The 72,089-nt window shown below is 47.5% G+C and overlaps 1 protein-coding gene across 1 annotated transcript; it reads right to left on the bottom strand.

Annotated features, from left to right (window-relative positions):
* Nucleotides 1-53,599: 53,599 nt before the first annotated feature.
* LOC123042548 (uncharacterized) lies at nt 53,600-54,033 on the bottom strand. Its single transcript, XM_044464979.1, has one exon. The coding sequence runs from the start codon at nt 53,957-53,959 to the stop codon at nt 53,693-53,695; it is 267 nt and encodes an 88-aa protein (XP_044320914.1). The 5' UTR covers nt 53,960-54,033; the 3' UTR covers nt 53,600-53,692.
* Between the last annotated feature and the right edge of the window lie 18,056 nt (nt 54,034-72,089).

Here is a 72,089-nt window from a genome sequence, read left to right as displayed (position 1 = left end):
CGTCGGTAGAACCAGTCTCGCGTAAACGTACGTGTAATGTCGGTCCAGGTCGCTTCATCCAACAATACCGCCATATCAAAGTATGACATGCTGGTAAGCAGTATGACTATTATCGCCCACAACTCTTTGTGTTCTACGCATGCATATAACATCTACGCATAGACCTAGCTCGTATGACACTGTTGGGGAACGTTGTATTTCAACAAAATTACCTACGATCACGCGAGATCTATCTATGTGATGCATAGCAACGAGCGAGAGTGTGTCCACGTACCCTCGTAGACCGAAAGCGGAAGCGTTAAGTAACACGGTTGATGTAGTCGAACGTCTTCGCGATCCAACCATCAAGTACCGAACGCATGGCACCTCTGCAATCTGCACACGTTCAGCTCGGTCACGTCCCTCGTACTCTTGATCTAGCTGCGACCGAGGGACAGTTTCGTTAGCACGATAGCATGATGACGGTGTTGATGAAGTTACCGACGCAGGGCTTCACCTAAGCACTACAACGATATGACCGAGGTGGAAATCTGTGGAGGGGGGCAACGCACACGGCTAAGACAACTGTCAACTTCTGTGTTGATAGGGTGCCCCCTTCCCCGTATATAAAGGAGTGGAGGAGGGGAGGGCCGGCCCTCTCTATGGCGCGCCCAAGGGAGGGAGTCCTACTCCTAGTAGGAGTAGGTTCCCCCCCCTTCCCTAGTTGGAGTAGGAAAACAACGAAGAGGGAGGGAGGGAGAAGGAAAGGGGGACCGCCCCCCACCCCAATTCAGATTGGGCTTGGGGGGGGGGGCGCCCTCCACCTGGCCGCCTCCTCCTCTCTTCCACTAAGGCCCAATAGGGCCCATTGACTCCCCGAGGGGTTCCGGTAACCTCCTGGTACTCCGAAAAATGCCCGAACTCATCCGGAACCATTCCGGTGTCCAAACATAGCCTTCCACTATATCGATCTTTATGTCTCGACCATTTCGAGACTCCTCATCATGTCCGTGATCACATCCGGGACTCTGAACTTCCTTCAGTACATCAAAGCTCATAAACTCATAATACCGATCGTCATCGAACGTTAAGTGTGCGGACTCTACGGGTTCAAGAACTATGTAGACATGACCGGGACTCATCTCTGGTCAATAACCAATAGTGGAACCTGGATGCTCATATTGGCTCCCACATATTCTATGAAAATCTTTATCGGTCAAACCGCATAACAACATACGTTGTTCTCTTTGTCATCGGTATGTTACTTGCCCGAGATTTGATCGTCGGTATCTCAATACCTAGTTCAATCTCGTTACCGGCAAGTCTCTTTACTCGTTCCGTAATGCATCATCCCGCAACTAACTCATTAGTTACATTGCTTGCAAGTCTTATAGTGATGTGCATTACCGAGAGGGCCCAGAGATACCTCTCCAACAATGTGACAAATCCTCATCTCGATCTATGCCAACTCAACAAACACCATCGGAGACTGTCGGTGTCAAAACCGGCGGATCTCGGGTAGGGGGTCCCGAACTGTGCGTCTAAGGTCGATGGTAACAGGAGACAGGGGACACAATGTTTACCCAGGTTTGGGCCCTCTCTATGGAGGTAATACCCTACTTCCTGCTTGATTGATCTTGATGAATATAAGTGTTACAAGAGTTGATCTACCACGAGATCGTAATGGCTAAACCCTAGAAGTCTAGCCTGTATGACTATGATCGTCCCTTTGGACTAAGCCCTCCAGTTTATATAGACACTGGAGGGGATTAGAGTTGTACAAAGTCGGTTAAAGAGAAAGGAATCTTCATATTTGGACGCCAAGCTTGCCTTCCACACCAAGGAGAGCCCCATCCGGATACGGGAGAGAGTCTTCGGTCTTTGTATCTTCACAGCCCATCAGTCCAGCCCATGACTAACAGGCCGGACGCCCGAGGACCCCTTAGTCCAGGACTCCCTCAATAGCCGCTGAACCAGGCTTCAATGACGAGGTGTCCGGCGCACAGATTGTGTTCGGCATTGCATGGCGGGTTCCTCCTCTGAATACTCCAAAATAGTCTTCGAACGCAACGAACGTGTCCAGCTCTACAACACAAGCACCACACACAATCGCAGAGAGTATAATATTTCACGAGTCCAATCTGCTGACAACTTTTGTAGCGTGACATCATGTCTGCCCGGTCATTATTTCGAACCATTTTTGTCTGCCGTTCCACGTTTCGAGACGCGGTTTTCATTAGCATGTCATGTCGAAGCAGAGATCGTGTCCCCTTATTGCGGGATTTCTAATCAATACGGGCGTGGGTAATCCAACCGTGCCGTCTGCACAACCCTTGGGAATAGGCGAGTTTTGAGGCGAGTGGGGAGGCGCTTGATATTCACTGCCTTTATAAGGAGATAAGGATTCCTTTCTTTCACCCATGCCTTCTTTCTTTCTCTGCCCTCCCATTCTCGAACTCCATTGCCAAGTCCTCATCTTTTTCGCCTCAAGAAAGCACTCGACCATGTCCAGATCTAGAGCGCAAGGCAAGTGGATGGCCTCCTCCGTCAAGGAGAAGGACATCACCAAGCTTTGGGAGGCCGGGTACCTAGCCAAAGAAATTGCCCACCGGATCCCTGCCAAGGGGCAGATCATCCCCACCCCAAAGCCCAATGAGAGGGTGGTGTTCATCCCCCACTTCATCCGTGGGTTAGGGTTTCCTCTCCACTGTTTCATCCATGGACTCATGTTCTATTACGGGCTAGATTTCCATGATCTAGCCCCAAACTCCTTCCTCAACATCTCAGCATTTATTGTCGTGTGCGAGGCCTTCCTCCGCATTCCTCCCCACTTCAGACTGTGGCTTAAGATATTCAATGTGAAGCTGAAGGTGGTGGACGGTCAACACGCAGAGTGCAGAGGTGCCATGGTGAGCAAGATGCCCAACGTCACATGGCCCAAAGGTACCTTTGTGGAGACTGTCAAAGAGTGGCTGAAACTGTGGTTCTATATCACAGAGCCTCACAACGCCACTTGGGTCGCGGCTCCCGAATTCAAGTCCGGTGCCCCAATGCGGCTCACCTCCTGGCTAGAGAAGGGCCTGAACCGGTCTTCGTCAGATGAGCTGATAGCGCTGCAAACATGCATCCAAAGCATGGTGGATAAGAACATCAAGATCGTCAATGTGATCCAGGTGATGCTAGTTCACTGGATCCTTCCATGCCAGAGCCGGACTTGCCATTTATGGGAGTTTGATCCAGCCAAGCACCAGACCCTGCAACAGTTCTTCGGAACTATGCACGAGCACATCTGGAAGGTGCCCTTCAAGGGCAACGAGATGCCACCAGCAACGACCGAGGGCCGTGGGCATGCCCTGGCCCATCCTGCCAGTCCGGTAAGTTTTTCACGTTTCAAGATGTATCCTTTACTTGCTTGTTCAGTGAAGATACCTAAGCTTCACCATTTATTTTTCAGGGCTGGACAAAGAAGGCGGAGCGGATTAGGTGTTTGGCTTCGCTGCCCTAGGAACCAACCATCCCGCTCCTGACAAAGATGCTGGTTTCGGTGCCCTACAAGGCGCCGAAGAAGAAGGCCAAGAAGAAGGCCAAGGGGGCCAAAACTGGTCCTCTCCGCAGGGTGCTTCGGACGTGACGTCCGAAGATGACGAGACTCACTCCTCCGCCGCCGAGGATGACAAGGAGGAGGAGGACGAAAGCAACTCCCCCCTTGAGGGGGAAGGAAGAAGAGGGCAGCCTCCACAAATCTGGAGGCGGAGGCGTCAAAGTGGGGGAAGAGCTCCTTCGCAGATAACTCTGTGTGCGACGTCAAAAGCAGCCCAGAGCCGCGCCCCCGAAACAAGCCCCTGGCCGAATCGTGAGTACTCAAAAGACTCTAACACATTTGTGTATACATCCTCTTCAGTTCATAGTTTTAACGCGTTGAATCATGCGCTTGTAGTCCGGCCCACGACAGTTCCCTGCGCCTCATCAGGAGGTTCATGATATGTCTCTGTCGTATCAATAATTTTTGAATGTTCCATGCCAATATTCTACAACTTCCATATACTTTTGGCAACTTTTTATACTATTTTCGGGACTAACATATTGATCAAGTGCCCGGTGCCAATTCTTGTTTGTTGCATGTTTTATGTTTCGCAGAAACCCCATATCAAACGGAGTCCAAGCGGGATAAAAACGGACGGAGAATATTTTTGGAATATTTGGGAAATATGGGAGGAAGAATCAACGTGTGACGGTGCCCGAGGTGGCCACGAGGCAGGGGGGCGCGCCCCTGACCCTCGTGGGCCCCTCGTAAGGCGGTTGCTGCTTGTTGCAAGAAAGCTAATTTTAGGGAAAAAATTGTGGGGAAGGTTTCAATCCAATCGGAGTTATGGATCTCTGAATATATAAGAAACAGTGAAAGGGCAGAATCCAGGAGCGCAGAAACAGAGAGAGACAGAGAGAAAGATCCAATCTCGGAGGGGCTCTCGCCCCTCCCACACCATGGGAGCCAAGGACCAGAGGGGAAACCCTTCTCCCATCTAGGGAGAAAGTCAAGGAAGAAGAAGAAGAAGGGGGCTCTCTCCCCTTGCTTCCGGTGGCGCCGGAACGCTGCCGGGGGCCATCATCATCACCGCGATTTACACAAACACATCCATCATCTTCACCAACATCTCCATCACCTTCCCCCATCTATATTCAGCGGTCCACTCTCCCGCAACCCGTAGTACCCTCTACTTGAACATGGTGCTTTATGCTTCATATTATTACCAATGATGTGTTGCCATCCTATGATGTCTGAGTAGATTTTCGTTGACCTACCAGTGATTGATAAATTGCTATGATTGGTTTAATTTGCTTGTGGTTATGTTGTTGTCCTATTGTTCCCTTCGTGTCGCGAAAGCATGAGGGATTCCCGCTGTAGGGTGTTGCAATACGTTCATGATTCGCTTATAGTGGGTTGCTTGAGTGACAGAAGCATCAACCCGAGTAAGGGGGTTGTGGCGTATGGGATAAAGGGGACTTGATGCTTTAATGCTACAGTTGGGTTTTACCTTAATGATCTTTAGTAGTTGCGGATGCTTGCTAGAGTTCCAATCATAAGTGCATATGATCCAAGAAGAGAAATCACGTTAGCTTATGCCTCTCCCACATAAAACTTGCTATCGGTCTAGTAAAGTAGCCAATTGCTTAGGGACAATTTCACAACTCCTACCACCACTTTTCCACACTCGCTATATTTACTTTATTGCTTCTTTATCTAAACAGCCCTTGCTTTTTATTTACGTGCTCTTTATTATCTTGCAACCTATCCAACAACACCTACAAAGTACTTCTAGTTTCATACTTGTTCTAGGTAAAGCCAACACCAAGCGTGCGTAGAGTTGTATCGGTGGTCGATAGAACTTGAGGGAATATTTGTTCTACCTTTAGCTCATCGTTGGGTTTGACACTCTTACTTATTGAAAGAGGCTACAATTGATCCCCTATACTTGTGGGTTATCAAGACCTTTTTCTGGCGCCGTTGCCAGGGAGCAATAGCGTGGGGTGAATATTCTCGTGTGTGCTTGTTTGCTTTATCACTAAGTAGTTTTTATTTTGTGCTCTTGTTTTCTATCTTAGTTATGGATAGGAAATGCAAAATACCAAAAACATTAGTTGTACCTACTGAACCAATGGTTGAAGAACCACTCAAAATCTATCACACTCCTGAATCTTTTTACTTGGATCATCTTCGATCGCTTTGTGCTCGTGCTGAAACCCCAACTAGCTTAGTTGAGGGCAAATCTTTAGATGAGCATGCTTGTTATGTGCGACACCGCTTATCTGAAAAAGGGAAACTTTTACTGGATAAAATTCATCGTTTGCAATGCTATGCTTGGAATTTATGTGAAATATATGATGTTACTTGTTGTTCTGAAAACCCTAAGAAACACCTTCCCTACTAATGTGAGTTTAGTGATAATGGAATCGTATCTTCGTATGCTAAGGGTGTTTATAATTACTATGATGTTCAACAAATTGAATAATTTGTTGCTTTTAAGGGTGCTTATGAAATTGCTTCTTTGATTGAAAAGTATGATGCTACTCTTTACAAATCTGAAAATTTTGCCATACTTGAATATTGTGATGATAATTTTGCTTCTACTGCCTATGTTAAACCATATATTTAGGACTCCTCCGCTGTCCAAGAAGAGACTAATATTTTGCAAGAAACTATGGAAGAAGAAATTACTGAAACCGTGAGCTCATTAGATGAAAAAGATGAGGAGGAGAGCGAAGAACAAAAGGAGGAAGAGCGGATTGATCACTCATGCCCACCTTCTAATGAGAGTAACTCTTCAACTCATACATTGTTTAATTTCCCTTCGTGCTTACCGAAGGATGAATGCTACGATAATTGTTATGATCCCGTTGATTCTTTTGAAATATCCCTTTTTGATAATGCTTGCTATGCTTGTGGCCAAGATGCCAATATGAATTATGCTTATGGAGATGAACTTGCTATAGTTCCTTATGTTAAATATGAAATTGTTGCTATTGCACCCACGCATGATAGTCCTATTATCTTTTTGAATTCTCAACTACACTATCGAAGAAGTTTGCCCTTATTAAGGATTATATTGATGGGTTGCATTTTACTACTACACATGATGATTTTGATGAATATAATATGCATGTGCTTACTGCTCCTACTTGTAGTTATTATGAGAGAGGAACCAATCTCCACCTCTCTATGTTTCCCACATGATAAAACTGCAAGAAACTGTTTATACTATGCATTGGCCTTTACTTGGTGTGCATGAATTGTTCTATTATGACATGCCGATGCATAGGAAGAGAGTTATACTTCGTCATTACATGATATATGTTACTTTGTGCTCACTACTAAATTACAAATCATTGTTAATTAAATTTGGCTTTGATATACCTTGGGATCCGGGTGGATTCATTACTTGAGCACCATATGCCTAGCTTAATGGCTTTAAAGAAAGCGCTGCCAGGGAGACAACCCGGAAGTTTTAGAGAGTCATTTATTTCTGTTGAGTGCTTTTATATAGTCTAAAAACAAAAAAAAATAAAGAGGGGAACCCAAAACTTTTCAAAAAGGAAAGTGAAAGTGAGAGAGACAAGCATTGTTGAAGTGCGAGAGCTCCTTGAACTTTGTTCATGCTCACGGAAACTTTGTGAATCTTAATTACAGAAACTTTACATAAAAAATAATTACCCCCTTGTACAATTCCTTTGTATTGTAAAAATAATGTGCCAAGGTTTACCTTTAGGATGTTTACAATGCTTGTTGGTTTGTACGGTGCAGGACAAAAACTTTGGCTGTAGTGCGCGATTTTACGTTTTTTACTGGATCATCAAACGGTTCTGATTCGTTTTGCACTGTATTAATATACAAATTGTTTATTTTTCCCAATTTTTGTAGAATTTTTGGGATACCAGAAGTATGGTAAATGTTCAGATTGCTACAGACTGTTCTGTTGTTTGACAGATTCTGTTTTTGATGCATAGTTTGCTTGTTTTGATGAATCTATCAATTTATATCAGTGTATTAAGCCATGGAAAAGCTATATGACCGCAGACACAATACAAAAACTAAATATGAATTGGTTTTCAATAGTACTTAGAGTAGAAATTTGCTTTATTATACTAACAGATCTTACAGAGTTTTCTGTTGAAGTTTTGTGTGGGTGAAGTGTTTGATCGAGGAGGTCTCGATATGAGGAAAAGGAGGGGAGGCAAGAGCTCAAGCTTGGGGATGACCAAGGAACCCCAGGTAAATATTCAAGGATACTCAAGCGTCTAAGCTTGGGGATGCCCCGGAAGGCATCCCCTCTTTCTTCAACAAGTATCGGTATGTTTTCGGATTCGTTTCGTTCATGCGATATGTGCAAGTCTTGGAGCGTCTTTTGCATTTAGTTTTCACTTTTATTTTATGCACCATGCTGGTATGAGATAGTCCTTGGTTGATTTATAGAATGCTCATTGCACTTCACTTATATCTTTTGAGTATGGCTTTATATAGAATGCTTCATGTGCTTCACTTATATCATTTGAAGTTTGGATTGCCTGTTTCTCTTCACATAGATAACCGCCATTTGTAGAATGCTCTTTTGCTTCACTTATATTTGTTAGAGCGTGGGCGTTTCTTTTGTAGAAAGAATTAAACTCTCTTGCTTCACTTATGTCTATTTAGAGAGTTGACAGGAATTGGTCATTCACATGGTTAGTCATAAAATCCTACATAAACTTGTAGATCACTGAATATGATATGTTTGATTCGTTGCAATAGTTTTGAGATATAAAGATGGTGATACTAGAGTCATGCTAGTGGGTAGTTGTGGATTGTAGAAATACTTGTGTTGAAGTTTGTGATTCCCGTAGCATGCACGTATGGTGAACCGTTATGTGATGAAGTCGGAGCATGATTTATTTATTGATTGTCTTCCTTATGAGTGGCGGTCGGGGACGAGCGATGGTCTTTTCCTACCAATCTATCCCCCTAGGAGCATGGGCGTAGTACTTTGTTTCAATGACTAATAGATTTTTGCAATAAGTATGTGAGTTCTTTATGACTAATGTTGAGTCCATGGATTATACGCACTCTCACCCTTCCATCATTGCTAGCCTCTTCGGTACCGTGCATTGCCCTTTCTCACCTCGAGAGTTGGTGCAAACTTCACCGGTACATCCAAACCCCATGATACGATACGCTCTATCACACATGAGCCTCCTTATATCTTCCTCAAAACAGCCACCATACCTACCTATCATGGCATTTCCATAGCCATTTCGAGATATATTGCCATGCAACTTCCATCATCATCATATACATGACTTGAGCATTTATTGTCATATTACTTTGCATGATCGTAAGATATCTAGCATGATGTTTTCATGGCTTGTCCGTTTGTTGATGTCATTGCTATGCTAGATCATTGCACATCCCGGTACACCGTCGGAGGCATTCATATAGAGTCATATCTTTGTTCGAGATATCGAGTTGTAATATTGAGTTGTAAGTAAATAAAAGTGTGATGATCATCATTATTAGAGCATTGCCCCAGTGAGGAAAGGATGATGGAGACTATCATTCCCCCACAAGTCGGGATGAGACTCCGGACTTAAAAAAAGAAGAGGCAAAAGAAGCCCAAATAAAAAAAAGAGGCCAAAGAAGCCCACCAAAAAATAAAAAATAAAAAAATGAGAGAAAAAGAGGAGAAGGGGCAATGTTACTATCCTTTTACCACACTTGTGCTTCAGAGTAGCACCATGTTCTTCATATAGAGAGTCTCCTATATTGTCACTTTCATATGCTAGTGAGAATTTTCATTATAGAACTTGGCTTGTATATTCCGATGATGGGCTTCCTCAAACGCCCGAGGTCTTCATGAGCAAGCAAGTTGGATGCACACCCACTTAGTTTCCAGTTTGAGCTTTCATACACTTATAGCTCTTAGTGCATCCATTGCATGGCAATCCCTACTCCTCTCATTGACATCAATTGGTGGGCATCTCCATAGCCCGTTGATTAGCCGCGTCGATGTGAAACTTTCTCCCTTTTTGTCTTCTCCACATAAACCTCCACCATCATATTCTATTCCACCTATAGTGTTATATCCATGGCTCACGCTCATCTATTGCGTGAAAGTTGAAAAGTTTGAGAAAATCAAAAGTATGAAACAATTGCTTGGCTTGTCATCGGGGTTGTGCATGATTTGAATATTTTGTGTGATTTTGTAGGGATAACTTTCTTTGGCCATGTTGTTTTGAAAAGACATGATTGCTTTATTAGTACGCTTGAAGTATTATCGTTATGTCAAATGATAGACTATTGCTTTGAATCACTCGTGTCTTAATATTCATGCCATGATTAGACATATGATCAAGATTATGCTAGGTAGCATTCCATATCAGAAATTATCTTTTTTTATCATTTACCTACTCGAGGACGAGCAGGAATTAAGCTTGGGGATGCTGATATGCCTCCGTCTATCTACAATTTTTGATTGTTCCATGCCAATATTCTACAATTTCCATATACTTTTGGCAATTTTTTATAATATTTTTGGGACTAACATATTGATCCAGTGCCCAATGTTAGTTCCTGTTTGTTGCATGTTTTATGCTTCGCAGAAACCCCATATCAAACAGAGTCCAAACGGGATAAAAACGGACAGAGAATATTTTTGGAATATTTGGGAAATATGGGAGGAAGAATCAACGTGTGACGGTGCCCAAGGTGGCCACGAGGCAGGGGGCGCGCCCCTGACCCTCGTGGGCCCCTCGTAAGGCGGTTGCTGCTTGTTGCAAGAAAGCTAATTTTAGGGAAAAAATTGTGGGGAAGGTTTCAATCCATTCGGAGTTATGGATCTCTGGATATATAAGAAACGGTGAAAGGGCAGAATCCAGGAGCGCAGAAACAGAGAGAGATAGAGAGACAGATCCAATCTCGGAGGGGCTCTCGCCCCTCCAACACCATGGGAGCCAAGGACCAGAGGGGAAACCCTTCTCCCATCTAGGGAGAAGGTCAAGTAAGAAGAAGAAGAAGAAGGGGGCTCTCCCCTTGCTTCCGGTGGCGCCGAAACGCTGCCGAGGGCCATCATGATCACCGCGATCTACACCAACACCTCCATCATCTTCACCAACATCTCCATCACCTTCCCCCATCTATATTCAGCGGTCCACTCTCCCGCAACCCGATGTACCCTCTACTTGAACATGGTGATTTATGCTTCATATTATTACCAATGATGTGTTGCCATCCTATGATGTCTATGTAGATTTTCCTTGACGTACCGGTGACTGATGAATTTCTATGATTGGTTTAATTTTCTTGTGGTTATGTTGCTTCCCTATTGTGCCCTCTGTGTCGCGCAAGCATGAGGGATTCCCGCTGTAAGGTGTTGCAATACGTTCATGATTCGCTTGTAGTGGGTTGCTTGAGTGACAGAAGCATAAACCCGAGTAAGGGGGTTGTGGCGTATGGGATAAAGGGGACTTGATGCTTTAATGCTATGGTTGGGTTTTACCTTAATGATCTTTAGTAGTTGCGGATGCTTGCTAGAGTTCCAATCATAAGTGCATATGATCCAAGAAGAGAAAGTATGTTAGCTTATGCCTCTCCCACATAAAACTTGCTATCGGTCTAGTAAAGTAGTCAATTGCTTAGGGACAATTTCACAACTCCTACCACCACTTTTCCACACTTGCTATATTTATTTTATTGCTTCTTTATCTAAACAGCCCCTACTTTTTATTTACGTGCTCTTTATTATCTTGCAACCTATCCAACAACACCTGCAAAGTACTTCTAGTTTCATACTTGTTCTAGGTAAAGCGAACACCAAGCGTGCGTACAGTTGTATCGGTGGTCGATAGAACTTGAGGGAATATTTGTTCTACCTTTAGCTCCTCGTTGGGTTCGACACTCTTACTTATCAAAAGAGGCTACAATTGATCCCCTATACTTGTGGGTTACCACTTCACTAGATTCAAAGGCGATGGCCAGCGAGTCACCGCCGGCCGCTCACTTTCCCAAGACCAAGGGCGACGACGAGGTGCTGTCCCAAAGGACCTTCCCGGGCCAGTGAGAGGTACGGGGGGCCGTCAGGGTGGCGCCAGAGGGTGACCCTTCGGCCGCCGAACACCCGGAAGAGAAGACCCCCATGGATACTGGCGATGGGGGCCATGTCCAGTTCGGACCCCAGCCGAATACGGTTCCGGAGACCTATACGGCTCCAGAATCTGGCAAGCAGCCTCCTTCGAAAGAAGGAGGTGTGCCTATTCTGTCGGTGACCTCTGTCCAACCAGAGGCACCGGACGCTCTCTTGGAAGCGCTGCGAAGCGCTCCCATTGTGGAGGAACATTGTACCCTCATGGGTACAGTGATTGAGAAGATTCAGTCCGCGAAGAGCGGACTGACTGAAGCATGCACAAGCCTTCTAAAAGGCTTTGAGGTGAGCAACGTAGTTATATAAAAAGAATGTCACAGTATAGACAGTTGCCCCTGAGACACTGTCCGGCGTTCGAAAAGAAAAGCCAGACAGAGGATCAAGTAATTTTCGCAGGAAACTAATTAAATGTGTCTTATGTGAATAAGTAGGCGTCGTTGCTGACTGCGACCGCACACGCTGCCGAAGTCTCCAGACTAAAGCAGGGACTGGAGCGGGCCGAGGAGGAGCTCGGCCAAGCGAGGAAGCAGCTAGAGGATAAGCAAGGTATGTGATGACCTGTTGTATATTCAGAAAGAATGAATGATGTGTATTGACCAGAGTGCCATGATATTTGTAGGAGCAGCGACCGAGGTCGAGGTCCTTAAAAAGGCGCTGGCCGAGGCTGAGGAGAAGGTTGCTAAGGAACAAGCCACCCGTGAAAAGCACAAGGCCAGGCTCGATGAGGTCCAGCAAGAGCTCCAGGATGCTGTGAAGAAATGCGAGTCCTTGGAGCGCGATGTTTCGGCTCAAGAGACCGAACTCGCCAAGGCTCGACAAAGGGCACAAGAGGCCCGGGTTGAAGCCCAGGGCACTTTCCAGGAAATCCAGGAGGCCAAGAAAAAATCACGGCGGGTAATCTTTATTTGAGGGAGTCCTGGATTTGGGGGTATCCAGATAGCCAGACTATATACTTCGTCCGGACTATTGGAGGATGAAGATACAAGACTCAAGACTTTGTCCCGTGTCCGGATGGGACTCTCCTTTGCGTGGAAGACAAGATTGGCGATCCGGATATTATATTCCTTCCTTGTAACCGACTCCTTGTAAACCCTAGCCCTCTCCGGTGTCTATATAAATCGGAGAGGTTGGTCCTTAGAAGGCCGATCACAATCACAATCATAACCATCTTAGGCTAGCTTCTAGGGTTTAGCCTCTACGATCTCGTGGTAGATCTACTCTTGTACTACTCATATCATCAATAGCAATCAAGCAGGAAGTAGGCTTTTGCCTCCATCGAGAGGGCCCGAACCTGGGTAAACATTGTGTCCCTTGCTTCCTGTTACCATCAGCCTAAGACGCACAGATCGGAACCCCCTACCCGAGATCCACCGGTTTTGACACCGACATTGGTGCTTTCATTGAGAGTTCCTCTGTGTCGTCGCTGCAAGGCTTGATGGCGCCTTCAATCGTCAACAACACGCTCCAGGGCGAGACTTTTCTCCCCGGACAGATCTTCGTGTTTGGCGGCTTCGCACTGCGGGCCAATTCGCTTGGCCATCTGGAGCAGATCGACAGCTACGCCCCTGGCCACCAGGTTAGGTTCGGAAACCTGAACTACACGGCCGATATCCGCGGAGACTTGATCTTCGACAGAATCGGGCCTGTGCCGGGAACGCCGAACAGTCACAATGAGCACGGCTTAGACCTGCTGTCAGACAATGCTCGGGATATCACCCCTGTAGCAGCCTCGGACCTAAATCCGGAGCAGACTGGACGGCCCGAGGACGGGTGGATGGACCCCGCCCCGCCGGCCGCACACTCATCGGCGGTAGAGCCGAACACAGGCCTCACCTCTAAGGAAGCTTGTGACTCCGGACCCCCGGACTCATATCCGGTTGTAGGTTCCAGCCCACGCGCTCCCGAGCCCGCCGAGCCTGGTTGGGCTCCGGTAATGGAGTTTACCGCTGCGGATATCTTCCGGCACTCTCCCTTTGGCGACATGCTGAACTCGTTAAAGTCTCTCTCTTTGTCAGGAGGCTCTTGGCCGAACTATGTCCGGCTCGAGTGGGAAGCAGGCGACGAAGGAATTCGTGGGCCAACCACCACCCACTTCATTGCCACGGTCGACGATCTAACTGACGTGCTTGACTTAGACTCCGAAGACATCGACGGTATGGACGACGATGCAGGAGAAGTATAGGAACCACCGCTCACGGGGCGGTGGACAGCCACCTCCTCATACGATACACTCCAAAGGAAACCAATGGCGATGAGGCAATAGAGGATAACCCCTCAGGGAGAAAAGCAAAGCATGGGCGTCGTCGGCGCCGCTCCAAGCCCCCCCACAACAATACCGGCCCAGGAGATGAAAACAATCCGAATGGTGCCGAAGAGGAATACAACCCTGATCAGCCTGCCTTCGAGTAGGCCGAGCAGGAAGATGAGAAGGCCAGCCCAGACGAACAGGCGACGGACGGATATCCGGAGGAGGACAATACATGCCCCCCTCCGAAGACGAGATTAGCGTCGGTGACGACGAGTTCGGTGTGCTTGAGGATCCCGTGGCGCAGGAGTGCTTCAAGCGTCGGCTTATGGCCACTGCGAGGAGCCTAAAAAAGAAGGAGCAGCAACTCCAAGCTGATCAAGCCCTGCTCACAGATAGATGGACTGAAGTCCTAGCAGCCGAGGAATATGGACTCGAGCGCCACACCGCTGACCGGCCACCTCGTGGCTGGGATAAAACGGCATATCAGCCCGAATACCAGCCCGCACCCCCACGCCAATACACTACAGCCCGGGTGAGGGAGTCCTGGATTAGGAGGTGTCCGGATAGCCGAACTATCACCTTTGGCCGGACTCCTGGACTATGAAGATACAAGATTGAAGACTTCGTCCCGTGTCCAGATGGGACTTTCCTTGGCGTGGAAGGCAAGTTTGGCGATACAGATATGTAGATCTCCTACCATTGTAACCGACTCTGTGTAACCCTAACCCTCTTCGGTGCCTATATAAACCGGAGGGTTTTAGTCCGTAGGACGAACAACAATCATACCATAGGCTAGCTTCTAGGGTTTAGCCTCTCTGATCTCATGGTAGATCTACTCTTGTACTACCCATATCATCAATATTAATCAAGCAGGAGTAGGGTTTTACCTCCATCGAGAGGGCCCGAACCTGGGTAAAAACATCGTGTCCCTTCTCTCCTGTTACCATCCGCCTAGACGCACAGTCCGAGACCCCCTACCCGAGATCCGCCGGTTTTGACACCGACATTGGTGCTTTCATTGAGAGTTCCTCTGTGCCGTCATCTTTAGGCCCGATGGCTCCTCCGATCATCAACAACGATGCAGTCCAGGGTGAGACTTTTCTCCCAGACAGATCTTCGTATTCGGCGGCTTTGCACTGCGGGCCAATTTGTTTGGCCATCTGGAGCAGATTGAAAGCTACGCCCCTGGCCATCAGGTCAGATTTGGAAGTTTGAACTACACGGCTGACGTCCGCGGAGACTTGATCTTCGACGGGTTCGAGCCACAACCAAGCGCGCCGCACAGTCACGATGGGCATGATCTAGCTCTGCCGCCGAACAGTGCCCTGGAGGCCGCACCAGTGTCCGCTCTGACCCTTAGCTCGGAGCCGACTACACCGATCGAGGACGAGTGGCTAGACATCGCCTCGGGGGCGGCGATCTCTACGGCGATTGAGCCGAACACCATCCATGTCCTTTGCAAGGCTCGTGACTCCAAGGTGCCGGACTCCTCTCCGGACTCCGAACCTTCCACGCCCCTGCCAATCGAATCCGATCGGGCACCGATCATGGAGTTCACCACCGCGGACACCTTTCAGCACTCGCCCTTTGGCGACATCCTGAATTTACTAAAGTCTCTCTCTTTATTAGGAGAGCCTTGGCCGGATTATGGTCGGGAAGGTTGGGATGCGGACGACGAAGAAATTCAAAGCCCACCCACCATCAAACTTCGTAGCCACTGTCAAAAATTTAAACGACGTGCTCGATTTCAACTCCGAAGACATCGACGGTATGGACGACGATGTAGGAGATAAGCATGAACCAGCACCCATAAGGCACTGGATAGCCACCTCATCTCACGATGTATACATGGTGGACACACCTAAAGTAAGCGATGACGAGGAACAACGGGACGCCACGAGGGATCATCCCCTCGAAAAGCGGACAAAACGGCGACGTAAGTGCTGCTCAAGATCCCGCCTCGACAAAGACAGCAGCCATACAGGCCCAGCCATAGAGCAGGGCGAACCGATGGACGGCAAACATGCTATCGAGCAACCATCCGAACAGGATAATATGGATAAACAATCCGTCCCCGGCGAAGATAACAGTTTGGGCGATCTCATGCCGGACAAGTTGCTGGAGCAGAAGAACCTCCACAAAAGGCTCGTCACCACTGCGCGTAGCCTGAAAAAGCAGAAGCGGAAGCGGAAGCTCAAAACAGCGGGAGACGCGCTCAGAATCAGATGGAGCAAAGTACTCAACACTGCAGACAAACACCGCGATAGTCGCCGAATAAAGAGCTACCCAAAGCGAAAATTACTACCCGAATTTGATGAGGAGGCCGTAGAGCCCCCGTAATCAAAGAACAAGGAGACCACCCGGTCGGATAGACGACCCCATGGCAAAAATAGAGCGGCAAACAGCGCCGCACACAAGCCGGTACACGATCCGCACACGGATTCGCATCAAAAAGATGGCCTAGTTAGATCTATCTACGGGCCAAGAAAGCAAGCTCTAGTAAGCAATGCAACACGTCAAGTATCCGAATATTACGGTACACCTAAATATAGGGGTGCCGCACACCCCCTATGTTTCATCGATGAGGTTCTGGATTATGAATTTCCAGCGGGATTCAAGCCAGTAAACATAGAGGCATATGACGGAACAACAGACCCTGGAGTCTGGATTGAGGATTACATCCTCCACATACACATGGCTAGAGGAGATGATCTCCACGCCATAAAATACTTACCCCTCAAGCTCAAAGGGCCAGCCCGGCATTGGCTCAAAAGCCTCCTCGAAAACACCATTGGAAGTTGGGAAGATCTCGAGGATGCTTTTCGGGCAAATTTTCAAGGGACCTATGTCCGACCTCTGGAAGCAGACGATTTAAGTCACATAACTCAACAACCCGGAGAGTCGGCCCGAAAATTCTGGAACAGATTCCTTACCAAAAAGAACCAAATAGTCGACTATCCGGACGCCGAAGCCTTAGCAGCTTTCAAACACAACGTCCGAGACGAATGGCTCGCCAGACACCTCGGCCAAGAAAAGCCAAGAACAACGGCCGCATTAACAAGCCTCATGACCCGCTTCTGCGCGGGAGAGGCTAGCTGGTTGGCAAGATGCAGTACCAGTGACCCAAGTACATCCGAAGTCAGGGATGGAAAGGGAAAACTGCAACACAACAAGGACCAGCGCCGGACCAAGGGAAACAACCCGACGAGCACGGCAGTCAACGCTGGATTCAAAAGCTCTCGGCAGAATCATAAAAAACTGCCCCTTAAGGATAACAGGGACGAGCTGTCTAACTTAAACAAAATTTTGGACAAGATATTCCAAATCCACAGTACTCCCGGGAAGCCTGCAAACCATATCCACAGAGATTGTTGGGTCTTCAAGCAGTCCGGCAAACTCAACACCGAACACAAGGGGCTCGACACACCAAGCGAGGACAATGACGAACCCCACAAGTAGAGCACCGGAAAACAAAAGAATTTCCCACAAGAAGTCAAAACAGTAAACTCACTTCATGTGACAAAAGGGAAAAATAGAGCGGCGCCCATAGTGGTAGGCGCCATACGGCCTATCCCAGAGGAGTCCCGCCACTGGTTGTTAAAACCAATCACCTTCGACCATCAGGATTACTCTAGAACTATCCAGAATGCAGGATGGACTGCCTTGATAGTAGATCCAGTAATTGACGGACTCCAATTTACACAAGTCCTAATGTATGGCGGCAGTGATCTAAACCTGCTATACCAGGACACAATCCGCAAAATGGGGATAGACCCAACCAAAATTCACCATAGCAACACTTCCTTTCAAGGGGCAATGCTAGGCCCATATGCCCATTGTACGGGCTCTCTACTGCTAGAAGTTGCATTCGGCTCACCCGACAACTTCCGCCGCGAAAAGTTAACCTTCCACCTCGCCCCATTTACAACTAGTTATCAAGCACTACTGGGACGCGAAGCTTTCGCCCGCTTTAACGCAATACCGTATTATGCATCCCTTACACTTAAAATGTCCGGTCCGCGAGGCATCATCTCCTTAAAGGGAAATATCGAGTGTTCCTCGAGCGCGGAAGATTGTGTGACTGCCTTGACAGCCACACACTAAACCGGCTTTTCTAATCAAAGCACCTAAACAGGTCGTCCAGACCCCGGACACGGTTAGACGAGTCCGGTGTAAACATACAAGGGCTTACTAGCCGCATACCCCAGCACAAGGGGCTCCGTGCCTGTACAACAAGAGACAATAAAGCTCAATCTTATTCATTTTATGAATCGTACTTTGTTTATTTAATATAATGTACATTTTTTGCACGATCTTTTTCAACTAAGTTCCTCTCTTTTACAGATGAACACCGTGCTACACCCGTCCAGGATACGGCACAACGGAGACACATGCGCAGATGTGCAGTAGGGGCCCGTGACAAGGATTCTTTTCAGATTAAGACCCTGCGTAAACCTTTTTTACTGTCTCTTGTTGATACACATCCCCTGGTTTCTTGCCATAACCGAGGAGGAGGCTGGCGTTTTGGCATGGGCCACGTCAGAATTTTGCGCGTACCTGGACACCAGGGGCTTATTACCAAGGGCGTCGTTCGTCCCGTTTTCATAAAGACCGAATACCTTAGGGAGTGTTCGGTGTCTCGAGTTAGGCCTTATATGCATCAGCTCCGAATCATGTCTTTGGTCAAATGTTGGGTTTGCCCGGCTCCTGTGTTTTGCTGCCTTACGTTCCGCTCTATCGGCTAAGGCGGCACCAGGAGAACTACTGCGATTGTGCCCCGGTTCGGCCAGGCGAGCACCTCAGTAGAGAAAGCCAAAAACTGTCTATCATGATATAGCATGAGGCTCGTCAACCACTCGATGACCCACCGGAATCTATAGGATTCCTGCGCATTGACGAAGAGCCGTTTCCCGGTCAGGCACATATGTGCCCCGAATTCGGGTGAGCGCGGTGCCCCTAGGGGCTATATAGTAGCCCCACTGTCAAACTCCAATGGCTAAGTGAAAGTGAGAAAGCATTATAGTCCGATTGCCTAGTTTGCTATGCTACCACCTCCTTTATAGGACCAAGACGTTGGATCAAGTGTGAAAATGCGCCTTTCGCAAACACCCCCGCATTATATGCGTGGGGGCCGAAGCTGAAGACTGCCATCTTTCAGGTTATATATACATATACATTAGCGGCCGCACAGGAGGTATTTTAATTCTTGAAAGGCACAAGTATAAAAAGCTTTTTCCATCGATACATTGTTTCACAATAATACATGTTATTCGAACATAATATCCTTCGAGCACTGCGTCTCTATTAAACAAGCGCCCTGCGGAACTTCCTGAAAATAGTGCTCGACAGATACTCGGCTTCCGTCCGAATCTTGGGATGCAACATCGGTGGCCTTCATCTCTGACTAGTATGTCTTGGCACGGGCAAGAGCCATCCGCGCACCCTCTATGCATGCCGACCTCCTCATTGCATTGATATGCGGCACCGCACCAAGGAATTGCTGCACCAACCCAAAATAACTCTTCGGCTCGGGCCTTTTCAGCCACAAAAGACTCACGACATCCTTCATGGCAAGTGCGGATAACCTATTCATCTCCGCCCATTCGGCCAAGCGATCGGTTAATGGAAGTGGGTGCTCTGGATTATGGAACTGCAACCAAAAAACCTTTTCCATTTCGTGATCTTTTTTATCTCGGAAGTGTTCGTCCGCGTTCGCGGCACTTGCCGCCAAGTCCAGATAAGCATCCTCCGCACTCCACAGCCGGTCCAACTGAGCATAATTAGGATCCATGAATTTCCTTCGCAGCAGAAAGGGCTTTCCAGCCGCGATATCTCCGGCCTGACGCAGCTCCTCCTTCATAGCTCTCATCGCAGAGCGAGCATCCTTGGCCTCGGTAGTGGCCTTCTTCAGGTCCCCTTGCACCGCTTGATCTTATTTTTCAAGAAGCTGGCAGCGGTCGGCAGCATTCTTCAACTTCACGGCCATCTCGACCATTTCTTTCTTTCTTCGGCAGTGAGCAGCCTGTTCGGCTTTTAGCTCTTCGGCCGCCTTCAAGCCAGCCGCATCACTCTTTCTGGCCTGCTCCCTGGCTCGGGCGAGCTCCGCCCGAAGGTTCTCCATGGCGGCGGCACCATCTGCATCAAGCATACATGTTGTAAGGCACGGGCATCAAGCTCCCTTACCAGGTGTCCGTGGAGAAATTGCATACCTTGCAACTCGTCAAGTCGCTTATTGACAAGCACGATGTCGGCATCCGACACGTCAAGTTGCCGCTTTAGTTCGGCAAATTCATCAGTCCGGCTATCCACCAGACCCTTCGCCACCTACATAGGAAGGGCGACACATTATACCTGGGATTATGATCCTCGGCGCGCTGTCATTTTTGACAACACACCGAGCCTCAGGGGCTACTATCTACATAGGGCGCATTTTATATGCGGAACTGTCAGAAGGTACATCATTTTGCGTACCTCAAAACCTGTCAGAACTGCAATCAGCTCTCAGCGGCTGAAATCCTTTCAATCACCGTACCCATTAACGCACGGTGATCTTCTGAGATAGACGCTCGCCCGAGAAGATCCTTCAGCTCCTCCAACCGTGCACCAGGTGGTGCCGGACTCGTCCGATGGCCTTTTTCGAAGGACGGACGCGGAGGGCTTTGAGGGGAAATACGACTGTCTTTCGGCCCCACCGGACTCGGAGAAACCCTCCGCGACGACACCTCAGGGTCGCCTGCCTCGCAAGACGGTACGGCAGGGGGAGGCGTTTCGCTCTCTATCATCTCCAGACGAAGATCTCCCGAAGACGAGCTCTGCTGAGAAGGGCTGAGATCCGAACTACAAAGGTAAAATTTAGGTTATCTTCATCAGAAATAGGGCAGGGATATCCTTTAAAACAAAACTCCCATTTTTACTTATGGCTCAGTAGAGGGCTGATCCCCTTGGGGGCATAATGCGGCCGAGGCATCTCTCAGCGCAGGACCCTCTGACGAAGATTTCTTCCCCCGCTTTGAGACCATGGTCTCCGGGTCTTCAGAGGCGGTCCTCTTCTTCCCTTGGATGGAGGGATTCTCGATCCCTCCTTTCCTAACAGCCTCCTTCGCGGAGGCGGTGGCTTCCTTGTTCCCCCCTTCACCTTCTTCCGAAGGCGCAACCTCCAGCATCCTAGTTAACACGGGATCCGACGTGTTCTCAGGGAGGGGGGCCGGACACCTGATTAACTTTGCTTTCGCTATCCACTCCTGTTCAAGGGACAGCTCTTTTGAGGGCAAATTCATGATAAATATGGGATAGCAAGTCTGGGTACAGGGCTACTTACTTGAGTATCCGGGCGATTGCAGTTTAGACCTGCGTCCTCGGTCAAGTCCGGACACATCGTTTGTGATCTAAAGAAAAGCTTGTACATCTCCACGGGCGTCGCGCCCATAAAATGTTGGAGAGCTCATGGTCCCTTCGGGTTAAATTCCCACAGGCAGAGGGGGCCACGTTTGTAGGGCAGGGTACGTCGAATCAGCATGACCTGCGCTACTACGACCAGAGTGATCTCTCTCTAGAAGATCTTGAATGCGGCCCTGCAACAAGGGCACGTCCTTGGACGGCCCCCAGTCAAGTCCCGTGTCCAGATGGGACTATCACCTTTGGCCGGACTCCTGGACAATGAAGATACAAGATTGAAGACTTTGTCCCGTGTCCAGATGGGACTTTCCTTGGCGTGGAAGGCAAGCTCGGTGATACGGATATGTAGATCTCCTACCATTGTAACCGACTCTGTGTAACCCTAACCCTCTTCGGTGCCTATATAAATCAGAGGGTTTTAGTCCATAGGACGAACAACAATCATACCATAGGCTAGCTTCTAGGGTTTAGCCTCTCTGATCTCATGGTAGATCTACTCTTGTACTACCCATATCATCAATATTAATCAAGCAGGAGTAGGGTTTTACCTCCATCGAGAGGGCCCGAACCTGGGTAAAAACATCGTGTCCCTTGTCTCCTGTTACCATCCGCCTAGACGCACAGTCCGGGACCCCCTACCCGAGATCCGCCGGTTTTGACACCGACACCGGGGCAATAGGAAAGACCTGCAAGATATACTGGAAAACAAAGCAGGACAACCAAGATCGATCTACGGATCGCGGGGGCGTGCCCCAACACGCGATGATGACCGTCACGCCGGATACACTATCAACAAGTACGACCGGGACGAACACAGCCACCCAGACCAATTCGAACTGCGTAGCCACATAGGCCGGCACAGAGGCGCCGCACACCCCCTCTGCTTCACCGATGAAGTGATGGATCATGAATTCCTAGAAGGGTTCAAACCCGTAAACATCGAATCATACGATGGCACAACAGACCCCGCAGAATGGATCGAAGATTTCCTTCTCCACATTCACATGGCCCGCAGAGACGATCTACGCGCCATCAAGTATCTTCCCCTTAAGCTCAAAGGACCCGCCCGGCACTGGCTAAACAGCCTGCCCGCAAACTCCATTGGCAGTTGGGAAAACCTGGAAGACACGTTTCTCGATAACTTCCAGGGCACATACGTGCGACCACCGGACGCCGATGATTTGAGCCACATTACTCAACAGCCCGGAGAGTCAGCCAGGAAATTCTGGACTCGGTTCCTAACTAAAAAGAACCAAATAGTCGACTGTCCGGACGCTGAAGCCCTGGCGGCCTTTAAGCATAATATCCGTGATGAGTGGCTCACCCGACACCTCGGCCAGGAAAAACCCAAGTCCATGGCAGCTCTCACGACACTAATGACCCGCTTTTGCGCGGGCAAGGACAGCTGGTTGGCTCGCAGCAGCACTATGCCACATTCTGGCACTTCGGATGCCCGTGACAACAACGACAAGCCACGGCGCAACAGACATAAGCGATGGAACAACGGCGACAACACTGAAGACACAACATTTAACGCCGGATTGAGCGGATCCAAATACGGTCAGCGGAAGAAGCCGTTCAAAAGAAATAATCAGGGACCGTGCAGTCTGGACCGCATACTTGAACGTCCGTGCCAAATTAATGCCACCCCGGACAAGCCAGCCAACCACACCAATAGAGACTGTTGGGTGTTCAAACAGGATGGCAAAATAAACGCCGAAAACAAGGACAAGGGGCTGCACAGCGACGATGACGAGGAACCCCGGCGTCCGAACACAGGGGGACAGAAGAAATTTCCTCCCCAGGTGAAAACGGTCAACATGATCTACGCCACCCACATTCCCAAGCGGGAACGGAAGCGAGCACTTCGGGACGTCTATGCGATGGAGCCAGTCGCCCCCAAATTCAACCCATGGTCAGCTTGTCCGATCACCTTTGATCATAGGGATCACCCTACCAGCATCCGTCACGGCGGCTCAGCCGTATTGGTCCTAGACCCAATCATCGACGGCTTCCACCTCACGCGAGTCCTTATGGACGGCAACAGCAGCCTGAACCTACTTTATCAGGACACAGTGCGCAAAATGGGCATCGACCCTTCAAGGATCAAGCCCACCAAAACCACCTTTAAAGGTGTAATTCCTGGAGTAGAGGCCCATTGTACGGGCTCTATAACATTGGAAGTGGTCTTCGGATCTCCAGATAACTTCCAAAGCAAAGAGTTAATCGTTGATATCGTCCCTTTCCGTAGTGGTTACCACGGACTTCTCGGACGAACCACATTCGCTAGATTCAATGCAGTACCACACTATGCATACCTCAATTCTTAAGATGCCAGGACCGCACGGGGTCATAACAGTCAACGGAAATATGGACCGCTCTCTCCGTACAGAAGAGCATAATGTAGCCCTCGCGGCGGAAGTACAATGCGGCCTCCTCCGACAAACCACCAATCCGGCGACGACAACCTCGAACACCGTCAAACGAGTCCGGAGCACCCCGCAACAGGATCACCAGGCACGCCAAGAGCGCGACTAGCAGTCCGACCTCCGCTCAAGCCCCATCAAAGCAGCATTCGTGGCATGCGTACACAATTACGCACTCGAAATACCATGGGCATAGGCGGAGGCGCAGCAGTGACTCAGTCAGCAGTGCGGTATCACCGCAACATACCTTCATAACCTTCCCTTTTTATCGTTCAGGACATTGCTTTAGGGCAGCCTCTTCAGAAGAGCCCGATTGTCGGACTTACATAGGAGAGAAAACCAAGGAGGCAACAGGCTTTGCGCACAAAAGGAAATACCCAGGTGGAATCTGTTCACGACCGTTATACCTGTTTTATATACCTACATGCAGCCTGCCCTTGGATAGGACATGTTAAATAGTCCTATTTACTTATGCTTAAATGCAACCATTGTACGCATACGCTTAAACGTATTATTCATCAATGGGAGATAATATATAGCGTCAGCTTATTATTCCTCTTTGCGCATTTTTCTTGCAAATGTTTATTTAATATTGCATCCGTACACCTTGGTACGATTAGTTTGCCAGGGGCTTCATATGGTGCCTCATAATACGGCAAAACAAGTCCGAACACTTTCAACAATGCGGCACCCCGAACTTATAGCACTATATGCATCAGCTCCGAATCACGTCTTGGGTCAATAGTTGGGTTAGCCCGGCTCCCTTGTTTTGGTACCTTACGTTCCATCATATCGGCTAAGGTAGCACAGGGAGAACTACTGCGATTGTGTCCCAGTTCTTCCGGACGAGCACCTCAGTAGAGAAAGCCCATAACTGACCGGCATGATGCAGCGAGAGCTGGTCGCTGTTCGAGAGGTCTTAAAATCCTTAAATATTTTTTTTGCTTTAGGCGATGAATCGGCCTTGTCCGATTTAGGCGTATATAGCGCCCCAATTCGGCCCTCTGAATTCTAGGGGCTTCGCCGAAATTTAAAATTGTAGACTTCTATGGCTAAGTGAAAGTTATAAAGTCGTATAGTCCGATTGCATTGTTCGCTGCGCCGGATACCTCCTTAAGGGACAAAAAATTTGGATAAAGAGTATCCGGGTTTTTCCAGGAACACCCCTGTACTAGCTACGTGGGGGCGGAAGCCGACGACTGGCCTACTTTCACAATTTTATAAACAGCCGCACATAAGGTAATATTTTAAATCAAACAGTGCTACATAGCGCAAGTAACTTCGTCTTTATATTACAACAATGACAGAGGTACATTTACTCAAGGATTGTGTCCTTGGTACATTCATCGACCACAAGACGAGCGCCCTTCATAACGCCATCATAATATTTCTCAGGATAGCGATGCGCCTTGCCCTCCGGCGGCCCGTCCTTCACCAGCTTCTCTGCATCCAGCTTGCCCCAATGCACCTTCGCGCGGGCAAAGGCCCGGCGGGCCCCCTCAATGCAAACGGATCGCTTGATAACTTCAAGCCGCGGACAGGCATTCACCATCCGCTTGATCAGGCCGAAGTAGCTAGTGGGCAGGGGCTTACCAGGCCCCATCCGGACCGTGAAATCTTTCATAGCCACTTCGGCCGCCCTGTGGAGTTCAACCAACTGCTTCAGTTGGTCACTCAGAGGTGTTGGATGTTCGGCCCCAGCATACTGGGACCAGAACAGCTTCTCTATTGCGCTCCCCTCCTCGGCACGGTAGAACTCCACGGCATCTGATACGCTGCATGGCAGATCCGCGAATTCCCCTGGAGAGCTCCGAATTCGGGTAAGTAAAAGAAACGCCTCCTCCACATGCTTGCTTTGCATAAAGAATTTCTTACCCGCCGCTATCTTCTTGGCTGCCTGGATTTCATGCTGTGCCTTCTCGGCTTTGGCCTTGGCGTCTTTCATACTCACAAGGACCTTCGCAAGATCGGCCTCTTTCACCTTAAGCTCATGCTCCAAGGACTCGAACTTTTTACCGAGCTCCTGGAGCTCTTGCTGTACCTTGCCCACTCTAGCATCTTGCTTCTCACGCTCCTTGCGCTCCAGAGCCGCCTTGTCCTCGGCCTCGGACAACACTTTCTTCAGAGAGGCCATTTCGGTGGTGGCCCCTGTTACAAAGTCACAATGCTTTGTCGTTAGAATAACCAATTTTGCCTATTCTTCATTATATGAGAGCGGGGAATTACTCACCTTTGTTCTCTTCGAGCTGCCTCTTTGTGAGGCCGAGCTCTCCCTGCGCCTGCTCCAGGTCCCGCTTTAGTCCGGCAACCACGGCTATGCGGACAGCAGCGGCAAGCAGCATAGCTTGCTTATTCACATGCACACTTACTATTAGACTCCTGCGGATTATAATTGACCCTCCGTTTGGTTTTTCTTTCCGAACACCAAACAGAGTATCAGGGGCTACTACCTATTGGGTGGTCATTTCACACATTTATATTACTTACCTCAAAGCCTGTCAGGAGGCTGGTGCAAGCTTCAGTTAGTCCGCTCTTGGAGGACAAAACCTTCTGAATCACCGCACTCATAAGAGTACGGTGCTCTTCATCCATGGAAGCGCCGCGAAGCGCTTCCAGTATACAATCCGATGCCTCAGGCATAATAGAAGTCCTCGGCACAGACGGCTCGCCCTCCCTAACGAGGGGCTACCCGCCTGAGTCCGGAACCACTGGAGGTTCCGGAACAGTATTCGGCTGAGAGCCTGGCTTACTGCGGCTCTCATCAACATGATCCGCGGGGATCTTGAACCCCGCGTGTCCGACGTCTGGAATTCCGCCTTGGGGCGCCTCCAGAGTCACCCCCCCCCCCCGCTCTGGGAGCCTTTGGGACAACACCTCTATGTCATCCGCAGGCTGAGGAGTAGTGGCCGTCGGGAGCGAGTTCATCGTTGAATCACTCAAGGACCCATCCGAGGACGATACCTCGGGATGGACCCTAGCCGGACTGTATACAAGTTCGGCGTTATAACAAGACTATGAAGCAAAATCACAATAGAGTGCGGATACTTACGATCGTGCTAGGGGCTTCCCCTTGGGCAGCCACCCCTCCTCGCTATCGGCGGCGGTGGTGGAGTAGTCCGAAAGGAACGCCTTTCCCTTCTTGGACGTCCCAGCCTCCCCCTCCGGGGAGGCTTTCCTCTTTTTCTCCCTCCCAGTGTGGGGAGGCAGAGTTTCTTCTTGTTTCCCTCCGCCTCCGCGGGAGGAATCTGCCTCATCATCATCGGACGACGAGGGTATGACGGCCTTGCGCCGGGGGCCTTTCCCGGCCCCCTTGTCCGCCTTCTCGGGCCCCCATCCTGTCCGGATGGGGTGGCCCCTTCCTCTTCTTCCTCCCCTTCGGGGGAGGAGTGTGCCTTGTTGTCTTCGGACGAGGCGTTCGGTACGACCTTACACCAGAGACCCTTCCTGGTCCCCGGGGCCTTCTTTTCGGCCTTCTTCTCTGGTGCCTTGTAGGGCGCCGGGACTAGCATCTCCGTCAGGAGAGCATCAGCTGGGCCTTCTGGCAGCGAAGCCGGACAGTCAATCCGCTCCACTGTCTCCACATAATCCTGATCAAATATGCACAATTACTTAAGACTCCCCCATGAATATATTGGGAAGTACTGAATCCAATGGTAGTCAGAAAACTCACCGGATGAGGAGGCCACGCGGCATGAAGTCCACGGTCCTCGGATGTGGGAGGAGGTACTTCGGAGGCCTTGAATAGCGCCTTCCATGCGTCTTTATGCGTCATGCCATAGAGCTTCCAAAGCGTCTGGTGTTTGGCCGGGACGAACTCCCACAGATTAAAAACCCGCCCTTGGCACGGAAGAATCCGGCAAACGGGCATGACCTGGATCACGCTGACAAGCTTGATGTTCTTGTCCTTCATATTCTTGATGCAGTTTTGGAGTCCGGTCAGCTCTGCAGGTTTGCCCCAAGCCAGGCCTTTCCTTTCCCAGGAAGTAAGCCGCATGGGGGTTCCGGATCGGAATTTGGGGGCCGCCACCCAGTTGGCGCCGCGTGGCTTGGTGATGTAGAACCACCCCGATTGCCACCCTTTCACGGTCTCCGCGAAGGAGCCGTCAAGCCAGGTGACGTTAGGCATCTTGCCCAGGATGGCCCCTCCACACTCCACTTGCTGGCTGCTCACAATCTTCGGCTTCACGTAGAAGATTTGCAGCCACAAGCCAAAGTGAGGCTTGATGCGGAGGAAGGCCTCGCATACGACGATAAACGTCGAGATGTTGAGGACAAAGTTTGGGGCTAGATCATGGAAATCTAGCCCGTAGTAGAACATGAGCCCGCGGACGAAGGGATGAAGTGGAAACCCCAGTCCACAGACGAAGTGGGCGAGGAACACGACCCTCTCGTGGGGTTCCGGGGTTGGAATGGCCTGCCCTTCGTCCGGTAGCCGGTGTGTGATGTCCACGGCCAAGTATCCGGCAGCCCGAAGATTCATGATATGCTTCTCCATCACAGTGGAAGCCACCCACTTGCCTCCTGCTCCGGACATGTTTAGCTCTGTGGAGAAGACTTGTACTAGGGCGCTGGAGCTCAAGGAGGTAAGGATGAGTGAGGGAGTTCCGGACTAGGGGGTGTCCGGATAGCCGAACTATCATCATCGGCCGGACTCCAAGACTATGAAGATACAAGATTGAAGACTTCGTCCCGTGTCCGGATGGGACTTTCCTTGGCGTGGAAGGCAAGCTTGGCGATACGGATATGTAGATCTCCTGCCAATGTAACCGACTCTGTGTAACCCTAGCCCTCTCCAGTGTCTATATAAACCGGATGGCTTTAATCCATAGGACGAACAACAATCATACCATAGGCTAGCTTCTAGGGTTTAGCCTCCTTGATCTCGTGGTAGATCTACTCTTGTAACCCACATCATCAATATTAATCAAGCAGGACGTAGGGTTTTACCTCCATCAAGAGGGCCCGAACCTGGGTAAAAACATCATGTCCCTCGTCTCCTGTTACCATCCGCCTAGACGCACAGTTCGGGACCCCCTACCCGAGATCCGCCGGTTTTGACACCGACATTGGTGCTTTCATTGAGAGTTCCTCTGTGTCGTCACCGATAGGCTCGATGGCTTCTTCGATCATCATCAACGACACAGTCCGGGGTGAGACCTTCCTCCCCGGACAGATCTTCGTATTCGGCGGCTTTGCACTGCGGGCCAATTCGCTTGGCCATCTAGAGCAGATCGAAGGCTACGCCCCTGGCCGTCAGGTCAGATTTGGAAGTTTGAACTTCACGGCTGACATCCGCGGGGACTTGATCCTCGACGGATTCGAGCCACAGCCGAGCGTGCCGTACTGTCACGATGGGCACGATTTAGCTCTGCAGCCGGACAGTACCCTGGAGGCCGCACTTGAACCCGCTCCGATCTACGACTCGGAGCCGGCTGCGCAGACCAAGGATGGATGGCTAGACACCACCTCAGGGGCTGCAACCTCTACGGCGATAGAGCCGAACACCGATCTTGTCCCCCATGAAGCTCGTGACTCCGAGGTGCCGGACTCCTTGCCGGACTCCGGACCTCCCGCGCCCCCTCTAGTCGAATCCGATTGGGCGCCGATCATGGAGTTCACCACGGCGGACATCTTTCAACACTCACCTTTTGGCGACATCTTGAGTTCGCTAAAGTACCTCTCGTTATCAGGAGAGGCCTGGCCGGACTGCGGCCAGGACGGTTGGGATGCGGACGACGAAGAAATTCAGAGCCCACCCACCACCCACTTGGTAGCCACTGTCGATGATCTAACCGACATGCTAGATTACGACTCTGAGGACATCGACGGTATGGACGACGATGCCGGAGACGACCAAGAACCAGCGCCCACCGGGCACTGGAAAGCTGCCTCTTCATACGACATATACATGGTGGATATCCCAAAGGATGGGAACGGCGAAGGAATAGCGGAGGATGACCCCTCCAAGAAACATCCCAAGCGCCGGCATCAGCGGCGCCGCTCTAAATCCCGCCATAGCAAGAATGAGGATTCCGGCACCGGAGACAATAATACACCGGATAGCGCCAAAGACAACCCACTCCAGCAAGATCCAGCACAGGAGGAGGGGGACGCCAGCCCTCAGGAGAGAGCGGCCGAAGAAGAGGTAGAGGACTATATGCCTCCCTCCGGAGACGAGGCAAGCCTCGACGACGACGAATTCGTCGTGCCTGAGGATCCCGTCGAATAGGACGTTTCAAACGCAGGCTTATGGCCACGGCAAACAGCCTCAAGAAAAAGCAGCAGCAGCTTAGAGCTGATCAAGATCTTCTAGCCGACAAATGGACCAAAGTCCTCGCGGCCGAAGAGCATGAACTCGAACGCCCCTCCAAAAGCTACCCCAAATGTAAGCTGCTCCCCCGATTAGAGGTGGAGGCATATGATCCCGCTTCACCAGGAGACACTACGGCTGATCCACCACCCCGTGGTCGCGACAGAGAGGCCTCAAGGCCCTTAACTAGACCCGTACCCCGGCATCGCTCGAAAAGCACAAGGCCACAGGGGAACACTCCGGACTTGTGCGACATATTGGAGGATAAGGCAAGACAATCAAGATCGATCTATGAATCACGTGGGCGCCCCACGATACGTGACGATCACCGTCACCCCGGACACAGTAAGTCCGGCCTGGCCAAACACAACAGACAAAGCTCCTTTGAGCTCCATCGCGATATTGCCCAGTACAGAGGCGCCGCACACCCACTGTGCTTCATAGATGAGGTAATGGATCATCAAATCCCAGAAGGGTTTAAACCCGTCAATATTGAATCTTATGATGGCACAACAGACCCCGCGGTCTGGATCGAGGACTATCTCCTCCACATCCACATGGTCCGCGGAGACGATCTCCATGCCATCAAATATATCCCACTCAAACTTAAAGGAGCAGCCCGGCACTGGCTTAACAGCTTGCCAGCAGAGTCAATCGGGAGTTGGGAGGACCTGGAAGCCGCATTCCTCGATAACTTCCAAGGCACGTACGTGCGACCACCAGATGCAGATGACCTAAGCCACATAATTCAACAGCCAGACGAATCGGCCAGACAATTCTGGACACGGTTCTTAACCAAGAAAAACCAAATCGTCGACTGTCCGGATGCCGAGGCCCTCGCGGCCTTCAAGCATAACATCCGCGACGAGTGGCTTGCCCGGCACCTGGGACAGGAAAAGCCGAAATCCATGGCATCCCTTACATCACTCATGACCCGCTTCTGTGCGGGTGAGGACAGCTGGCTAGCACGCAGTAACAACCTCAACAAAAATTCTGGCAGTCCGGATATCAAGGACCGTAGTGGCAGGTCGCGTCGCTACAAAAACAAACGCTGCATTAACGGCGATAACAGTGAGGGTACGATAGTCAATGCCGGATTCAGAGGCTCTAAACCCGGCCAACGGAAAAAGCCATTCAAAAGAACAACTCAGGGTCCGTCCAATTTGGACCGAATTCTCGACCGCTTGTGCTAGATACATGGCACCCCTGAAAAGCCAGCTAACCACACCAATAGGGACTGTTGGGTGTTCAAGCAGGCAGGCAAGTTAATTGCCGAAGACAGCGATAAGGGGCTACATAGCGACGACGAGGAAGAGACCCGACCGCCGAACAATAAAGGACAGAAGGGTTTCCCCCCACATGTGCGGACGCTGAACATGATATATGCCATGCACATACCCAAAAGGGAGCGGAAGCGTGCACTCAGGGATGTATACGCGATGGAGCCAGTTGCCCCGAAGTTCAATCCATGGTCCTCTTGCCCGATCACCTTTGACCGAAGGGACCACCCTACCAGCATTCGCCATGGTGGGTTCGCCGCATTGGTTCTAGACCCAATCGTCGATGGATTTCATCTCACCAGAGTCCTGATGGACGGCGGCAGCAGCCTAAACCAGCTTTATCAGGACACGGTGCGCAAAATGGGCATAGACCCCTCAAGGATTAAACCTACCAAAACGACCTTTAAAGGCGTCATACCAGGTGTGGAAGCCAATTGTACAGGCTCAGTTACACTAGAAGTGGTCTTCGGATCCCCGGATAACTTCCAAAGCGAGGAGTTAATCTTCGACATAGTCCCGTTCCGCAACGGCTATCATGCCTTGCTCAAACGTACCGCGTTCGCAAAGTTCAATGCGGTGCCGCACTACGCATACCTCAAGCTCAAGATGCCAGGCCCTAGAGGAGTCATCACGGTCAACGGAAACACTGAACGCTCCCTCCGAATGGAGGAACATACAGCGGCTCTCGCGGCAGAAGTACAAAGCAGCCTTTTAAGGCAATTCTCGAGTCCGGCTGCTAAGCGGACGGACACAGCTAAGCGTGCCCGGATTAACCTACAACACGACCACCTGGCACGTTCCGAGCACGCGTAGCAGTGCGGCCCCAACCCCAGCCCCTGTAAAACATTAAGACAGACCCTTCGCGTACTCCATTACGCTCGGAAGATACCATGGGCATGGGGCAAGGGGCTCGACCACGATAAGCCCAAAATGCGGCTCAACCGCACCAGGGGCTCTTAAGTGCGTCGTTTCTTTTTCTTTTCCTTTTATTTTTTACCCACAGGACTCCGTTCGTCAGAGGCCCTGTCCGGCAGCAGACATGCCGAACCCACGATACAACAGCCAGGGAAGGAGAAAGGCTACAACGAAAATCCAGGTGGTCTCCATTATGAGCATTAAATTTGTTTTTATGCATTATTCCGTAGCCTACGCCTGGAGGGGGACATGTTAAACAGTCCCATCCCTTGCTCACCGCACCACTTGTATCGTCCTGCACTTACAGCAGTTTTTATTTGAATAAAGCAATGTAGTACATTTTTGCTTCTAATTGCATTTCTTTCTTACACATATGTCCATCTATGACATGTTGCATCCGTACGTTTTGGTACGGCTAAATACACCAGGGGCTTATGTTTCCCGCGTTATGGTGTGATAAGTCCGAACACTTTCACAAGTGCGGCACCCTGAACTTATAGCATTATATGCATCGGCTCCAAATCATGTTCTTGGGTCAATAGTTGGGTTTGCCAGGCTCCCATGTTTTGGTACCTTATGTTCTGTTTTATCGGCTAAGGTAGCACTGGGAGAACCACTGCGATTGCGCCCCAGTTGAGCTGGGTTAATGCCTCAGTGGAGAAAGCTAAAACTGACCGTCATGATGAGGCGAGAGCTAGTCGCTGTTCGTGAGGTTCTTTGCGAGTCCCTAAAGACTTATGCCACTTTGAGCGAGGAGCCGGATTCTGTCCGGTCAAGGCATGGATAGCGCCCCAAATTCGGCCTTGCGAAAACTAGGGGCTTCGCCGAAATTTAAAATTATAGAATTCTATGGCTAAGTGAGAGTGTTCAAGCATTATAAGTCTGGTTGCCTTGTTCGTTGTGTCGAGCGCCTCCCTAGATGGACCCAAAAATGGGAACAAGAGCACTCGAGTTTATCCCGAACACCCCAGCACTCGTGGCATGGGGGCTGAAGCCGACGACTTGCCATCTCTCAGATTTGATAAACAGCCGCACAGAAGGTAATATTTTAAATTAACAAGCGTTGCTTAGCGCATATGAACCAAGTTTTTAGCGCACAGGATAACAAAATGTGAGTCTACTCAAATATTACATCTTTGGAGCACTCACCCGCAATAGTGCGGGCGCCCTTCAGCACACTCCTATAATACATCTCGGGCGTGCGATGCTCCTTGCCCTCTGTTGGGGGGTCCATCACAAGCTTCTGGGCATCCATCTTGCCCCAGTGCACCTTTGTGCGGGCAAGGGCCCGACGCGCACCCTCGATACAGGAGGAGTGCTTGATAACTTCAACCCACGGGCACGCGTCCACTAGCCGCCGCACCAGGCCGGAGTAGCTCCCAGGCATAGCCTCCTTAGGCCACAGCCGAACTATGAGGCCCTTCATGGCCTGTTCGGCCGCCTTGTGGAGCTCGACCAACTGCTTCAGCTGGTCGCTAAGGGGCACCGGATGTCCGGCCTCAGTATACTGAGACCAGAAGACCTTCTCCGTTGAGCTCCCCTCCTCGGCCTGGTAGAATGCGGCAGCATCGGACACGCTGCGGGGAAGATCTGCGAACGCTCCTGGAGAGCTCCGAATTCGGGTAAGCAACAGGTAATTAACACTCACATGCTTACTTTGCATGAAAAATGCCTTACCCGCTGCTATTTTCTTCACCGCCTCTATCTGCTGGAGGGACTTGTAGGCTTCGGCCTTTGCGGCTTTGGCACTCTCAAGAGCCGTTGCAAGCTTAGACTCTCGAGTCTTTGAGTCACGCTCCAGGCTCTCATGTTTCCTCATGAGATCCTGGAGCTCTTGCTGTACCTCCGCCACCCGCGCCTCCTGTTTCTCTCGCTCGGTGCGCTCCGCAGCCGCATTGCATTCGGCCGCGGCCACCGCCTCCTTCAGGGTCGCCACCTCGTTAGTGGCCCCTGCAATACCCTAGTTATCCTTGTCATTTTTCTTGCAACCAAAATCCTTTTCTGTAAGGTACAATTTTCATAAGGTATTACTCAGCTTCTTTTTCCTCGAGCTACTTCTTGGCATGGCCGAGCTCATTCTCGGACCGCTCGAGGTTTTCCTTCAAAGTTTTGACCTCTGCAGTCAGTGCGGCAGAGGTCAGCAGCACAGCCTGCAATCCCATATTGACATATTCTCATGACTCCTGCGTTTATCTTTCTAAAGATCCTCAGTCTGGCTTTTCTTTCCGAACACCGAACCGAGCATCAGGGGCTACCGTCTATGCGGTACCATTTTACATATAGTGAGATTCTTACCTCAGAGCCTGTTAGAAGGCTGCTGCAGGCTTCGGTCAGCCCGCTCTTGGCAAGCTGAACCTTCTGAATCACCGCACTCATAACAGTGCGGTGTTCCTCTTCGATGGAGGCGCCGTTGAGAGCCTCCAGCAAATTATCCAGCACCTCCGATTGGACGGAGGCAGCCGGCGTCACGGTCTTGCCCTTCTTCCGAAGGGGTCGCCCGCCGGACTCCGGAGCCACTATGGGTTCCGGGGCTGAGTCCGGTGCAAAGTCCGGGAGGTTGTCCTACGACACCTCCGGGGCCCTCTCCTCCTGGTGGGTCCCTTCCTGGGATCCCACCTCGGCATCGTCCGCATCACGAGGGGTGGAGGCAGTCGGAAGAGAATCCATATCCGACGCCCCTAAGGACCCGCTCGATGAAGTGGGGAGATCGTCCTTAGGCGGACTGCAGGGTTGTATGCCGCATTAGAAAGACATAATGTGGCGGAAAATGAAAACCTTGAAGTTATTCGGGAGTCCGGATACTTACGATCTAACCAGAGGCTTGGCCCTTGGAGGCCAGTCCTCGTCATCATCACTGGCGTTGGCGGCACAGTCCGGGGGGAGAGTTTTTCCCCCCTTGGACCCTTCGGCCTCCCTTGTTGGAGAGGCCTTCCTTTTCTTCCCTCCCCCCGCTGGGGGAGAGGCTTTCTTCTTCTCCTCCTCGCCTTGGTGGGAGGAGTCGGCCTCGGATTCATCATCCGATAGCACCTGAAAACGGGAACTCCTCCGAGTCCCCGTGGCCTTCTTCTTGGCCTTCTTCTCCGGCACCACGTGGGGTGCCGGAGCCAGCAGCCCCGTTAGGCGGGCATCAGCTGGGTCCTCTAGCAATGGGGCCGGACAGATAGCCTGTGCGGCCTTCTTCAGCCAGTCCTGTCAAAGGAAGGGGAGTTTAGATCCCACATAGAGTCAAACTATGAATAACAAGCGTCCCGTAAAGGACAATATCACTTACCTCGTCAGCTGTACGCTGCGAGCTGAATCCGCGATCTTCGGTAGCGGATGCGGGAGCCTCGGCGCCCTTGAACAGCACCTTCCAGACCTCTTCGTACGTAGTGTCGAAGAGCCCATTCAAAGTCTGGTGCTGCGCCGGATCGAACTCCCACATGTTGAAGCCCCGTCGTTGGCACGGGAGAATCCGGCGAATGAGCATGACCTGGACTACGTTGACAAGCTTGAGCTTCTTGTCCACCAGCTTCTGGATACAGGCTTGGAGTCCGGTCAGCTCCTCCAAATCCCCCCAGATCCGGCCACTCTCTTTCCAGGAGGTGAGCCGTGTAGGGATACCGGATCTGAATTCGGGGGCCGCTGCCCATTCGGGATCACGCGGCTCAGTGATGTAGAATCACCCCGATTGCCACCCCTTGATGGTTTCTACAAAGGTGCCCTCCAGCCACGTAACGTGGGACATCCTGCCCACCATGGCGCCTCCGCACTCCGCTTGGCTGCCCTTCACAACCTTCGGCTTGACACTGAAGGTCTTGAGCCACAAGCCGAAGTGGGGCTGGATGCAGAGGAATGCCTTGCACACGATGATAAACGCCGAGATGTTGCGAATAAAAATCGGGGCCAGATCGTGGAAATCTAGGCCGGAGTAGAACATGAGCCCCCGGACAAAGGGATGAAGTGGGAAGCCCAGTCCGCAGAGGAAATGGGGAAGGAATACTACCCTCTCATGGGGCCTAGGGGTGGGGATGAGCTCTCCCTCTTCAGGGAGCCGGTGCGCGATGTCGCTGGACAAGTATCCGGCGCTGCGCAACTTCTGGATATGCCCCTCCGTGACGGAGGAGGCCATCCACTTGCCTCCCGCTCCGGACATATTTGGAGAAGGTTGAGGTGAGATGTGCGGGCTTGGGCGCTAGAGCTCGAGTTCGCAGAGATGGATAAGCCAAGGAGGAAGAAGGCGCAGGTAAAAACATTGGATCTTTATCCCCTTATATGGGCGGACAGAAACACGCGTCCCCACCGGCCTGGTAAAACTCGCTTATCCCCCAAGCGTCATGATTGATGGCGCGGTTGGGTTACCCATGTTCGTATTGATGGGAATCCCGGAATAAGGGGAACACGATCTCTGCTTCGACAAGACGTGCCAAGGAAACCGCCTCGCTAAACGCGCTGAGATGGAACAATAAAAACAATTTGAAGGCTTGGTAGTGGTGTGATGTTACGCCACAAAATACGTCGGCGGATTGAACTTGTGTAATATTATTCTCTCTACGGTTGTATGTGGAATTTATTTTGTAGAGCCGGACACTATCCTGGTGTTCACAATATTCTATAAATTATTCGGAGGAGGAACCCGCCTTGCAATGCCGAAGACAACATGCGCGCCGGACTCGTCGTCATTGAAGCCTGGTTCAGGGGCTACTGAGGGAGTTCCGGACTAGGGGGTGTCCGGATAGCTGAACTATCATCATCGGCCGGACTCCAAGACTATGAAGATACAAGATTGAAGACTTTTTCCCGTGCCCGGATGGGACTTTCCTTGGCGTGGAAGGCAAGCTTGGCGATACAGATATGTAGATCTCCTGCCAATGTAACCGACTCTGTGTAACCCTAGCCCTATCCGGTGTCTATATAAACCGGATGGCTTTAGTCCATAGGACGAACAACAATCATACCATAGGCTAGCTTCTAGGGTTTAGCCTCCTTGATCTCGTGGTAGATCTACTCTTGTAACCCACATCATCAATATTAATCAAGCAGGACGTAGGGTTTTACCTCCATCAAGAGGGCCCAAACCTGGGTAAAAACATCGTGTCCCTCGTCTCCTGTTACCATCCGCCTAGACGCACAGTTCGGGACCCCCTACCCGAGATCCGCCGGTTTTGACACCGACAATGAGCAAAGGAGGAGGAAGGCGTGGGTGAAAATGTGGAGCCCTTATCCCTTTATAAAGGCAACGAAAGCGGTGCGCCTCCCCACTTGCCCGTTGAGAATCCTTACTTCCCAAGCGCCACGATTGATGGCGCGGTGGGATAACCCATACCCGTATTGATGAGAATCCCGTGATAAGGGGACACGATCTCTGCTTTGACAAGACATGCCAAGGAAATCGCCTCGCAATATGCGTTGTGGCTGGTTGTGGGAAAACTGTTCGAATAATGGCCCGACCGTAATGACATATCACGTCGTCTAAAAAATTGTCAGCAGAAATATCATTCTCTCTACGGTGGTATATGAAGATCATTTTGCAGATCCGGACACAGTCTACGTGTTCGATAATTACTTTGGAGTATTCGGAGATGGAAGCCGCCTTGCAATGCCAAAAACAAGACTGCGCGCCGGACTCATCGTCATTGAAGCCTGGTTCAGGGGCTACTGAGGGAGTCATGGATTTGGGGGTATCCGGACAGCCGGACTCTATACTTCGTCCAGACTATTGGAGCGTGAAGATACAAGACTCAAGACTCTGTCCCGTGTCCGGATGGGACTCTCCTTTGCATGGAAGACAAGCTTGGCGATCCGGATATTATATTCCTTCCTTGTAACCGACTCCATGTAAACCCTAGCCCTCTTCGGTGTCTATATAAACCGGAGAGGTTGGTCCTTAGAAGGCCGATCACAATCACAATCATAATCATCATAGGCTAGCCTCTAGGGTTTAGCCTCTATGATCTTGTGGTAGATCTACTCTTGTACTACTCATATCATCAATATCAATCAAGCAGGAAGTAGGGTTTTACCTCCATCGAGAGGGCCCGAACCTGGGTAAACATTGTGTCCCTTGCTTCTTGTTACCATCAACCTAAGACACACAGATCGGGACCCCTTACCCGAGATCTGCCGGTTTTGACACCGACAGCGATGTTTCGGCTCAAGAGACCAAACTCACCAAGGCTCGCCAAAGCGCACAATAGGCCCGGGTTGAAGTCCAGGGCACTTTCCAGGAAATCCAGGAGGCCAAGAAAAAATTGCGGCGGGTCAGGCTTTTAGTATGCAAAGCAAGTATGTGAAGAAGAGGTATCTCTTACTAACCCGGATTTGGAGTTCTCCAGGGGCGTTTGCGGATCTGCCGCGCACTGTTTCTGATCCTGCAGAGTTCTTCCAAGCCGAAGAAGGGAGCTCAACGGAGAAGTTGTTCTGGTCGCAATACCTTGCGCTAGAACATCCGGTGCCCTTTAGCGATCAGCTAAAACAGCTGGTCGACTACATAGGGTGGCCGAACTGGCCATGAAGGACTTTATAATCCGGTTGTGGCGTGCCGAAGCTATACCCAGCAGCTACATCGGGCTCGTGAAGCGTCTGGTAAATGCCTGCCCTCGGTTGGACGTCATCAAGCAGTCGGTCTCCATCGAGGGCGCGTGCATGGCCTTCGCCCGTGTCAAGGTGCAGTCGGCGAAGATGAACGACGTCAAGCTGGCGACCGAGGGACCACCTGAGGGCAAGGAGCACCGCACACCCGAGGGGTCTTGCATTGTGGCGACGCAATGTGCGCAAGACATTATCTTTGAATGAATACATTCATGTTGTCTTTGCCTTTGTACGATGGAACAAAATCATTATGTAATATAATGCTTGTTAGAAATTTTACCTCCTGTGCGGCCGTTTTTATGAAATCTGAGCGTTGGCCAGTCGTCGGCTTCTGCCCCACATAGGTAGTACGGGGGTGTTCGGAATGGAATGTAAACACTCTTGATCCCATTGTTTGGTCCTTGAAGGAGGTGTTTAGCGCAACGAACCAGGCAATCGGACTATGTGGCTTTAGAAACCTCACTTAGCCATAGGAGTTTGACAATACAAATTTAGGCGCAACCCCTACTATCCGAACTAGGATGTTGTAAACACCTGATCGGGTAAGAACCAATCCCTCGCATAATGCGGGAAAATCGCTAAAGATTTGAAACCTCCGAAGAGCTGGCCGGCTCTCGCCGCATCATGACAATCAGTTTTCGGCTTTCTCTACTGAGGTGCTCATCCGGATAAACCAGGACACAATCACAGTAGTTCTCCCTTTACTACCCTAGCTGATATAACGGAACATAAGGTAGCAAGCACAAGAGCCGGGCAACCCAACTATTGACCAAACACATGATTCAGAGCCAATGCATATAGTGCTAAATTCGGAGTGCCGAACTATACTCTAAAAAGTGTTCGGACTTTGTTGCCGTATTGCGGGGCGCTATGAAGCCCCAAGCAGATTAAAACGTACCAAAGTGTACGGGTGCTATTTGATAAGGTTTAAAAAAGAAAAGAGGAAAGAAGAAAGGGTAGTAAGCTAGTGCGGCAGAATTTGGGCCGCGAACTATTTCCATTATAATTTGATTAATACATCGAGGTGCATTCGTACAAGTAGTGCAATAAGCAACCGGCTATTTAATATGCCACAACCAAGGGAGAGCTGCGTGTCGGTCCTGGAAACAGGGAGAGTGATCGTTAAAGAGACCACCTAGAAATTCCCCTATACGTCCATGCTTCTTGCCGTCTTGGTGTATTTATCCTTCGAAAGGACCGGAGGTCAGGCCGTCAGGGAAGGCCTGTGGAAAAGAAACCTGAAAAGGAGAAAAAGGAAAGAGTGAAAGTACGTGTGTCCGGGGGCGGTCGAGCCATATTGTGGATCACAAGCTAGCTATGCCTCCGTCTATGCCCATGGTATCTTGAGTGCGCAGTTATGCACACACGGTACGATTGCCGCCACTTGGTCGGGACCGGGACGGAGGCCAAATTGCTAGTCGAGCTCTTGACGAGCTGGGTTGTCCTGCTGCAGAATAGTCCGGACTCTCTTGACATTGTCCGGGAGCCCGGCCGCCGAATTAAGGTTCTACTTGAAAAGGCCGCTCTATACTTCTGCTGCTAAGGCAGCGGTGTGCTCCTTGGTATGGAGGGAGAGTTCCGTGTTTCCATTAACTGTTATGACGTCGCGTGGTCCGGGCATCTTGAGCTTGAGATAAGTGTACTGCGGCACTGTGTTGAATCAAGCAAATGCGGTTCGTCCAAGCAGTGCGTGATAGCCACTGCGAAAGGGGACAATATCGAAGATTAACTCTTTGCTTCGGAAGTTGTCTGGAGATCCGAAGACAACCTCTAGTGTGATTGAGCCCGTACAGCGGGCCTCTACACCTGGAAAGACTCCTTTAAAGGTAGTCTTTATGGGCTTGATCCGTGATGGATTAATGCCCATTTTGCACACTGTATCCTGATAGAGCAGGTTTAGGCTGCTACCACCATCCATGAGAACTCGCGTGAGATGGAATCCGTCAATGATTGGCCGAGGACCAGTGCGGCTGAACCGCCATGACGGATACTGGTCGGATGATCCCGACGATCGAAGGTGATCGGGCATGACGACCATGGATTAAAATTTGGGGCGACTGGCTCTATCACATAGACGTCCCTGAGCGTGCGCTTGCGCTCCCTCTTGGGGATGTGGGTAGCATATATCATATTCACTGTTTTAACTTGGGGGGGGGCACTTCTTATGTCCCCCTGTGTTCGGTGACCGGGGCTCCTCATCATCGTCCTTGCCTTGCGACACCTTCTCCTTGTTCTCGGTATTTAACTTGCCAGCCTGTTTAAAAACCCAACAGTCTCTATTGGTATGATTGGCTGGTTTGTCTGGGGTGCCATGGATCTGGCATGAACGATCAAGTATGCGGTCCAAGCTAGAGGGTCCCGTATTGTTTCTTTTATATGGCTTCTTCCACTGAACGGACTTGGAGACCCTTGAGGGAGTCCTGGATTAGGGGGTATCTGGATGGCTGGAATATATACTTCATCCGGACTATTGGAGCGTGAAGATACGAGACTCAAGACTCTGTCCGGTGTCCGGATGGGACTCTCCTTGATGTGGAAAACAAGCTTGGCGATCGGGATATTGTATTTCCTTCCTTGTAACCGACTCTATGTAAACCCTAGCCCTCTCTGGTGTCTGTATAAACCGGAGAGGGTGGTCCTTAGAAGGCCGATCACAATCATAATCATCATAGGCTAGCTTCTAGGGTTTAGCCTCTACGATCTCGTGGTAGATCTACTCTTGTACTACTCATATCATCAATATCAATCAAGTAGGAAGTAGGGTTTTACCTCCATCAAGAGGGCCCGAACCTGGGTAAACATTGTGTCCCTTGCTTCCTGTTACCATCAGCCTAAGACGCACAGACCGGGACCCCCTACCCGAGATTCGCCGGGTTTGACACCGACATTGGTGCTTTCATTGAGAGTTCCTCTATGTCGTCGCTGCAAGGCTCGATGGCTCGTCTCGTTGTCAAGGACAAACGTTACCTCTGGGGGAGCGCTGGCTGTAGGCCAAACTCTCTGACTTCACGGCTTCATCATGGCCGCCCCATCGGCTGTCGCACCAATGATGGCCTCTCGGGTCATCACGCATGACCTTCGTGTCAATTCAAAACTCGCCGAACAGATGGATCCGATAGAGCTCTCCTCCCTTAATGAGCTCTTGGATCGCATCGCCGCTTTGGGAGTCGCTATGGACTATGACCGGATCGGGCTTAAACCCAACCAAAGGGACATTAAATCCCCGCCGGCCACCCATGAGATAGCGGTAGTGGAGGAACCACATACGGATTACCCCTCTATTTTGAGGACGAATTATGTCCGGATCACTGAGCTCCATGAGCCGGACTCCCACTCAAGGGAAGACATGACCCAGATCCCAGACTTAGGATCAGATATTGGGCCGGAAAAATTGGGCAGCACCCCAGATCCCGAGCCGTCGAACTCGGAAGCTCCCCTGCCCCTAGGCGCTAGATCGGATCAGAATCCGGATTCAGCCACGAACACCCACCCGTACTTAAACCGTCTCTCCCATATCAGAAAACAGCCCCATGAGACAGTACATCGCTACTGGGCCAGATTCCTCCTTGTGCTAAATAAGGTCAAGGACTGTCGTGAGGAGGACGCAGTCTCACTTTTCTGCAAAAACTGTACGAACAAAGGAATCCTCAATGCCATAAGTCGCCATGACGTGGTACGCTTTGCTGACTTGGCAACCATAGTACAGAAATACTATGCGATGGAAAGCGCCTGGAGAACCCAAACAGAATTTTGGGATAGTCCGGCTCTCACCAAAACCTTTGTTCGAGCTAAACGGGCGAACTCTCATAAGTCGACCGATCCAATCCCCAAGAAGGCAAAGCCCACCCCAGGGCGTGGAACCGTATTGGAAGAATGTCTCAATGGGCCATGTGAACTCCATAGTACGCCAGATACAACACCAACCCATAGCCTTAGGGCATGTTGGATACTTCGGCAGGTAGCAAAAACTGGCGAGGATCTTCTTGTAAGCCATAAAGCAGGACAACACCCCGCTACAGAACACAACACGGTACTAACAGTCTTTGAGACTTTCGCCTCGAACAATAGGCGCAAGCGAGCTCATCGAAGCTCCGCTGAAATCTGCCATGTGGCAAAAATAAATCCGTGGAATGACACTGCTATAACTTTCAATGCCAGTGTCGAACCTCGATTCCAGACCGTCCGGGCACCAGCCGCTCTGGTCCTTAGCCCAATCGTGGACGGCTTCCGGCTCACTAAAGTACTCATGGACGGCGGAAGCGGATTAAACTTGATCTAAGAAGAAACACTCAACAAGATGGAAATTGATAAAAGCTGCATTGAACAAAGCGGCACAACCTTCAGGGGAATTATCCCTAGTCGGGAAGCGCGGTGTGCAGAAAAATCACACTCGATGTGGTATTCGGCACCCCGGAGAATTATAGGTCTGAAGAAATCACATTCCAAGTGGCTCCTTTCAGCAGCGGATACCACGGCCTTCTAGGGCGGGACGCGTTTACAAGCTTTCAAGCTATACCCCATTACGGGTACATGAAGCTTAAAATGCCAGGACCCAATGGAATCATCACTCTAGCCAGTGATCCGGACGTCGCACTTCGCGCCGAAAACAAAACCGCAGCACTAGCCCTGGAAGCATTATTCGAGGCCCTAGCAGCCAAAGAATTAACAACACTGCGTGCCACCGTGGACAGGGATGACGTGATACTTGACAAGCGACCCAAGTCCACCTCATTTAAACCCGCAGACGAGATAGTCAAATTCTAAGTCCATCAAACGGACCCCACGAAGACAGCTTTCATCGGGACACAATTGAGCCCCGCAATGGACGCCGCGCTGCAAGACTTCTTACGCGAGAATTGGGACATTTTCGCCTGGCACCCATCGGACATGCCGGGCATCCCATGCAGATTGGCCGAACACAGCCTCAATATACTAAAAGGATACAAACCTGTCAAGCAGACTCTAAGGCGGTTTTCAGAGCCCAAATGTCAAGCCATGGGGGGAGATCTAGCCAAGCTACTCGAGGCCAGATTCATCAGAGATATCAAGCATCCGAATTGGCTGGCAAATCTGGTAATGGTACCAAAGAAGGACAAATCCTGGCGCCTATGCGTCGACTTCAAAGACCTCAACAAGGCTTGCCCCAAGGATCCCTTTCCCCTCCCTCGCATTGATCAAATCATCGACGCCACAGCAGGACACGACTCGCTGTGTTTCCTCGACGCATACTCTGGATACCATCAAATAAAGATGGCAGAGTCTGACCAAGCTGCAACAGCTTTTATAACGCCATATGGTCCTTTCTGCTTCAACACTATGCCTTTCGGGCTTCAAAATGTCGGCGCAACCTATCAACGCATGATTCAAACATGCCTGGAAAAGCAAATCAGAAAAACTGTGGAGGCATATGTGGACGACATGGTCATAAAAACAAGACACGTCGAAACCTTAATAAACGACTTGAGGCTTACGTTCGATAACCTCCAAACATACGACATCAAGCCGAACCCGGAAAAATGTGTTTTCGGCGTCCCCTCTGGGAAACTGCTGGGCTTCATTGTTTCCAATAGAGGAATTGAAGTGAATCCGGCAAAAATCCGAGCTCTGTCGCAGTTGGCTACACCAACAGACCTCAAGCACATCCAGAAACTAGCTGGATGCGTGGCTAGTTTGAGCTGCTTTATCTCCAGGTTAGGAGAAAAGGCATTACCTCTTTACCACCTTCTTCGGTGCACCGAACACTTCGTGTGGACGGATGCAGCCGCGGCCGGACTTGACGAAATAAAGACCTTATTGGCCAGTAATCCAGTACTAACAGCGCCAAATATCAGCGAACCTATGTTGTTGTACATAGCTGCAACACATCAAGTTGTAAGCGCAGTGCTCGTCGTCGAACGAGAGGTTGACGGATAAAAATTCCCGCTCCAGAAGCCGGTTTATTACGTATCCATGGTCCTCACCCCATGCAAATCCCGATACCCATACTACCAAAAAATAGCATACGCGGTCTTCATGGCATCCCGGAAGCTACGACACTACTTTCAAGAGTGTTCGATTATGGTGGCCTCCGAAGTACCACTCAATGACGTAATAAATAACCGCGATGCTACAGGCCGGATTGCTAAAATGGGCCATTGAGCTCCTTTCGTTCGACATAACATACAAGCCACGGCGGGCCATCAAGTCGCAAGTACTAGCTGACATTGTCACCGAATGGACAGAAGCTGAACTCCCTAAAGAGTACGGCGCGTACTCTAACGGGATCATGCACTTCAATGGCTCTAAAATGTTGGCCGGGTTGGGAGCAGGTGTAGTCCTGACGTCTCCCACTGAAGACACGGTCCGGTACGTCCTCTGAGACTGCGGCTTCCATGGCGGGGTTGAGCTTCCCGTCCTTGGATGGCGTGATCTGTTCCGGATCTAGGGCCAGAGCAGTTACAGGTGCTATCTCCTGAGTATGGTCCGATGACAGATTTAGGTCATGTTCATCATGGTGACAGGGAGCGGTTGCCGTGGTCTTGAATCCGTCGAAGATCAAGTCTCCGCGGATATCTGCGACGTAGTTCAAGCTTCCAAATTTGACTTGATGGCCAGGGGCGTAGCTGTCAATCTGCTCCAGATGGCCAAGCGAGTTGGCCCGTAGTGCGAAGCCGCCGAATACGAAGATCTGTCCGGGGAGGAAGACTTCTCCCTGGACAGCATTGTTGTAGATGATTGACGGGGCCATCGAATCTCTTGACGACGACACAGCGGAACTCTCAATGAAAGCACCAATGTCGGTGTCAAAACCGGCGGATCTCGGGTAGGGGGTCCCAAACTGTGTGTCCAAGGTCGATGGTAACAGGAGACAGGGGACACAATGTTTACCCAGGTTCGGACCCTCTCTATGGAGGTAATACCATACTTCCTGCTTGATTGATCTTGATGAATATAAGTGTTACAAGAGTTGATCTACCACGAGATCGTAATGGCTAAACCCTAGAAGTCTAGCCTGTATGACTATGATCGTCCCTTCGGACTAAGCCCTCCGGTTTATATAGACACCGGAGGGGATTAGGGTTGTACAAAGTCGGTTACAGAGAAAGGAATCTTCATATTTGGACGCCAAGCTTGCCTTCCACGCCAAGGAGAGCCCCATTCGGATACGGGAGAGAGTCTTCGGTCTTTGTATCTTCACAGCCCATCAGTCCGGCCCATGTCTAACAGGCCGGACGCCCGAGGACCCCTTAGTCCAGGACTCCCTCAGAGATAGCTGTAGAGCATCTTTATAATCACTCATTTACGTTGTGACGTTTGATAGCACACAAAGTGTTCTTCTGGTATTCGGGAGTTGCATAATCTCATAGTCATAGAAACATGTATAAGTCATGAAGAAAGCAATAGCAACAAACTAAATGATCATCATGCTAAGCTAACGGATGGGTCTTGTCAATCACATCATTCACTAATGATGTGATCCCGTTAATCAAATGACAACTCATGCCTATGGCTAGGAAACTTAACCATCTTTGATTAACGAGCTAGTCAAGTAGAGGCATACTAGTGACACTCTGTTTGTCTATGTATTCACATATGTACTAAGTTTCCGGTTAATACAAATCTAGCATGAATAATAAACATTTATCATGATATAAGGAAATATAAATAACAACTTTATTATTGCCTCTAGGGCATATTTCCTTCAGCTATAGGTTGGGGAAAACATACACCTCCATTAGTCGCCGCACGTGAGTGGCGCACATCACCCGCGGTGAATGCTCCTTGGAACTGAAAATTCATTGCCTCCTTCAATGCTTCAACTATAGCGAGTCAGTTTCACCCCTCCGCTTCATTGAATAGTTGAGCGACACTTCGCCTCTACCTTCATCGGTGTGCGCGTGGGAGGCTCAAACCAGCACGGTCGCATGGTATTTGTCCGTGACCAGTAACCGTGCGAACTGCATCGCCAACACTCGCCTCTGACCAGCAACCGTTCGACACAATTTTTTTCCACGAGAGAAGCGGCCGACTGTCTCTACTCCTCTCGACGAAGCAAGTTCCTCTTCCGCTCCAAACGAGCTGCACCACATAACGCTACATGGGAGGAGAGAGCGTGTGCGCTCGACGATTTTTTCTCGCCCTTCCAAAGGTGTGACGGACGGGAAAGCGATTATGACAAACTCAAGTCCCATTAGGCCCAGTTAACAGGAGATCGTGGATTTTGTTATGGGAGAAGCGACCCAGCCCATGTAGCCAGATTTGCACAGCAGAGAAAGGCTGGACGAGATTAGAGGGTTATCCAACCACCAGAAACGCCCACAACTTGACATCTGACGGCCAAAAACGATAATGTCCTGAGAGGGCTCCAATAGTGCTCAGTTATAATGTCTTCAAATGGGGAAACCCATACATACAATCAACAATCACTCCAATAGCGTTTAAGTAGAAAAAGCAACATTTTGGCAAAATAAACAATATATTGTGGCTAGGTTAGCGATTTCTTTTGGCTCTTTGGGCCAAAGGGGTGGGATTGATGGAAATTTGGGTGGGTATGATCGAGAGTTACCTAGATCTACCAATTTTAGGGCCCAAATGTAAGGCCCTCACAAGTAAGGTGGGTAATGGGCATGGGTAATGATATCCCATCCCCATCCTCATCTTATGTGTTGGGTAAGATATTTGACCCACCAGCTTCCCCGTGGGCAAAAAAAACCAATACATCCCCGTCTCCTAATAGAGTAATTACCCATGGGGACGCGGGTAACAGTTAACCATTGCCAGCTTGAGTCCACATATAGGATACATCACTCGCGCGTATACATCTATGTACATACCCATACACTGGTTTTTTTCTCTCTTCCTTTTTAATCTTCAAAACTGTGGGTCGCGTGAGATTCAAACTCTCACCCTCTAGGTTTACTTTAAGTTCTAGTAACCAACCGGGACATGTCATTTGCTGCGCCCACTTGCTTTCTTTTTTGTTTCTTATGTGGCAAATATAACTTCATGAACTTTTAGACCAGGTTCTTTCATGTTTTTTTAAACTAGGTTTTGTTATGTTTTATTCTTGTTTTTATGTTTTATTTTTTCTGCTTTTTCAAATGCGTGAACTTTTTTAAAATTAAAAAATCAAATTTGTGAATTCTTTTAAATTTCTTGGACTTTTTAGTGAATTTTATCAAAAAAACCGCAAAAAATTCAAATCCATGAGCCTTTCTTTCACAACTGATCATCTTTTTTCAAATCCGCGAATGCTTGGGCCAACCCAACAGGCGCCCAATGAGAGAGATGTCTTCGCCTATCTGGGCCAAGGCCTAAGCGCTTTTCTTCTATTTTTTGGGTTTTTCTTTTGTTTTAATTCATTTTTCTCCTTTTAAAACTTCATTATTCTTTTCAAAACATGTTAAAAAATGTGAAAATTTGTTTTGGTGTACTAAAAAATGTTCTTGATTTAAATATTGTTTAGAATTTTAAAAATGCTCTGAAATTTTGAAACATGCTCCTATTGTCGATTTGTTTTATTCAAAAATTTAAGAAATGTTTGCGTTTCAAAAACAGTTGATACATTTTTAAAATTACATGGTTTGCTTTTCATCAATTGTTCGAAATTTGATAACCGTTTTGGAAAAAAGTGTTCAAGTTTGTAACATTTTCATGCAAAATTTGAAATTTCGAAATTGTTTACAAATTTCAAGAAATGGTTAGGATATAAGAGAATGTTCATATTAATTGATAATAAAGGAAACTACAAAATAGCAAAAGCATTCAAATTAGGAAAAAAACATGCTCACGGATGCACCCGTCTGACCTAGTCTATCACACTTCTCTTGTCTAGTGGTTTGTTTTACTATTGATAAATGACCCTAACTTTTTGCAGCAGCTTGGCTCAAACTTATGAGGCATCCATGTCGGGTTTGAAAGACTTCCGACAACGTTTGCACATTGTGACACAACCGGCCATTTATTGGCTCCTTTTCACCATGAAAACTATAGAAAATGCAAAAGTTGTCAAAAATCCAACCAACTTGGCTTGATGCCTTGAATTTCTCATAGAAGCTGATAGGAAAATTTTGGTGTCATTTCACGGATGTCAAAAAAGAACCTGTTTTCGAATGGGCCCTTCCCGCCTACACGAACACCCTCGTTGAACATGATATATTTTTGCACATCCTTGAAGTGACCCCAACATTTTTAAGTATGTGGGCATGCCTAGTAAGCATCCATGTCTGGTTTGAACGACTTTCGATACTGTATGCAAGTTGTGAGACGTCCAACCATTTATCGGCCTTTAAAAAAAATGAAAAACAGAAAAATGTAAAAGAAAAAAATGAGAAAAAGACCAGTCCGCTACATTAAATCGGCCGTTGAGGTATACTTCTTGTAGTTCACGTTTTGTTAGTTAGACAGTCATGCTTATTAGCTCGCATGGCTAGCGACGAGCGATCAGCAATGGGAGTCATAAGGTACGATCCCTCGCACTGCCATTCTTTTTTCAATGAAATTGTCCATGTTCCCGCGCGCGACAATGGGACGACCCAGTCAGGTGGCCTCCTGTGCGTGGTAGCATCTATCTGACGCGGACATTGATATGTCTTCTCTACAACAACCAAGACCAGAGGAAGTTTTGCTGAAGGAGAGCTCCATATTAGGTCGGCCCATCGCGCCACAGGCCACATAGCATATTCTTATTTCTTTCTGTTTTTTACTTTTTTTATTTTTGTTATATTTTACTTTATTTACATTTCGAGATATTTTATATAAAAATACTTTACATAAAATATTCCAAAAAAATTGACCAAGCATTTAAAAATATTAAATTTGTATAGAAAAAATATTTCTAATGTATACGTAAAATGAATAAAACATATACAATGTGTATTAAAAAAGTAGAACATGTAATTAAAATTGTTAACCTAGCATTTAAAAAATGTAAATCTGTATGAAAAATGTTGACCATGTATTAAAAAAATATTAATCTGATATTTAAAAACAATTAATCAAGCATTTGAAATATGTTAAATGTTTATAAAAAATGTTGACCATTTATTAAATAATATTAATTTGATATTTGATTTTTTTAATCAAGCATTTAAAAAATGCTAAATGTGTATAGAAAAATATTTATCATGTATTGAAAAAATGTTAACTGGTATTTGAAAATGTTAATCAAGCGCTTAAAAGATGTTAAAATGTGTATAAAAATGTTAATCCAAGCATTTGAAAAAAAATCAAGCGTTTAAAAATGTCAAAAGTGTATTAAAAAATGTTGACCATGTATTCGAAACACAAGGAGCTAGTCATGCTCCGGTTCTGGATAATTTTAGTGATCGCTGAGCCAGTGCAAGGAGAGTACAGGTTGGATGCATGAAGTCCAGCTTAATGAGCTCCAAGAGGGAATGCTCGGAAAGGAATCTATGCTCGAACACCCTTGCGGTTCTTTGCTCCCATAAATTCCAGCTGGTGTATACTCCATACTTCCGAGAGTACGTGATTCAGTTTGAATTCCAGCCTTGATCGCCCTATGCCCAACTACAGCCCAAGGTGACAAGTCAGGTAATTCCACCAACCCGGAAATCTTGATTTCGTCTCTGTAAATCTTGTGACGCGTGAATAAAGCTTTGTGGGTTTGTCTAGAAAAAAAAGAAGATAATTCCACCAACCCCTGAAACTCTCTGCCACACATTCGAGCTGGGGTCGATTTATGAAATCCTGTTATCAGATAATTTTATCAATATGTACGAGTTCTTCCTGTGCAATGTGAGGTCTGCCACTCATGCTTTTTAATTATTTTTGCACCACTAGTTTTGCATGTGCATTGTGATGCCAACCTTGGTACGACACGCCCTTGTTCCCAATGATGTTTGATGTACGAGCGAATGGTGCCGTCCTTGGTGCCCTGCCCATGACGCTAGCAAGTCTGAAGCTGCTACCACAGAACAAGATAAGATGATTGCCACCACCAAATGTGCATAGAAGTCATCCATGTAAGGTTTTTTTCAGTTGACAGCAAGGCGATAAGAGCATCTCTAGCAGACCCCATATATCACGCCGAATTGCAAAATAACCACCACTTAACAGTTTGCGCGAAAAAATGGCCCGAACAGATACCTTATCGGACCGCGGCCTTTAAAAAAATTTGCGGGGCACGGCAAATTCTTCCGCTCGACCTTTAGAAACACAGGGCGGGAGGCCGACACGAGGGTGACCCCTATCACTAGCGAGATTTGGCGGGAGGGACATTTCCGTGCGGCAGTACCCGCTCTCCCTTTCGTCTGCCGTAATTGTTCTTCCTCCGCCCATTCCGGACAACCTTCCCTGGCTCTATAGCGCCGCCATGGATGCCTCCCAACCGTCACCGTCACCGTGGAAGTCATGGACGCGCCAACCCCTCAAGCAGATCTCGTCGTCGGACGTGTTGCACTCGTTGCCGGCCATGTCGCGCTCGTCACCGTTCAAGCCTCCACCACCCATCCCCGCAAGCACCAGGGCAACATCGTCGTCTAGAGTGGCGCTCCCGCCGCCGTCGTCTGGAAGGCACGCCCGCCCGCCGTCGTCGCCGCTAAGAATTCGGTGTAGGCCATCCCCACCCCGCCGGTGAAGATGCACAAGGTGGCGGGGGTGAAACGCAATAAGGTGGCCACAAAGGTCATGCGAGCACCGCGCCACCACCTCCTCCGATCGCCACCCCAAGAGTTCCCCCGAGGACGCCGGCCGACGTTGCTGCTGTCGCCGCCCCCGGGAAGTTCGATGGAATGGGCACAAGGTATGATACTTTGATTTTCTTTAGTTGTTTTTACTTTTCGCCATTGCGATTGTTCGTGACTTGTGGAGCGAAATTGTAGTGCCGATTTGCATGATGCGACTGCCAAGTTTGTGCACATGTTGGACGACAACGCCGTCGACATTGATCAAGCCCCGATCGGCGATTACGGCTACAATGAGATGGATGATGGTGTGAATGGTCACGGTGGGGAAGAAGATGAGGTGGAGGTGATTGGGGAGGGGGTGTTCGACCAAGCGCATGCAAAAGTGCGCGCGAGATCGACGAACTACACGCAATTGGAAGATCGAGTCTTGATCAAGGCTTGGGAATCTGTGTCTCTTTATGCGTGCACCGGCACTGACCAAACCGCCAAGCAGTATTGGCAAAGGATAGATGACCAGTTCTTCCGAATGATGGCAAAGTATCCCTCGATGAGTTGATGGTGGCCAAGACATTGCGGGACAAGCAGAGACATCAAGCTTGCGGGACAAGATATATGCCATGGTGCAATCAAATGAGTTGATGGTGACCAAAGACATTGGAGGCAAAGAAGGAGTTGGCCGACAAGAAGGCACAAGAGAACCAAGAAAAGTGGTGATTACTAAAGGAAGAGGGGTTGCACAAGGCCGCCATTGAGGAGAGAAGAGCCCTTGCCGAGGAGAACAAAGCCTTGGCCAAGCTTCTTCAAGAGGAGAACATGATCATGACGATGAACCGCAATGACATGGACACGCGCCATCACCAAAGAATGCATGATATCGCAAGGAGGGAGGTCTTGGAGAGAAGGAAGCAAGCGGCGACGGGTGGTGGCTTCGATGGCGGTGGTGGACAGTGATGATGATGATGATGATGGTCATGGAGGTGGTGGTGGCTTCGGTGGCGGTGGTGGGTAGTGATGATGATGATGGTCATGGAGATGGTGGTGGCTTTTGCATGAGGTTCTTTTGGGTCATGAATGAAAACTATGCTTAATTTCCACGCAAACTATATTCGAGTTTCTAGCCATTTATCGGAATTGCGGTCAAATTGTCTAATTTGTTTTTCCAATTTGAGGGCCGGCGATTATTCTATTTTACCATTCGGCCTTGCGGGGTTTGTTCAGCCGCAGCCCGCACCAGCTCTCAAAACACGTTTTCCGTGGCCCTTATACTCACTTTTTTAGAGGAGAGGCATGCGCCCAACTTTATAAATAAAGCCACCAGGCAGAGTCGCAAACAGAACCACATAAGACCAGCAACACGAAAGACCAGAGTATCAGGCCAACAACCCATGGACAACGACTCTGTACTTAAACTCACTTTAAATGTCCGTGATATAAGGGGTCTGCTAGAGATGCTCTAACACAAAGAAGCATCGCTCTACATCCTCATCTTGTTTGGTACAAATGGACAACAACTCGTATTTCATTTTTCTCAAAAACAGCTTGCAACATTTAGTTCAAGAACCTAGTAAAAATCAAATCAGTAGCACAGAAATGAATCATCATTTCTAAATCTCTGTTTGCGTCACAGAATTCAGTTCTTACGAGCAGCAAGCGAGCCGAAGCATCAGCAGGCATTCAACAATTCCCATAAATTCACTCTGATCATCACTAACTTATTAATGTTGCAAACGGGACTGCGTTGTGTCCCACTATGTCATCACTAACTTATTAATGTTGTCTTATTAATAACATCATCACTCTGAATCTCTGATCATGCTTTTAGTTTAACTTGGTATCGTGCCGTCGGTTCAGTAGAGTGCAGAGCAAAGAAATTCAGAACAGGTTAGTCCTATTAGTAGCATCCATTGCAGCGAGATGTAGGTGTTCGAATTTGATCACAGAAGATGTGAAATCATTTTCTCTTTCCCCCTGTTTTGCCCTTTGTTCAGAGTTGGGCTGTTTGGTAATCGATACAGTACCTGAATGAAGTTCCTCTGTTTTCTGTATGCCTCGCTCTGCTGAGTTGCTTTCCCCGTCTAACTCTGAACGTTGTTCCTCTCTTGACAAACACAGCCTTTGGCCATTCAAACAATAGTCGCAGAAGCACATGGATGGACAAGGAGGGTGATATAAACTCGTAGCCGAAATTTCATCATCATCATCGTGGTATCTTTGCAACCGATCAGGGAAACCGGCCAAATCTGATCTGAGGCCATGGCTGGATGCTACTAAGTACTAATACTAATTGGGCTCCCAGCAGCTGAGGTACATGACCGTCCTCAGCGCCTCCTCAGCCTTCTCCGCTGGACGCCTCTCCACCAGGGCCGCCGCGGAAGCCAGAAGCTGTTTGGTGCCCTGCGAGACGCCGCCGCGGACGTTGGCCTTGGCTGCACAGTGGATGGACCTGAGGGCGTAGTTCCAGCGGCAGAGCCCGACCTGGTCCTTGAGCGCCTCCACCGCGCCCACGCTCATCGCCACCGTCCATGACGCCTTCGCCGGAGCAGCCATCTCTTCTCAGTTCTCACACTCCTTGCTGCGCTCGTGGAGAGGATGTTGACTTGTGATCCTTGTGTATAGTAGTAGTGGACTTGCGAAGTTACCGCAGCAAAACAGGCGGCCGTGGGTGTTGGTTTTCAGTGTTTCCGGATCCACCTTTGCTTGCTCGCGCCGCACCTTTCGCTGTCGACGTCCCAGTGCAGGTATCTGCCCACCACGTCTCGTCTTGTTTTGTTTTCAGCAGACCAAACCAGCAGGAAGAGAAATAGATACGAGCAATGGAAGAAGAGTGTGCCAAAGCTTTTTCCATAAAAAAGATGTGACAAGATTTACTGAGTAAAATTAGTAGTATTGTATTTTCATCAAGAAAGAAACACAATAGTTCTTCATTTTCATTTTAGTGGCTCTTTTTTCTCAGCGTGCAAGTCCACATGTTTTCTCTATAAATAGTCGTTAGATCAAGGAAATAGACCCAACAAAATTTCTAAAAACTTTCTTATACTTTCAAATTCTGTAGATTTTCCAACAAGAGGCTGCCTTTTCTATTATATTTTTGGTGTATTATGTGCATGTCTATATCTCTGCCACGCTCTCATGTCAATTTCGAGGAATCTGAAGTTCTTACAAACTAAGAAAACTATGAGTATCTATTTAATAGCCGACTTAGGAAATCTTATTTATAAGCACCAGTGATTTTTATTCGATGTAAAGCAAGTAGTTATTATTAGACAATATCCAAACAATTTTCTGCTCTTAAAATATATACCGACAACTGTTATTTATTTTTAATGCTCGTAGCATAGAAAACATTCACTACATCAACGTTAAGCTATATATCACCAGCAGAAAAGAATTTAAGGGATATATGTTTTTTTAACTACAAAACAATATTTGAAGACACATGAACATTTTTCCAAACTATTACATATATTTTCCAAAAAACCATCAGATCTAAATATAGTGAGCAACATTAACATGGTTTGTGAATTACTAGAAGAATTCTGGTGAAATATATGAACATATAACGTGAGTGTTCAACATGATTTTTTTTATGATTATTAAATTATTTTGTTGATATACACGAATATATATTTTATGAATTGGAATAATTCTGACATGCTATGCTGAAATTTCATTTTTTATTTAACCGACGTTGTATTATGGAAATCCATTTATACATACGATAAATTTGTTTTCTGATGACTTTAGGTATGATTTATGCAGTTTTTAAGTTCTCCTTTTGCATGCAAGCGCTATTGTGGAACAAACATGTGTCAAGTTGAAAAGACGGTCATGCTCATATTGAGTTAGCCCAAGATCCAACTCATCGCCTAGGCAGGCTACAAGCGGTACATAGAGCTCCCTCTGGCAAAATGTTGACCAAAATATTTGCAAACAACATTGATTGGCATAATTAAGGATCACAAACAATAAAAAAAAGATGAAAAATACGTAGGAGTTTGCTATATCTAGCAACAACATTTTTAAATAAAGTGCCTTTGAGAATTGAGGTGAGACAGACCCGAAAAAATGCTTTGTTGGACTTAATTTTTTCCATGTGAAAAGTTGTCTTAAAAAACCAATCTAAAATGGACTTAGTTAGGCATGCATTTTAGAAACTTGGTATTATCCATTTATACTAAACACTTTCACTTTTTAAAACAACATAATGATTATACATTTGTTTTTTTAGTTTGACACAACATTGCCAAACAATTTAACTATTTTCACTACTATATACTAACAACATAAACCACAAGACTAACTTAAATGTAACTATCATAACATTGAAACTACTATAGTGCTAAACTAACTCCATTTTGTTGCAAAATTATGTTATTTTAAACAAAATCGATGATATGAAAATGCTACTTTCGGAAGCATTTTGAAGCACTGATTTTGTTTTTTGCCACGCCTTTCAGGAGTGTGATCTCATGATAAAAGTTTGCATACACTAAGAACATTTGTCAAAGTTTACCAAAAAAAATCAGATTTTTTTAAAAAAATTCAATTGTTTTTGATTTTACTGTTCATCCGAGCTCGAGCTCAAAAGTGTACTTTCGGTGCCAAAGCTTTTTCCATAAAAAAAAGGTGCCAAAATTTACTAAGTAGCAGTATTGCATTTTCATCAAGAACGAAATACAATAATTCTTCATTTTATTTTTAGTGACTAATTGTCCTCATCGTACAAGTCTACATGTTTTCTGTATAAATATTTGTTAGCTCAAGGAAATAAGACCAACAAAATTTCTAATAAATTTCTTACTACTTTCAAATTATGTAGACTTTCTAACAAGGGGCTGGCCTTCTTATTATAATATTTTTGGTGTATCATGTGCATTTCTAAATCTCTGTCATGCTCTCATGTCAATCTCGAGGCACCAAAAGTTCTTATAAACAAAGGAAACTACGAGTGTCTATTTAAAAGCTGACATAGAAAATCTTATTTATAAGCACTAGTGATTTTTTATTCGATATACAACAATTAGTTATTATTAGACAATATTCGAACAATTTTTTGCTCTTAAAAGATATATTGATAAGTTTTCTTTATTTTTTAATTCTTGTAGCATGGAAAATGTTCACTACATCAACTAACACATATATCACCAGCAAAAAAATTGAAGGGATATACAATTTATTTTGTGAACTACAAACTATATTTGAATACCCATTATTTTTTTTCAAATTATCAAAACATATATTTTCTAAAAAAACACAAAAACAAATATAGTGAGCAACATTAACATGATTTGTGAACTACTAACAGAATTTGGGTGAAATATATGAACATATAACGTGAGTGTTCAACATGAACACTTTTTATGATTATTGAAATTATTTTGTTAAGTACACAAACATAAATTTTATGAATCAGAATGATTGCATGATATGTTGAATTTTCATTTTTTTATTTAAGCGATGTTGTATTTTGGAAATCAATTTATATGTATATGAATTTGTTTTTTATAACTTTAGGTATGATTTATGTTGTTTTTAAAATCTATTTTCGCACGTACACGCTATTGAACGAACCTGTGTCAAGTCAAAGAGGCAACTACGCTCGTATTGATCTAGTCCAAGAAGACTAGCATAGCGCTTGGTCAGGCTATACGTTGTACATACAACTCTCTCTGTCAAAAGAATCTACAAAAATATTAGAAACAAAATTGATTGGCATAATTAAGGATTACAAACTGGAAATTAAAAAAATACAAAACATGTAGGATATCGACATGTCTAGTATAACAAGAAGTGCCTCCTGAGGTGCCAGACACACTAAAAAATATTCTTTATTGAGTTCTTTTTTCTCCTCTGAAAAGTTGTGTTGAAAAAACTAAACTAAAATGACTTTTCCTAGACAAGTAAACTTGGTTATTATCTATTTATACTAAATACTTTTACTTTTAAAAATAATATAATGACTATACATTTTTTTTGTTTGATAAAACATTACCAAGCAATTTTAACTATTTTCTCTGGTATACTGACATCATAAACCACAAGTATTAACTTAAATGTAACTATTATACAATTGAAATTACTATAATGCCAAACTAACTCCATTTTGTTGCACAATATATATTATTTTACGAAACTTGTTTTGGACTACGTTAAATTACATCTAGATGTAAGAAAATGAAAAAAAATATTTTAGTGTGTCAGCATTCATATACATATTAATTTTTGTGCCGCTTAGATGTACAAATAATGTTATGTGTTTTCTTTAGTAGTATCTTTAAATATTTTGATGCAGAGTTCTATGATATATGTGCCTAGCAAATATCTTAACAGGGATTTGTGGAGAATAATCATTTATCGGAACAGTAATTGTTATGATATTATTGATCTAGTTATTTACTTGGAAGGAACTCATATTTTTCTTAGAAAGTCAACCTATTTTTTGATTTTCCTTGCTTCAATGGCCCTAGGACAAAATCCAAACTCTTGGTCATTCAACGGGAAATGGACATGCAAATCTATTATGCCTCCCCATGGCATCGCTCTCGCTCTGACTAGAACACGTTTTTGGAGCCCTCCTTCCCTTCCCCTCCCACTCCGACTCCCTCTCCACCATCTCCGACAGCCACGATGGCTAGTGGTGAGTGGAAGGGGGGCTTGGATCTTGTGCCATATATATATATGAGTGGGGTCCTTCTCCCAAATAAATCCGATCGTGGCGTAACTCTCTTGCTCTTAATGATCCATCTTGTGGTCATGAGGGCTGGAGTTGGGGTGGTCGTAGCTCGCCAACTAACCGGATTTGAGACCCGATCAAGTCTTTCCCTTGTGGTAGGGTTGAAAAGGGTGGTGGTGGTGTGTGAGATGTGAATTCACCCTCCTCATCTTGAGTTTTTTCTTGCCTCCATCGTGAAGGCAAGAGACATGCACCGGGACAAGAACATCTAAATTTGGTGTTGTGGCTCGCTAGTGTTGCCTCTCAAGAGATGGACTTGCAATTCTCTTTGCTACTTTATCCCAAGGTCATTACATGTTGTGTTTGTTGATAATCTACGATGTCCATTGAGGTCGCCTCTCTCTTCCAGAGGGCTATACCTCGATGGTCCATGGTTAGTATGTCTTGATCCAGTGTTGGTTTTCTACGTGGTTGGTTCGCATGCAAAAACATCATGCGTGCATTCTATGCGGCGTACCTACAATTGCAAATGGCACTGCAAAGAAGAAACTTATTAGGGATAAATCACTTCTGGTTCCTTCAAAACAAACTTATTAGGTTGTTAGCGACAGGGTTCAGGTTCAACCTTTGTAACAAAGTCCATGTAATCTTACCTTCCCCCCTCTCTGGTATCCCACATGTACGCTGAATCCGCCTGAGCGCCACCCCTATGAGGACTAAAAATCTTAACCTAAACTACTAACAGAAGTTGAGACATGATTCTCCTCCATGCCACCGAGCACCGGAGAGGCAGGCGGAGGGGAGGCGAATCCATAGACTCACAAGTGATTCTTGGAGGGGAGGTGTATGCCCTAGCCACCACTTAGGAAAAAGAAACTATTTGTAAGTTCTACTGCACCAGTACTTGCTGCAGCGAATACACCATCCCCAACCTTGTACTAGCACTCCATCCTAATTTGGGCACCAACGGCTGAGGTACATGAAAGTTCTCAAACCCTCCTACTCCTTGTGTGTTGGGCATATTACCAATTTTTTATTAGTTTAATTCATAAATAAATCTGATGTTGATAGATAAATGTATGAGATATACTAGACATAGAATAGTTAAATCTATGATAGCAACAATTATGGCCAACACATGAATAAGTAAATAAGCGATTGATACGTCTCCATCGTATCTACTTTTCCGAACACTTTTGCCCTTGTTTTGGACTCTAACTTGCATGATTTGGATGGAACTAACCCAGATTGACGTTGTTTTCAGCAGAATTGCCATGGTATTATTTTTGTGCAGAAATAAAAGTTCTCGGAATGACCTGAAACTTCACAAAGAATATTTTTTGAATTTATAAAAATACTGGCGAAAGAATCAAGACCAGGGGGGCCACACCCTGTCCACGAGGGTGGGAGGGCACCTGCCCCCCTGGGCGCGCCCCTGCCTCGTGGGCCCCCTGGTGCTCCACTAACCTCAACTCCAACTCCATATATTCGTGTTCGGGGAGAAAAAAATCAGAGAGAAGGATTCATCGCGTTTTACGATATGGAGCCGCCGCCAAGCCCTAAACTCTCTCAGGAGGGCTGATCTGGAGTCCGTTCGGGGCTCCGGAGAGGGGAATTCGTCGCCGTCGTCATCATCAACCATCCCCATCACCAATTTCATGATGCTCACCCCCGTGCGTGAGTAATTCCATCGTAAGCTTGCTGGACGGTGATGGTTTGGATGAGATTTACCATGTAATCGAGTTAGTTTTGTTAGGGTTTGATCCCTAGTATCCATTATGTTCTGAGATTGATGTTGCTATGACTTTGCTATGCTTAATGCTTGTCACTAGGGCCCGAGTGCCATGATTTCAGATCTGAAACTATTATATTTTCATGAATATATGTGAGTTCTTGATCCTATCTTGCAATTCAATAATCACCTACTATGTGTTATGATCCGGCAACCCCGAAGTGACAATAATCAGGACCACTCCCGGTGATGACCGTAGTTTGAGGAGTTCATTTATTCACTAAGTGTTAATGCTTTGGTCTAGTACTCTATTAAAAGGAGGCCTTAATATCCCTTAGTTTCCAATAGGACCCCGCTGCCATGGGAGGGTAGGACAAAAGATGTCATGCAAGTTCTTTTCCATAAGCACGTATGACTATATTCGGTATACATGCCTACATTACATTGATGAATTGGAGCTAGTTCTGTGTCACCCTATGTTATAACTGTTACATGATGAACCGCATCCGACATAATTATCCATCACCGATCCAATGCCTACGAGCTTTTCACATATTGATCTTTGCTTAGTTACTTTTCCGTTGCCACTGTTACAATTACTACAAAGCTGTTACTGTTACTTTTGCCACCGTTACTGTTACTTCCATATTATTTTGCTACTAAATACTTTGCTGCAGATATTAAGTTATCCAGGTGTGGTTGAATTGACAACTCAACTGCTAATACTTGAGAATATTCTTTGGCTCCCCTTGTGTCGAATCAATAAATTTGGGCTGAATACTCTACCCTCAAAAACTATTGCGATCCCCTATACTTGTGGGTTATCAAGACTATTTTCTGGCGCTGTTGCCGGGGAGCATAGCTTTATTCTTTGGGTCACTTGGTATTTATATCTGCTGGTCACTATGAGGAACTTGAAAGATGATAAAACCAAGATTTATCCCTTAACTACGAGGGGATGTAAGGAACTGCCATCTAGCTCTGCACTTGATTCTCCTTCTGTTTTGAGTAAACTTGCGACACCTAAACCTGCTTCTGCTATTATTCTGATATGTCACATGTTATTGATGATGCCACTTCTGCTATGCATGATGCTTATGATGAAACTACTTCTATGCTTGACAATACTGTGCCAGTAGGTGAATTTCTTGATGAACAACTTGCTAGGGCTAGAGAGAATGAAATTATTAAAACTGATAATATTGATGAAAGTGATGATGAAGATTCTCCCCCTAGATATGAATTGCCTATTGTGCCTGAGGGTCATGTTATGGATGAAGAAACTGCTAGAGATTTTCTTGCTTGCAATGATAGATCTGATCTTAAGAAATTATTAGCTAAGCTGGAAAACAATTCTTTGAATGCTAGAATGAAATATGACCCTACTTTTGCTACTTCACCTATCTGTATTTCTGATAAGGATTATGATTTCTTTGTCGACCCTGAGATAATTACTTTGGTTGAATCTGATCCTTTTTATGGCTATGAATCTGAAACTATTGTGGCACATCTTACTAAGTTAAATGATATAGCCACCCTATTCACTAATGATGAGAAAACTCGTTATTACTATATCCTCAAATTATTTCCGTTCTCATTAAAGGGTGATGCTAAAACATCATTTAATTCTCTTGATCCTGGTTGTGTGCGTAGTCCCCAGGATATGATTTATTACTTCTATGCTAAATATTTCCCCGCTCATAAGAAACAAGCTGCCTTAAGGGAAATATATAATTTTATGCAAATTGAAGAAGAGAGTCTCCCACAAGCTTGGGGGAGGCTTCTCCAATTACTTAATGCTTTGCCTAATCATCCTCTCAAGAAGAATGAAATACTTGATATCTTTTATAATGAACTAACCGATGCTTCCAGAGACCACCTGGATAGTTGTGCTGGTTGTGTTTTCGGGGAAAGAACAGTTGATCAAGCTGAATTGCTACTGAATAATATGTGGACTAATGAAAATAATTGGACACTTCCTGAACCAACTCCTAAGCCAACTCCGAAGAAAAGGGTATTCTATTTCTTAGTCCTGAAGATATGCAAGAAGCAAAGAAATCTATGAAAGAAAAAGGTATTAAAGCTGAAAATGTTAAGAATTTGCCTCCTATTGAAGAAATACATGGTCTTAATTTACCGCCTGTTGAAGAAAAACATGGTCTTGATAACCCGACACAGGTAGTAAAGGTAAATTCTCTCTATAGATTTGATGAAGGTGATATTCCTCGTTATAAGTCTGCTAGCCAACGCTTAGATGAGTTTCATAATTTTATTGTCAAACAAGAAAACTTCAATGGTTATGTTGGTAGACAATTGCAACGCAATGCTTATATGATTGAACACTTGAGTGATTATATGTCTAGAGTTAAAGGTGAACTTAAACTCATTAGTAAACATGCTTCTATGGTTACCACTGAAGTAGAACACCTACTTAAAGCTCAAAATGATTTGCTCAACAAATTAAATAATAAGGGAAATGATAATGTTGTTAGAGTTGCGACTAGAACGGGTAAAAGGAATCAGGAACCTTTGTATCCCGAGGGCCACCCTAAGAGAATTGAGCAAGATTCTCCAAGAACTAATGTTGATGCACCTAGTCCTTCTAGGAGGAAGAAAAAGAAAAATGATAGGACTTTGCATGCTTCTAGTGAACCTATTGTTGATACACCTGAGAATCCCAATGATATTTTTATTTCTGATGCTGAAACACAATCTGGTAATGAACATGAACCTAGTGAGAATGTTAATGATGAGGTTCATGATGATGCTCAACCTAGCAATAACAATGATGTAGAGATTGAACCTACTATTGATCTTGATAACCCACAATCAAAGAATCAACGTTATGATAAGAGAGACTTTGTTGCTAGGAAGAACGGTAAAGAAAGAGAACCATGGGTTCAGAAACCCATGCCTTTTCCTCCTAAACCATCCAAGAAAAAGGATGATGAGGATTTTGAGCGCTTTGCTGAAATGATTAGACCTATCTTTTTGCGTATGCGTTTGACTGATATGCTTAAAATGAATCCTTATGCTAAGTACATGAAAGATATGGTTAGAAATAAAAGAAAGATACCGGAAGTTGAAATTTCCACCATGCTTGCTAATTATAAGTTTAAAGGTGGAATACCTAAGAAACTAGGAGATCCAGGAGTACCAACTATACCATGCTCCATTAAAAGAAACTATGTTAGAACTGCTTTATGTGATCTTGGAGCCGGTGTTAGTGTTATGCCTCTCTCTTTATATCGTAGACTTGAATTGAATAAGTTGACACCTACTGAAATATCTTTGCAAATGGCCGATAAATCAACTGCTATACCTGTCGGCATTTGTGAGGATGTGCCTGTTGTGGTTGCAAACGTTACTATCTTAATGGACTTTGTTATTATTGATATTCTCGAGGACGACAGTATGTCGATTATCCTTGGTAGACCCTTCTTGAATACTGCAGGGGCTATTATTGATTGCAACAAAGGAAATGTCACTTTTCATGTTAATGGTAATGAGCATACGGTACACTTTCTGAGGAAACAACCTCAAGTCCACAGTATCAATTCTATTGGAAAAATTCCAACTATCACTATTGGAGGTTTTGAATTTCCTCTTCCTACTGTCAAAAAGAAATGTGATATTCTTATTGTTGGGGACGTGCATATCCCCGTTGAGGTAACCTAGTGCTATTCGAAAATTCTCCGGTTTCACGCGATTCAGAATGAGTTTGTTAACAAGACTTGATCAACCTTGTTAGTGGATTCCTTTTGATGAGCATGTGATGGATGAAGTTAGAAAGCACAACTCTCTGTACCCTCCTTTTACTTTATGTTATTTAGATTAAATAAAGCAAAAATAGTATTTTTTTCTGTCTGTTTTCTGAATTATCCTTGCAATAAAAATACCCCGAAAATAAAAGTTCTCCAAATGTCCTGAAAATGAAATATGATTTTTTTCTAGAATATTTGAGAATATCTCGCACTGAGAACACACCAGGGGGAGCAAGCACCTGGCCATGAAGGTCCAGGGTGCCCCCTGCCTCGTGGGCCCTTGGTGGCCCCCCTCCACTTATTCCTGCACCCACACACTCCTTCTTCCTCCCAAAAAAATCAAACCAGCTCAAGCACGAGTTCTAGCTCATTTTGCTGCGATTTTCGATCTCCTTGCTCAAAGCTCCATTCACAAAACTGTTTTGGGGGATTGTTCTTCGGTATGTGACTCCTCCAATGGTCCAATTAGTTTTTGTTCTAGTGCTTTATTTATTGCAAATTTTTGCTACTAAGGTGACCCTGTTCTTGAGCTTGCATGTCAAATTTATTTGGTCCCAAGTAGTCTTAATGCAGGATATAGTCTCTAGGCACTTGCGGGAGTAGTTGTTATCAATCTTGCTGAGTTTGGTTCACTTTTATTGTGAGTTCCTAAATTTTTTAGAAATTTTCATAGAATGATGAAGAGATTTTTGCGAGGCTCCTCGAGCCGAACCTCGAAGGACAAGCAAAGTGAAGAGGATAAGAGGCCTAGGTATGATCTCCCTCGTACTGCGGAGGTTCGACCGTGTGAATGGCCTTCTGATGAGTTCTTGAAGGCAGCCCGGATTCAAGATGATTTTTATTATTTGGCTGAGAATGCAGGCCTCACCGACTTCATCTGCGACCAGCGCGAACAATATCTCCTACTCACTAATATTTTTGTGCAAAATTTTCATTTTCATGCTAAGAAATCACCACCAATGGTGGAGTTTCATTTATATGATGAGGTTAAGGAGATGCCACTTAGAGAATTTTGCCGGGTTTGCAAAATACCCTTTGAGGGCAACATAGAGGAACCGCATCGTAATGATGTGGAAGGATTTATTGATATGATTGTTGTAGGGGAAACGAGGAAAGTTTCCGATGCACGAATCACTAGCATACACTTCCCTGTTCTACGTTACTTTGCGATATTTGCTAGTAGATGCTTAATTGGTCGCGAAAACTGTGGAAACTTTAGTGCCCCTGATATTGTTATATTGTGCCATGCTTTGTTTCGTGATAACACTTTTAGTCTAGGCGCTATTATTGCTAAGCGATTAAATCTGAACGATACGAAGGGCCCCATCTTGGGAGGTATCTTCACTTCGCGCCTCGCTGCACACTTTAACATACCTATTAGGCATCATGAGAAAGAAGAAAATTTGTTGCCTTCTATTTTTCTAGACTATAAGAGTATGGTGGCACATGATTTTATTGTTAAGAATAAGAAAATGATGCTTAACTATAGACTGATATTTGATAAAAAATTACTTTGAGACTATTACTTTGCCTGCCCCTTCTTTGTTCAACTTATCTACAGGCAAGTATCTTGTTCTGCCGTAGGCCATCCATTCCTACCGGAACCCAACATCAGCTCCAGAGCCCGAGCCGCAGCCACCACTGGATCCTCACCGTCAGTCTGTTTACTAGTGGGACCCGGAGGAGATCGTCAACCAGTGGCATTCCGACGAAGCTCCTCAGTACGACCACAGTTACAACTTCGGATATCCGTCAGGCCAGCCGTGGCCATAGACTAACTTAGGCCAAAAGCCTAAGCTTGGGGGAGTACGTATTTCTCACCGACATTACATTCATGTTTACACACTCATTCTAGTTGTCGGTGCTCATACTTTTTCATTGTACTATCCATGTTAGTTTATTTTCCTTTTTATGCTTTCTTCTTGTGTGTTTGAAAAACCTTAAGAAAAACTAAAAAAAAAATTAGTTGTAGCTTTTAGCTAGTTTACTTTTCATGCCTGTAGTAGAAATAATTAAAAGAAACCCCAAAAAGATTTCTCGTTCTGGGTCGAGATGAGAAGACCATAATGAAAATGGTTAAGTGGCTCTTATATGCCTTATTGTTAATTAAACCAAGAGCCCATATTACCTTGTCTTCTCCTTTGTATTAAATGCTTGCAGATTTCAGCTTAGTCCAATGCACGTGCACTATTATTATTATCCACACCATTCAGTCGTGCAAGTGAAAGGCAATAATGACGATATATGATGGACTGATTGAGATGAGAGAAGCTGGTATGAACTTGACCTCTCTTGTTTTTGTAAATATGATTGGTTCATCGTTCCCGATTCAACTTATTATGAATAAACATGTTTGCAATGACAATTAGAGATTATAATTGCTTATGCCATGCTTAATTAGCTAGGAGTTTATAATGGTTTACCTTGCGTGCTAACATGCTACTAAAATGGTTGTGATGTAGTATGATAGGGTGGTATCCTCCTTTGAATGATTCGAGTGGCTTGACTTGGCACATGTTCATGCATGTACACTACAAAAAAAGACACATCCGTGATATTTTGGGCCGAACGAATTTTTTTTCTGTCGTACATATGACACTTCTATGACGATAATTATGACAAAAACCGGTATCATCATAGATGTGGTGGGCTCCTACTTCTATGACAAAAAATCATGACAGAAAATGGGCTTTTCGTCCTGGGCGGGCCGGAGACGCAGCTGCATGACATTCTTTGGGCCGTCCATGACGGAAAAACCGTGGTAGAAGCGAGGGGGAGGAAAATTTCGGGGAGTTGCCGGTTACGGTGGGAGAGCGATGCGCGTTTCTCTCGTACAGGTACGCGCGTGTGTGCGACGCGTTGGCTCTAACTGAACCCGAGCGAGGCGTTGGGCTCTAACTGAACCCGAGCGTTTGCACTGTAGGCTACGCGTTACTGAACCTGAGCGATCGATCAATGGCTGTTAACTGAACCCGATGGAGCGATTCCTTCGCTACTGCTGCTAACTGAAGCCGATCGATGCTGCCTCTGGGATGAACAGTGAGCATTGCAGGGGGGGGGTTGGATGAATAGTGAGCGGTGGCGTTGCCTCTGGATGAATAGGAACCCGTGGTGTGGAGGGCTGGATGAACAGTAGACGGTGGAGGGGTGGCTGTGGAGGGGTGGTTGAACAAGACCCCATGGTGTGGAGGGCTGGATGAACAGTAGACGGTGGAGGGGTGCCCGTGAAAGGGTGGTTGAACAAGACCCCGTGGTGTGGAGGGCTGGATGAACAGTAGACGGTAGAGGGGTGCCCGTGGAGGGGTGGTTGAACAGTAGCCGGTGGAGTAGCGCGCGGTGGAGGCTGGATGAACAGGAGCCCGTGGAGGCTAGAGGAGGTCGACGGTAGCCTGTGGAGGCTGGAGGAGGTCGACGGTGGATATGAACAGTATCCCGTGGAGTCCCGTTTTGCGGTACGCCACACCCCTCCCCCCCTGTTTTGACCGTAGCGCTCCAACACAAGTCTGTTTCGTCCGTTTTGCGGTACGCCACACCCCTCCCGATCAACAGGACCCCTGTTTCGACCGTAGGAGGTCTGTTTCCTCCATTTTGCGGTACGCCAGGCCCCTCCCGATCAACAGGACCCCGTTTCGAACGTGGCCGGTCGAACACAAGGCCGTTTCCTCCGTTGTTTGGTATGCTAGGCCTCATTTCCATCGCCTGTTCCGTCCAAGCCCTCCCGATGAACACGACCACGCATTCCGTTCCGATCCAGCCGGTTGGCTCCCCATTAACACGACGACGATGCTGTTTCTCCGTTCCGACCCAGCCATGTACATATGCGCGAGTAGGCGTTCGAGACCCTGCCCGTATGTACGTACGTGGCCGTATTTTCTTTCTGGCACCCTCGCCGCTGTACGTACGTGTACATGCTACGTGCGTGCCTCTACTACGACACGTGCGCGCCTCTACTTCTACGACACGTGCGCACCTCTACATCGACCAGTATGTACGTACACGTTGGCGACCAGAATGACAATGCTACGTACGCTTCGACCAGGTGGGTCCCGACTGTCAGGCACTTCCTTGCGTGCGAAGATGTAGCTGGTGGGTCCCAGTAGTCAGGGGGGCGAATCAATTTTTTTTGCCCGGACGCACTTCCTTGCGTGCGAAGGTGTAGCTGGTGGGTCCCAGCAGTCAGGGGGGAGACGTTTTTTTCGCGAAATATGGTGGCCCGTCCGGTGGGTCCCTGCTGTCAGGTGGAGGAATAATTATTTTGCGCGTAATAAGGAGGCACTTCCTTGCTGCGGCTGAGGGAGTCCAGGATTAGGGGGTGTCCGGCTGGCCGGACTATGAACTTTGGCCGGACTCCCGGATTATGAAGATACAAGATTGAAGACTCCGTCCCGTGTCCAGATAGGGACTTTCCTTGGCGTGGAAGGCAAGCTTGGCGATACGATATGAAGATCTCCTCCCATTGTAACTGACTCTGTGTAACCCTAGCCCTCTCCGGTGTCTATATAAACCGGAGAGTTTTAGTCTGTAGGACGAACAACAATCATACCATAGGCTAGCTTCTAGGGTTTAGCCTCTGTGATCTCGTGGTAGATCAACTCTTGTAATACCCATACCATCAATATTAATCAAGTAGGAGTAGGGTTTTACCTCCACCGAGAGGGCCTGAACCTGGGTAAAAACATCGTGTCCCTTGTCTCCTGTTACCATCCGCCTAGACGCACAGTTCGTGACCCCCTACCAGAGATTCGCCGGTTTTGACACCGACATTGGTGCTTTCATTGAGAGTTCCTCTGTGTCATCACCATCAGGAAGGATGCCGCACCCCGTCTTTAAAGACGGCACTGTCGCTAAAGGAGCTTTGGCTGTCGGTCAAACTCTCCAGCTAGGCAGGTTTTTGATGACCGCCTATGTTCGGCCGCCGCGCCGACGATGACCTCTCAGGCCATCGAAAGCAATCTCCACATCTGCTCGGAACTCGCCGAGCAGTTAGATCCAACGGAGCTCCCTTCCCTGAATGAGCTCCTGGATCGCATTGCCGCCCTGGGAGTCGCTGCAGATTACGGCCAGATTAGGCTTAAACCCGACCAGAGAGAGATCTGCTCTCCCCAGGTCACCCACCATGTTGAAGTGGTGGAAGAACAATGCGGCGCATCTTCGCCCGCTCTAAGGACTAGATGTGTCCGGATTCCCGACCCCTCTAAGACGGATACCCGCGGAAGGGAGGAGGTTGCCCAAGTCCTGAACCTAAGGTCAGGCAGCAGGCCTGATTCATTGAATAATGTCCAAGAAAGCAAGCTTCCGAACTTGGAAACTTCTTGGCCCCTGAATCTATTATCGGGCAGGGTTCCGGATTTAAAACCACCCGCCCACCCAACTATAAGGGATTTATCCCAAATACGGCAAGCGCCCGGGGTAACAGTACACCACTATTGGGCCAGATTCCTCCTAGTTATGAACAGGATAAGGGACTGCCGTGAGGAAGAAGCAATTTCATTCTTCTATAACAACTGCACGGACATCAGAATCCTCAACGCCATAAGTCGCCGCAAAATTACATGCTTCGCCGACTTGACGTCCATAGTACGAAAGTACTGTGCGACAGAAAGTGTTCAGAAAACCGAAAATAAATTCTGGGACAATCCGGCCCTGAATTCAACACGAGTCCAAAACAAAAGGGCGCATTATCGCCAGGCACCTGAGCCAAACATCAAAAAACAAAAACCCTCTATAGGGTATGGGACCGTACTGGAGGGATGGCTCAATGGACCCTATAAAATTCATAGTTCAGGGGAAGTCACACCAACTCACAGCCTTAGAGCATGTTGGATACTCCGGCAGGTGGCCAGAAGTGGCGAGGAGCTTCTAACTCCAGAATCCGAAGAATACCACCCCAGAAATGCCAGTACGGTGTCGACAGTCTTCGAGACCTTTGCATCAAACAATGCAAGGAAACAAACCCTCCGCAACCTTGTCGAAGTCTACCAAGTAGCAACAATACACCCATGGAGTGACACGGCTATTACTTTTAATGCCAGTGACGAACCTAAATTCCGGACAGCCCGAGCACCATCCGCATTGGTCCTTAGTCCGATAGTGGATGGCTTCTGACTTACAAAGGTACTCATGGACAGCGGCAGCGGACTTAACCTCATCTACGAGGAAACCCTGCGAAAAATGGAAATAGACTGGAGCCGCATTGAGCGAAGAAACACAACCTTCAGAGGAATAATACCAAGCAGGGAAGCGTGCTGTTCAGGGAAAATCACACTGGATGTGGTATTCGGCACGCCGGATAATTACAGATCCGAGGAGGTCACATTTCAAGTGGCCCTGTTCAGCTGTGGATACCACGCTCTGCTAGGGCGAGAAGCATTTACAATTTTTCAAGCCATACCCCATTATGGGTACATGAAGCTCAAAATGCCCGGACCCAACAAAATCATCACTCTTGCAAGTGATCCGGAAACAGCGCTCCACGCCGAAAACAAGACAGCCACACTGGCCCTGGAGGCATTATCCGAAGCCCTAGCGGCCGAGGAACTAACTGCGTTGCCCTCCATGGTGGACAGGGACAATGTGATACTAGATAAGAGATCCAAGTCCACCTCTTTCAAACCAGCGGAAGAAATAGTCAAATTCCAAGTCCATCCAACGGACCCCACAAAAACGGCCTCCATCGGGGCACAACTAAAACCCGATGTCGAGGCCGCACTCAGAGAATTCCTGCGAGAAAATTGGGACATTTTTGCCTGGCACCCTTCAGACATGCCAGGAATCCCACGCAGGCTAGGTGAACACAGCCTGAACATCATAAAAGGGTTTAAGCCCGTTAAGAAGATTCTTCGGCGTTTCTCCGAACCCAAGAGACAAGCCATGGGAGAGGAGCTAACAAAACTACTGGAAGCCGGATTCATCAGAGATATAAAACATCCGGATTGGCTAGCAAACCTGGTGATGGTACCAAAGAAGGACAAATCCTGGCGCCTATGTGTCGATTTCAAAGACCTAAATAAGGCCTGCCAAAAGGATCCTTTCCCGCTCCCCCGAATTGATCAAATCATCGACACCACCGCAGGACACGACTCATTGTGTTTCCTCGATGCATAATCTGGCTACCACCAAATCAAGATGGCAGAGTCAGACCAAGCCGCAACGGCATTCATCACCCCATACGGAACATTTTTCTTCAACACGATGCCCTTCGAGTTAAAAAACGCCGGCGCAACATATCAGTGCATGATTCAGACATGTCTGGCCAACCAGATCGGCAAAACAGTTGAGGCATACGTAGATGACGTGGTCGTCAAAACCAAACACGTTGATACTCTAGTAGACGACTTGAGGCTCTCGTTCGACAATCTCCGAACATATGACATTAAGCTCAACCCGGAAAAATGCGTTTTCGGCATACCAGCCGGAAAGCTCTTGGGCTTCATCGTATCCGGTAGAGGAATTGAAGCAAACCCAGCCAAGATTCGAGCTCTGTCACAATTGGATACCCCAAAAGACCTCAAACAAATACAAAAATTAACAGGATGCGTGGCGGCTCTAAGCCGTTTTATCTCCCGCTTGGGAGAAGGCATTACCCACTTATCGCCTCCTGCGGCGCACCGAACACTTCGAGTGGACGGATGCCGCCACGGCCGGACTCAAAGAAATCAAAGCCATACTGGCAACAAATCCGGTCCTGGCCGCGCCCAACACGGGTGAACCAATGCTATTATACATCGCGGCAACCCATCAAGTTGTTAGCGCGGTGCTCGTCGTCGAACGAGAAACGGATGGACACAAGTTCCCTCTCCAAAAACCAGTTTACTACGTGTCCACTGTCCTAACCCCATGCAAGTCACGGTACCCGCATTATCAAAAAATAGCATACGCGGTGTTCATGGCATCCCGGAAGTTGCGACACTATTTTCAAGAGTGTTCAATAACAGTGGCATCCGAAGTACCCCTTAAATGATATTATAAACAACCGCGACGCAACGGGTTGGATTGCCAAATGGGCCATCGAGCTCCTCCCGTTCGACATAACTTACAAGCCAAGGCGAGGTATTAAGTCGCAGGTTTTGGCCGACTTCATCGCTGAATGGACTGAAGCCGAGCTCCCTAAAGAGTACGATACATACTCCAACTGGATCATGCACTTCGACGGCTCCAAAATGTTGGCTGGCCTCGGGGCTGGCATCGTTCTGACGTCCCCAACCGGAGATACGGTACAATACGTACTTCAGATAATGTACACGGATTCCAACAATGCAGCCGAATACGAGGCCCTTCTACATGGTCTTCGGATGGCAGTCTCCATGGGCATTCAGCGCCTAGAGGTCCGCGGGGATTCAAACCTCGTGATATCCCAAATAAATGGAGACTTTGACGCCAAGGATCCGAAAATGGCAGCTTATCACAATGCCATCTTAAAAATGTCAGCTCGGTTTGAGGGGCTCGAATTCCATCACATAGCCCGGGAGAACAACCAGGCAGCAGACGTGTTGGCACGCATTGGCGCCA

This window comes from Triticum aestivum, chromosome 2B (genome assembly GCF_018294505.1).
Source record: "Triticum aestivum cultivar Chinese Spring chromosome 2B, IWGSC CS RefSeq v2.1, whole genome shotgun sequence".
Lineage (NCBI taxonomy): Eukaryota > Viridiplantae > Streptophyta > Magnoliopsida > Poales > Poaceae > Triticum > Triticum aestivum.
The sequence above is the reverse complement of the archived record's forward strand: the minus strand, read 5'-3'. Positions and strand labels throughout refer to the sequence as shown.

What these genes read in the sequence shown, in the direction of transcription:
- LOC123042548 (XM_044464979.1), bottom strand. Translation starts at nt 53,959, where the DNA reads ATGGCTGCTCCGGCGAAGGCGTCATGGACGGTGGCGATGAGCGTGGGC.